Source organism: Haemaphysalis longicornis, unplaced genomic scaffold, assembly GCF_048455015.1.
Source record: "Haemaphysalis longicornis isolate Haplotype H1 unplaced genomic scaffold, Haemaphysalis longicornis Haplotype H1 scaffold_5, whole genome shotgun sequence".
Classification (NCBI taxonomy): Eukaryota; Metazoa; Arthropoda; class Arachnida; order Ixodida; family Ixodidae; genus Haemaphysalis; species Haemaphysalis longicornis.
Window position 1 is genome coordinate 206,731,269 of NW_027526385.1, and position 72,089 is coordinate 206,803,357.

Genomic DNA, 72,089 nt, shown 5'->3' on the forward strand with positions numbered 1-72,089 from the left:
TAGCCGCGATGCAGCTGACAGGGAAAAGGAAGCTGGAGAAAGAGCAAACAAAGCCGTGTAAAGAGGGAAAGAAATGCTATTTCTAAGAATTCGACTTCAAGAGGGCGGTGCGAACCCATCGAATGTCGCCACGGCAAATGAAGCTCTTGCCGCCACGACATTTCTTCATCTCTTTGACGAGACGTGCAACGACTTGCACGCCTACTTGCAACGATGTGAAAACGTATCAACAGGGTAGCAATGACCGAAAAATAAATGGGCTTTTGTTGTGAGCATGTACTTATGTTGAGAGGCACTTACCATTATTGGTCAAATAACCGCAGAAGACTCTCTTGACTACAGTAAAGTAAAAAATGCATTGCTTCAGCGTTTCCGGTTTACAGACCAAGGCTATCAGGAAAAATTCAGGAAAGTGCGGGCGGAGGATGGTGACACAGGAAATCAGCTTGCAGCGAAACTCACCAGTAATTTTGACCATTGGATAGAGATGGCCAACATTCAGAAAACTTTAGAGGCTCTCCGTTACCTTATCAACGGGGAAGAATTTATCCCCTGCTGCCATCCTAAACTCGTGATATTCTCTAAAGAACGGTAGTGCGAAACGCTGAACGACCTAGCCGATGTGACGGATCGTTTAGTAGAAGCGCAAAACCTGTCGAACCTCGGGAAGTTCTTTGATGACGCCGGGGATACAACTAAAGTCGCAGGAGACCCCCAAAACAAAGCGACACCGAGATGTGTTTTTTGCAACCGCACAGGACACCCTGCTGAAGACTGCAGTAACTCCACTTAAGAACAGGTATCATGCGGTACGTGTGGTCGCCCCGGTCATAAGACTGAAAACTGCAAAAATCAGCCCAGTGGAATTGAGCAGGTTGCTGCTCGTGCTATCACTAAGCCCCAGAAAGTGCCACAGCCGTGCACCGAACTCGCCAATGTCGAACACGAACTGTCTCCTAGTGATAAGTGTCTGCGTCGCATCGGTGAGCGAGAGTGTGCCGTCCTAGTGAAAGGAATGCCGATCGTCGAAGGCCGACAACTCGGAAATACTGTCACCGTTCTTCGGAACACTGGCAGTAACAGCGTATTTGTTCGATGTGACTTGGTCGCCGAGAACCACCTGACGGGATAAACCACCCGGGTACCTCTCCTCGTTGGAGCAGTTAGGCATTTCCCAGAGTAAAACATCTATGTTCAAACCCCCTACTTTGTGGGCGAGATCACTGCTGCTTGTAGGTATCAGGCAATTTACGAACTCGTGCTCGGAGACGTACAAAGTGTGAGGAAGTCTCACATGCCAGATCCTGATTGGGAACACAAAGCCGAAGATGCCACCAGCGCAGCACTGGCCACAAGAGCCCCAAAGCTACCCAAAGTTGATTTATTGTCGGCTGTTGCCAAGACGGATCGGGCCCAGGGTACACCTTTACCTGTACCTAAAATCATCTGCGCCGACATCACAAGGCGAACGTTGGTTGAGACCCAAAACATTGGTTGCGACGGCGAGACCCGACCCTCCGCCACTGATTCCGGAAATTGGGAACGTATTTTCTATCTGGTAAAAGAGAGTCACTCGTTCTCCAAGTCCAACAACTTCTTGTACCGGAATTACCACCTTGCCAGGTGTAGGAAATTTAAGCAAGTTGTCGTCGCTAAGAAACTGAGGGGACCGATCCTCCGAGTGGCACATGAGAGTATTAAGGCGGGCCGCCAGGGCATCAGAAGAACGACCGATCGTATCCTGCAAGAGTCTTACTAGCGTGAAATACACGGAGATGTGAAACTCATTAAATCCTGCAACCTGTGTCAACGAACAACGCCTATGGGAAAAGTCGGTGTTGCGCCCTTGGTCAGCACACCGTTAATCCGGACCCCATTCGTACTGGTTGCTATTGACGTAGTTGGCCCATTCTGCCCTAAGTCGCAGAAACGAAACCAATACGTGCTGAAGCTCATCGATTTCACAACCTGATACCCGGACACTGTAGCTCCCCCAGCCATTGATTCAGCACATGTCGCAGAGGGCCTCATTGAAAAGTTATCTCCCATCGGTATCCCCAAGGAGATAGTCACCGATCAAGAAACCAGCTTCACCTCAGAGTTGATGCGAGCAGTCAGCCGACTCCTGTCAATCAAGCTCCTCTGCGCTAGTCCTTATCATGTCATGGTGAACGGACTGGTCAACAAGTTTAACGCCACTTTGAAAACAATGCTAAAAAGACTGTACCAGGAGAAACCTAGGTCTGAGGACCGCTACCTCGCGCCACGTCTATTTGCCTACAGGGAAGTGTTCCAAGCCAGCCTGTGCTTCTCCCCTTTATACCTCATATACTCTTGACATGTGCGAGGGCCCGCGACTCTACTCAAGCAGCTGTGGACGAAAAATGACCTCGATGGTGAGGTTCGGACGACTTTTAAATACCTCGTTGATCTACGAGACCGACTGGAGCAGACTTGTAAGATTTCCCATGAGCAACTTAGCAGAGCTAAAAAAAACAAAAGGACTGCTATGACCCGAAAAGTCGCCTTAGGAAGCTTTCAGTTGGAACCAAGGTTCTTATCTTACTCCCAACTCATTCAAACAAATGACTGATGCAGTGCAAGGGGCCATTCTTGAATACCGGGAAGAAAAACTACGTGTACAACGAGATCAGCCTGGGTGGCAAAAGAAAGGTCTTCCACGTAAACATGTTGAAGCTGTACGAAGAAAAAATGTCCTCACCACCGCCGCAAGCCTCAGTTGCCACTACAATTGACGACGTCCCGGCTACCACATACGATCTAGACAACCCACCATCACCCGACAGCATTCCCTCACTTCCGCTTCGTCAGACGCAAACTTTCCGAGATTGTAAGTTCTCACCTAAACTCAATGCTGAGCAGAGGGCTCAGGTGTAGGAAATAATCTGAGCAAATGGCATGATCTTTTAAACCTGCCCGGAAAAACAGACGTTGTACAGTGCCCATTGAACTTAACGACTGACAAGCCTGTACACGTTTCTAATATCCGCTACCACTCACACTTCATGAGACAATCGAAAGAGAAGGTCAAGACATAATATTGATGGGAATAATTGAAAAATTGCAGTCTCTTTATTATGCGCCAATGGTGGCTATAAAGAAACCTGACGGCACCATCCGGCTCTGCACGAATTTTAGAGAGCTTAACAAACTTGTTGTCTCCGATTGGGAGCACATTCAAACGTTTGACTTCTCTCCGCTTTGAAGAAGAAATTCTTCTCAAAGTTCGACTTTACGAAGGCTATTGACAAGTACCCATGACTGCTCACAGCCGCGAGAAGACTGATGTTTTTTAGCGTGTCGTGGTTGTACCATTTCTGGTATATGCCGTTTGGTATAAAGACCGCCTCAGCCGTCTTTGCATGTTTATTGCGAGCTGTGCTAGGTGCGTTAAAAAGGTCCACCACTACATCAATGGCGTAATCGTGGCAACGGACACCTGGCAAGAGCACTTGGACACAGTGGGTCGAGTGCTTAAAAGAATAAAAAATTCCAACCTGACGATCAAGCAAAGCAAGTGCGAAATCGGCGAGCGCACCATCTCCTGTTTAGGACACCGCATTGTGGACACCCAAGTGATACCCCTTTGAAGACTTTGGACAAGGTCTTGTGCTATAAAGGACCAAGAACGAAAAAAACCATACAGGCTTTTTTGGCGTTAAGCGGGTACTACTGAAAATTATTTCGCAATTATGCCGCTATTACAAAACCACTAACAGACCTTACCAAAAACGAGCAAACCAACACTGTATTCTGGGGCGAACAAGAACAACAAGCTTTCAACACTTTGAATACTCAACTTACGTCTACACCAATTTTGCAAGCTCCGGACCTCACCAAGACCCTCATACTACGAACAGACGCTTTACGCACGAGCCTCGGAGCGGCTCCCTTGCAAAAGGGATGCGAGATTGTCGTGCAACCCATAGCGTACGGGAGCCGCACGCTGTTGCCGATATAGACGTTCTAATCAACCATTAAGCGCGAGGGCTTGGCTCCCATCTGGACGGTAAACAAATTTCATATATGGGAAGCTTTTTATTCTACGGTGTGACCACCAGCCCTTAAAGTATTTGCAATCAGCTAAGCATGTTGCGCTGGAGCTTATTTCTTCAAGGGTACTCTTTCACTGTCAATTTTATAAGGAACAACAAAAATGTAAGGGCTGACTATATGAGTAGAATTTAAAAACCCAAGTCCTATTCGTGTATATAGTAGTGTGTTCTTCACGTTTGTTGCTTAACTAGTCATTGTGGTTCTTCGCATATTTGTGTGTTTTTTCCAATACCATTGTGCATCCGTTTTGCGTTTAAATCTCATATTGTGCCTGATCGTGCTGCCGTGAACTGTGGACTTTATCGTGCTCCCCCAGTACTTCTCCGCGTCTCCGAATGACTCCACTTTTTGTAGAATAGTTGTTGCTTCCCAAGGTTATCACTTTTTCACAAACTTTATTTTCTTCACCAGCTTCCATTCTTCCCGGGCACGACCATCCTTTCAAAGTGAAGCGTTCACTATGTCATACATTGCACTATTCTCGGTAATTCGTTCCGCGTACAATCATTGACTGGAACGCATTGCCATCAAACATAGCCACCGTCATTGATGCTGTTAATTTCAATCAACTAATACTCACTGAAGTTGTGAATTGAAAACAAAACTATCGCTTATTTATTGTATAATTTCTGACAGATTGTTCTTTTTCTAAAAAAATTGTTTGTTGTTGCTTCTACAGAGTTAATTTTGTACGCGTTATTTCGAGCTAACGTTACATGTATCATATTTATGTTCGCGCATGCGTCGTCCTTTTTATGTTCTATTTTTCCCAGTGTATATATTGTGTTCATATGTTTGTTTCTGCTGCACTGACTACCCCCTATGTAATACCCTCCTGCGTGAGGGCCTTTAGGGGTACTTTGAATAAAAATAAAAAAAAACCCTCTTAAAACCCAGGTTGTGTGATGAGGCGCCCGTGAAGGAGAAAGAAGAGGACCGAGGAGCGCGTGGAGCGCGGAGAAGAATCGACTCGGCAAGGGCTCAGCAGACGCATTTCAGCACTGGGCGTGTGAACGTGGCCCTATGATCGCTTGGAGCTAGAAGCCAGGGTCTCAACCGCTGGTGTCGCCGGAGAGCCGCCGGCTGCTGAGCCAGCCCGGTTACCGACGTCTGTCTGCTGGCCGTGCCTGGGTCTGGTGACACGCTGGGCCAGAGGTCGCGGTTCGGGGAAACACCCGCTCACAACCGCCGCTGAAACATTAGGCCATCAACCACTGTGTATGGTCCTTGATGTCCGGTCGCTGACCAGTGTCCTGACCCGACGTGGCGTGGGACGCCTCAGGGAGGCAGCCGCGCCGTGGTATCTCGGCCGATCCCACACTTCGTAGGAAGACTTCGTGGGACTGATTTGCCGACCGAACTATATAGGACGTTTCCTGTTTTGCTCTCTATAACGAACCGTCTTCTTTGGCTTGTTACTGCGTTTACCGCTCTTTCTTTTAGTCTGGTTTCCGTTCTGTGTTTCCGCTACTCTCTCTTAACTTCTGCTGTCATTTTTTATGCTTAAAGCTATCCCAACTTACGCACATATTAGTGCCGACTCGCCACTTTCTCGCTCGTCCTATGCCCAGTCATGACACATTCCTGGTTTTAGGTCGTTTATGAAGGGATAGGCCTGAAATCTTTATTTGACGGTATGGAGGTACCAAGCCAAGGTTTTATCAATTGAAACGAGTTGGCTGATGCAGGGCCTCTGCAGTTTCAGTCAGGAACACAATAGACATAACAATGATACCCTACATTGTCCTCATGCCACACAACAGACAACAGCCACGCAAAACATGGCAAACACACTGGAGTGAACAGACCTACAACCAACTACAAATAATAAAGCCACACTTCTGGCGATGCACAACGGCCTAACACAAAAGATTCACCGAAGTGGCCTCATAAAGGTTAAAAATAGGCCAAGCAAATTTAACACAATCTCACCTGCTCTCTGCAACACCAAGATGCTTGCGCAGCGTGTGTTAACATGGCCGATCCGTAATCTGTATTCTCATTCAATGCAAGACACTTGACACAACCCGACGCAAACACTTCCCAGACATATACAGATGAAACGTCCCACTCCATCCAGAGTTTTTTTTTGTTTGACGATCCCATGTTTTTTTTGTGAAGCACGTTTTTAAGTATTTACAGAAATATTTTTGTTCACCTTATTTCATACCACAACCTGGCTTTCTACACCCGCCATCCGAATTGTCTTTCACTGATTTTGATTTTTGCTCCTGCTGAGCAACTTTGCTGTCTACGTCTTCATAATTGATATATAACCAATGTTTTGGAGCTGTTTGGCCAAGTTGGCCTTGTGAAATTACAGTAAATTATCATCCATACGCCACATCAAGATGAAGCAGATCGATATTTGACATGCTAAATAAAAAAGTTCTGCAAAAGTTGTATTTTTTGATACTCGATGTTCCTAATTTTTTACAAATTACAAAATAAATGGCACATGGCACAGCTGCCGGGGTGGCAAAGAATCCGTACGAGATGTTCTACGAGTGTCTAAAACAAATACAGCAAAAAAGAGAGACATAAAAAACAAACAAAGACATGGCCTGGTTTTTGAACACCTCGATGTGGACTGATCACAGTAGCAGGTTAAAGGAATGGTTAAACTGATAAAGCTTTAATGGTACTTACAAAGTTTAAGTATGTTCGCTGGTGCGTGAAGTACAAGTTCCCCCACTCTGCATAAAAACTGAGAGACACAGCTGGTACGGAAGCGCCGCACGTAACCGAATACCCAAGCACAGGATGGCGCATTTTCAGCAGTTTTTGTGACTGACCCATACGCAGAACCAGCGCACTTCATCCGAGACTCTGCCAGGGCTTTATTAGAACGCCGTTGAAGTTGCTTTCATGAACCTTTGGATTGGTGGGACATGACATTCTGAATCTGTAGTGTTTTTAATGATGTTGTGTTCCTGAATGTGCGAAATAAATGGAGTTTCCCTCAACAGAACTAAAACATGTGGTCCTAGTCAAAAGTGACTGACTTCCTATTAAGGGACTTCTGAAGGTCCACATGGATAAACAGGCAGCCACTTTTGGATTAACAGCCAATTTTAACAGCCAGCCTCTTTTGCAAATCGTTATTTGGCGTGCCCGCAGTTTGAAGTACTGTGGAATGGACCGAGAGGGCGCGAGAACGCACATGACCACACTGGTCCCAATACCACACGGCACCTAAAAAGAAAGAAAATTGAGAGAGCTTGTGTGTGCGCGTTTCGCCATGCCCACCCTGTGCCCCGGCACATTTTTGCCTAGCAAATCATCGCCACTAAAGAGGCTGGCCAAGTTTCCTTAAAAAATTCCCAAGTTTTCATCGTTTGCCGTTTTCGTTGCAACACTTGCTCGGAACTAGGAAGACACGTTATATCGAACACCGCTTTATGGTGACGCCAATTAGTATCTCTTCGAAGAAAATAAAGGAATACTGACACCAATTTTCGGCGTTAATATTATGGCACAGTTCGCTTCCTATACTCAACAGTATAGTCTGGGTGAAATATGAGCGGCATGGGACGCGAAGAACACGTTTTATTTGGATCTCACTTATCGCGCCGACGGAGTCGCACGCGGAACGGAATTAAGCAAATGGACATCAGCGTGCCATACCCCATGAAAGCTAAAAAAAGTGACGCGACAGCTCTCGTAAAAAACTTGTGACCGCACTTCACGCGCGCGGCCCCGTGAGCTGCGAGAGGGTGCCGGCGCATTCACAAGCGGGTGCGCGCAGCGAGAGCCACAGGCATAACCGCTGCCCAGAAAGGCACTGTTGCCAATAATAAAGTTCCACACCCGGGAAAGGAAGCATAATATAGCCCGGAATCGCAGTAAAAGTCGCCATCATGACTTTTATTGAAACAGGTCATCGAATTTTCGCCGAAATCGAAGGCCTAGCACCTTCAGGCAGCTTAGCCGTTCAGCTCCGGTGGCGGTGTGGTCGAAGCAGTGCCCCCACTGGCATCCCCAGTGTTGTGACATCCGCCCAAAGGAGTGAGGTCACGCCAGGATACTGTCATATGCACCATTTGGGATGAAAGCGCGGGAATTTGAAACAAACAATTTTCAGGCCGTTCAATGTAATCATTCGACGCGCGCTGAAGCATTTGAAGTGCTGTTTCTGGTTCGCCAGACAATTAAGCACCGGTAAAAGCCGTAAAAGTGGAACATAAAATTTTCATGTCAGTTGTCCTTGAGGAATCCACGCTAGTCGCAAAAAGAATGGCCTAAAGGTCGTTGCGGCGGCGAAGAACGCCCAAATCAGCAGACTTCGTTGTGTTAAACCACCGTTATGTACTTGAAGGTTACGTCAGCTTTGCTACATTCGCGTCTTACGCTTTAGAGTAAGATTCCTTCATTTTTTGTTCCTCTGATGAGTTTGAAATAGTTTTGTTCGTCCAGACAGCATGTTTTCCGAACTCATATTGGTTTTGGATTTCACACGTTCGAAATATACATCATAAAAATACATAAAGGCCTTCTGCGTTCTTTTCTTAAACAATTGTCTGCGGTAACAATTTTGAAGTGAGTTTATCCTAACTGCGAACAATTTGCAACCTAAAATTGCATATTGGGCAGACCATTTTTCGGCACGGGCATTGTGAAGGGAGCTTGCATAGTTTTAGCACTAAATAGTATCATGAATATATACCAAGAGAGTGTCTTCAGCATAATCTAGGAGTCATATAAAGGACCAAAAACAAGGAACCAGGAAAATTCTTGTGGTGGCGCAAAACCAACATGCAGCCACAAATCCCCTCGCTCAAACCCACATAGCCAATCCGGGAATAGCCAATGAGGATACAATATTTTTTAACCTTTACCATTTTAGTGTGTAATAATGAAGACGAGTAAACAAAGCTCGGCATAGTTGTGGATTCGTCTGATTGGCCAATTATCATTTATTTTTTTGCTTTGCTTTCGATACCACAAGAAGTGGAACAGTTTTCTCTAGCCAAGAACTCTCACTAGGTTGCACAAATTTACTCAGCAGCAGATAACGTAAACAAACAGCTTAGAAACAGCAAGGTTTCCCAATAATCGGAAAGTCGGCTTTGCTTCTAAATACAATTACATTGGTGGGAAGGTATATTTAACGGGCAATATATGCCGCTCTATATTAAAAAAAACTACAGCAATGTTGTCTTATATTGTAAAAAAACGGTTCCCGTATAGCAAAGATGTAGCGAGCAGTTTTACAATGCTACGGTTTTAGTAGGCGCTGCACGGGTATCGCAATGCTTTATAGCTTCGCTGTAAAATATTTAGTACAACAGCGACTCGCGCTGCAGTTGCTTGTGTCCCTTCAACTGGTTTGTGATTTTACCAACCTTTGGTGCACTGTTAACCCTCTATCAACATTTTCCGAGCCTGTATATCTTTTGGAAGATCAAAGCGATACCGAAGCCTTCACAATATCACTTAGTAGTGGGGTATGCCGCCGTCATGGAGGATTTATTATGCAAAAGAAGCTAAATATACAATTTGGAACACCGTCATAGAGCAACGTTTGGGTGTCCACAAATTTTTTACGGCATGAGCGCGCCTGCGCTTCCTAGTAGGCGCTTTCAACACTATTCGGGCCCTCTGTTTTTCTAGCACTTGAAATCAATACCACAACAACCCTCGCTATTTCTCTGGCATTTTGTCTCGCCTTCGAGATGGAATGCGTAAGAGGGTCAAATGCGAACTATTCCTATACAATTGCCCCGCGCTCCCCTCTTTCGTGTTTCTTCTGTTTGTTCACAAGGTGACCGCGCGGGAACATCCTATTTCAACGCTATGAACACTGTTCGCAACCTCAGATGTGTTATAACTTAAAAACAAAACCGACCGACGTCTCACCATGTCTGTTGCTGGAAGACGACAACGCCCAAATTGTTAGAAGAATGTGCACCCCAGGGTAAATATTTACTAGAACGACACTTACTCCGCATTTTTTTGTGTCTGTTCAATTCGTTCACGTCCTCAATATGCCTACGTCTACTAAAGTTACGCTAAAAACACGCTGCTTGGGGTGAGTTTTTCTTAAATTGAGAAGCAACATCCAGGCATGCACAAGTCATGCACGAGCTACTTCTCGAGACAAAAAATGTTTTGCGAGCCTCAGCCAAACGTTCTGTGGCGCACACCAATTCTTTCCATTCTTTCTGTTTTCAGCCATTTCATACACTTCGGGATCTCTTTCTTGAAGCCTTCGATTATAGGTTTATTTTGCGTTATTCAATTGTCGATATTGTCCGCGTCCAGATGGGCCCATGTTCGTCTTCCATACATAATTTGTTACTTCCTGACATTTTTGTGACAGTTTCACCGTTTTCTCTAAGTTCTGTTACGTTGCGCATTGTTCTTTTAAGCTTGTTAGGCGGGACTCGCTGCTTCTCATCTGCTGTTTGATTTCATTTAAACTGGACGTGGATTCGTCCCGACAGTTCTTAAGCAATGTGAGGACAGCCTCAATCTTAGATACCGGATTTGCTTCCACGTCTCTAGCACAGAGCAACCGCGATGTCAGACATACGGACAGCAGGAGAGCCGATTGCGTAGGGCTGAGTACACGAAGAAGGCTTTATCCGGAGGAAAAACGAATGGCGCAAAAATATTCCACTGGCATTCAACTAACAAACACATTCGACCAAAAATGAACGACCCAATTCGGGCATGACAACTACAGACATGAAAACCCACGTTCCAAAAGAGGTGTTTGCAGGCCACATACCGTTCAGTACAAGAAGTAACAACGAAAATTCACACCTAAAGCTGTAGAAAGCAACGATTTACACCTGCCACTTGTGGCCACAGCGGCTGGTGTTCTGATGCTTCTCTCCGGTTTTATAAGGCTTGAAGGTCTCTGACGTCACGACATCAGCGTGACGGGGCGTCGCGGCCTCACTGATATCACGAGGTTGCTTGGCGTCACGAAGTTGGAATGGTCACGATCATTTTGCTCTTCAGTCATTGATAAGCGGCCAGGCGGTTTTCAACACGAGGCGAACCTCGCAATGCTGAAACGGGAGAAAGGAGCGATTAGACACCTGCCACTTGTGGGTGCAAATCCCTGCAGATTCATTATTGTTGGTAAAATATTTTTTTTAATATTATTACGTCAATAATATTGTTGTAGCTGTTCATGGTAATAATATTATTATAATATTATGATGCAAAGATGGAACACAATGCGGACGTCTCTATTCTGAAATCCTTGCTTTACGGAAAACGACATTTTCCGGTGTATGGCGTGCCTGCAAAAAGTTTGCAAATAGCATCTCTATTCAGTTCACGGACAAGGAGTTGCAAGCCGTGAAGACACGTGAGCAGCCCTTTCAGTTCAATCTGTGCTCTTGATCGGCGTCGTGGTCAAAACGTCGGCCTTGTGACCACTCCGCACAAGGGAACCTGCCGCGAACGCAACCACCCCATCCCCAGAATGGCATTTTCAGACAGGGAGAAATTGAGGGGACGGGGTCAAAATGCGCCGTATTCTGCTCTACGCTCTCGAGAGCCGTCCATTCCACTTTGACGAGGTGGCAGAGAAACTCCAACCACTGCTGAATAGGCAAAGTGCGCGTGATTCCTCCCATCAGTCCGCCATAATTTCTTCAGTGTGCGGGTATCTTCGCAGCCGCCTATGCGTGCATTACCACGTTCCGGTCCCTTGCCTCTCGAGCTGCCTGCCCCCCTTCAACATTGAGATCAATGGCACACTCGTTACCAATTTTTTGCAACGCCGGAGCCTTTTACTGTTTGCCCCTGTAGTGGATAAGACAAATGGAATGCATACGCATTCAGGAATCTAGAAGATGACCCCTGCACAGTCCAGTTCTGCCGCTTCTCTTTTGTGAAGTGCTCACGCTGGCAACCACTTTACAACTACTCGGCCTAGTTAAACAACCAGCGGCAGTGCGGTGAGTGTCAGTGCGTCACATTCGTGTAGAATCTTCGTCGTCCGGAAATCCAAGCGGCGGGGGACACATTTTTGTGTCCAAACTCACCGTGCCCCACCTCAGCTCAAATGACGGTGTGCCTGTCGACAGACCACCTTGTACGTCGGTCTTGTCAGCGGCTGAAAACTAAGTACAGTTCCTACACTGAAAAGGCGGATGAGTTTTGAAACGACGGATGAGTACTTACCAGAATTTTAGCGATCTTCGTTCCTGCCCAAACGGCCATCTTCAAACCCTCCTGTGGATAGCCGCGTGCTGCTTTTTCGTGTCCAACCGATATCCTACAGGATGTCAAATAGAAACGATAGAACAGACATATATTGCTAGAATGTGCACTAAAAATGCAGTAAACCACCTGAATTCTTTTCTAATGTAATTTCATCAAATTTCCCAATTATTGCTTTATCTGAATTCCGCCTTTATTTGGGGACAATACCGCAAGTATTTATTACAACCAAATTACCAAGTTTTCACTAAAGATATCGGTTTTACTCTGGGTAGAAAAAAGGGAAGCGGGTAGTGTTGTCGGTTGATAGCGAACTTCAATATAAGAGCCGTCATGAAGTTGATTGCGGCAACGAGTCTGTCCCTGGACATCGGACTCTCTGAAAGCGAGAAGCATTTTTTAGGTGCGTTTCACATTCAACGTGATGTTATTATTTATTTTTAATTACTCCCTACATCTATGCAAGATGTTTGCGGATCACAACCTAATCACCGTTATATATGTCTGTCTGGGCGATTTCAATAAATCTGGTGTCCTATGGGACAGTTTAACTCACCAGCACTACTAATATTACGTAAAGCAGGAATCCAGCATGACTTATAGTGCATAGATTTCACATTCATACCAAATCAGAATGACATCAAAAACAACCCCCAAAATATTTCACATCTCTGGTTCAGCAAAGGTGAGGACGCAAAAAAATTATTGACTAACATCTCCCTTGTAAAAACCAACCAGCTTCATCCGCTTTTTCCAGTTTCTCCTCACGTCTCGATTCAGCGGTTTAAAGCCTCTCAAAAGAACAAAGAATTCTCTCCCTCGTGTATGCTCGTGGGAATCAAATTGTCCTGCACAGCTTTTGTTCTTCGTTGGATTGGTCAGCAATTCAACACATCACTCATTACGATGCGCTAGTAGAGAGATCCACTAAAGTCGTCAAAAGCGGAATGAACCACGTTATTCTGATGCATAAGACCAACCGTGCGAACCGCCATTCTTGGCTTTCGGAAGAGCTTCGTAAGACCATTAAATTAAACGTCCGCTGCCGCACAAAGTATACAAAAATCGGGATTGATGAATGGAGAGATTTTTAGCACTTACCTTAACCAATATAGAAGCCTTTATATGCATGACCGGCACTTCTATCTTGATTCTGCGAAATCCAAATTCTTAGCCTGCATTATATTGAAATAAATCCGGTCCAATTAGAACACTTCATAATATTCTAAGCGTCTTTTAAATTCCTGTGAAAAGCAGTTTATTTTTTGGCCAAACATTTTCCACACCACCAAAATACAGCATACGCCCAGCACGATGACACCGAAATGAGCATATTGTTACTTCGCGGCAGAACGGACGACATGAACCTTGGACGAATCTGAAGCGATAGATTTACAAAAAGGTACTACGTATTTACAATTCGGATATCACAGGTCGACCAGTCTCCCGAGCCAACAGTCTTCTTCTTCGTCCGTAGAGTATGGCCATGGCGCTCTAGCGTCGTGCTGGTAGACGAGGAGTCGGTTTTTCTTAGTCTTCAGCATATAAATTTTTATTGTTGTGTAGCACTGCCGGAATACTTCCTGCTGTTCTGAAAACATATGGCGTATTTTTGAACGTCTTGACTGCAATATACACCCAGTGTATAAAAATAAACTTGTTCCTTAGGCCATTAAAATTTTCTTTAGTGTGACCCATTTTCAACTTGGGCAACAAATCCGATGCAACAAACTACAATGGCAGTTTCTCTCCTTTGTGTTTGCTGACAACTTTTATACACAGCACTGTACACACTTCTCTCAAATTTCTACGGAATCTTCCCGTAAGCAATAACAACTCATCAATACAACGTCAATAACAACTCATCTCCCCTTCTTCACGGAGCACTACTCTTCTGCAGTTTCTGGAAGGGGCTAGCTGGATGTTGTCTACTATGCTATAAGCAAGGCATTTAGCGTTGTTTGCGATACGCTGTTACTTATTAATTCTTTCAGACAGCCATTGATACGCCCCTCGTCGCATTGTACAGACCAAAGGCGGTGCTCCCCAAGGTTCTTTGTAGAGGGCTCTGTGGTTCTCTATTTTTGTGAATGATGTATCAGCTGGAATGAGGAGGTCCTCTTTCCTTCTCTACCCTAAAGACATTAAAATATTCAGGATAATAATTGTATTGTAGCAAGACATTCTGAATTTTTAGGTGGTTCTGTGATAACCGATCAAATTAAAACTCTACGAAAACAACAGTCCTCCCTTCTAGCAGAAAAACGAACCAGAATTTGTTTCGATACAGTATTAACAGTACTTCTATCTCTAGAGTTGAAGAGATGAAGATCTCGATGTGCTTTTCTACAGCGCCTCAAACTTCTCGCCTAATGATCTCCAACTTACTCGGCGAGCGCTTATTTCTTTTGGCTCTGTATGCAGTTATTCGGGGAACTCTGTTCTCTTTATTCATTCCTAAAATTCTTTTCAGTAGTTTGTAATCCGCAGCTAGAATACGCTTCTGTCACTTATGATGAAATCTGCAGATCTCACCGTCAACGCGTAAAGCATGTACAGACCAAATTTTGATTATTTTTTTTGGATCGTTTCCCTTTGGAGCCTCTCGCGATAACTGCTTCTCTAAGTTCCCGGTGAACGCGCTCAGAACTTTTTTTCTTATAGAAACTGCTGTGTGGATATATCTTATGCCCGGAGCACCTTGAATCGATCACTTTTCATGTTCCACCAAAAGCTGCAAGGCTCACCCAGACTTATAACACAGCTGGAGTGCTGAGCAAAAGCTCCTCTATACATACTGCAGAACCTACATAAATTTCATTAGGAGAATTTTGATATCTTTCAGTGTACTCTTCGGGGTTTTTGGCCGGATTGTTAGTTGTGACGCGCTAGGTTCATTTTTGCGTGCTCTTCTTCACTTGTCGTGTTCACATCTACATTGATCTCACACAGGTGATTCTTACTGTTTCGTATATCTTGTCAATTCTGCGGCTGTAGATGTGTTTTTTTTTTATTTTCGGCCTTCCTTGTATATTGTGTTTGACTGTATTTGTTTCATACATTTATTTGTAACAAAAGTTCTTTACGCTGGTTTAAGTAGCTTTTTCCAAAAAACTGGAAAAGAGTGGCAATTTTTTCTTTTGGTTTTCTGGGGCTCTGGGGAGAAAAAACTGAGTGTACAAGAAAGGTAAGAAAAGGGGCAAGATAGTTTGCGGAATGTTTCGTCAACTCAAATTTCTTTGTAAATGTCTCGTTAAGCGGGCTAGGTCGTTCAATATCTCCGCTGTTGAGGCTGACGCAACTTGCAATAACAAAGCTTTTCGGGGCCAATTTCGTTCACGATCCTCTAAAAATTCATCCGGAAACATCAACCTCCTCGATCAAATACGAGAGAGCTTATTGGTGTTGCCAATGCCTTTGCGCAACAATTCCGTTCTGCATACTGAAACAATGTGCACCTTTCCCCCGTTAACTGCCTCTTGGTTGCTATAATGCTCACAAGTCTTGGTTTCCGAAAGTCTCGTTTTGGAAGATCCAGAGCAATCAAAACCCTAATTTTTGTGCGGCCCTGACACCATTCCTTCGGAAGTACTGAAATCGTTTGGTGATATCCTTGTTCCAGTCTTCACGGTCATATTTTGAACTTGTCTCAAAAATTGCAAATTGCCCGCTCGTTGGAGGAAGGCGAGGGCTGTTACAGTAATTACGTGAGATTGAAAATTGGACCCCACGAAGTTCCAACCGATATCTAATATATGTGCTCCTTTTAATTGCTTTGACGTCACAATTCATTACCTACAAGCGTGCAGCTAAACACCACAATCGTGTCTGAACAAGTCTTTTTTGTGGGGCGGTCGACCACTACAAATCTACCAAGAATATGCTGGAAGCTTCAGAAGCCGTTCAAGGGAGCACGCCAACTTGATAATGCCTACTTTGATTTGAGGAAGACTTTTAATTACAAATGACCTCTCATTCCAAAACCTGTCTCACCTTGACATACAACCGTCACTCTTATCCGTCATGTGCAATTTTTACGTGATAGGTCGCGTTTGGTGCGTGCAAATGGGCAGTCTTCTTTTTAATATGAAGCCACCGGTGGCGTCCCTAAAAGTTCAGTTCTAAAGCCGCTTCTCTTCTCAATCTATAAAATCGTATGTCACCGGTATTTGTTGATTGTAATTTCTTTTACATACAAATCTTTTAAAATATTTAAATCTATTTCAAACACTGCCACCTCTTCTGCTCTCCAAAGACCAATCACATCTGCTTCGCACTGGTGCTAATGCACCACACTCCTCATCGACAAATCTAAAACTAAGATAATGGCATGCACCAGAAAAACTGACAATATGTTGTTCTTCTATGACATCACTGATGAATTGCAGCCCCATGTGGCAGAGGTAATCTCATAGATGTTAATTTCCACGTTAAACTGTGGTTCCCTCCGCATATCGAGGTATTTGATCGTACAGCACTTCCGTCGGTCGGCGTTTTGCGTCGCATGTCGAATTAGTTTAAGGAGCCCTTCACAAGCACTACACAAATATATGTCGGCCTCAGCTTGAGTATGCATCTGTAGTCTGGAATAGCAACAGCAAAACAAAGAAAAGAAATGGTCCAAAGTCAGTTTATATATTTCTTCAACCGTCTCTTCGGCGATAGTAATATTTATAGCCTTAAATCACCCTCTTTATTGACCCTATCATGCTTAACCTCCCGCCGGAATAACGCTGATGTTCTCTTCCTTTTTAAAATTATTTACGGTACAGTGTCTTATGGTAAGCTAATACATATTCAACTTTAGGTGCTGCTAAAGTTGATCCGAAAACATGATACATTTTACAATCCCAAATACCTGCGTGTCATGTGCCTAATATTCCGACTTCAATGCATGTACAAAGCGTACTCGCAATATTTGGACTTATTTATTTATTGGCCTACTTTGTTTTACAAGCATGCCTGTGAGCTTGTAGTAGGGGAACTCTGAAGAGACACTTATTCTGTACTTGCCTTTTCTATCGTGGTAATGAACTTTATTAAATTTCATTCTGAGACTTCAGCATAAGTAAGCCTTTCGTTCATTTCTTGTTCACTCACTTTTTAATTCTGTCGTCCTAATTCGGTCAGACAGGTCTTACTGTTAGGCATTACTTGTGCGTATGATTGGGTGCTTCTAAGTGGGTGTGTTTTTGTGTGCTGATGTCGAAACGTGTAGGCTTTCTCGTGTGTAACCAATACTATTAACTTGATAGCCTTCTTTGCAAGATATGTACATCATTATTCGTGTGTTTTGTTTCTGTGCGCAAGCACAAACACCCCCGGCTGTTCCTGAGCACGAGGATAAATTATTGATTGATTGATTGATTGATTGATTGATTGATTGCAACAGCAGACTCTCGGAAGCAGGGTAATATAGGTTTTCGTCCGGTCACAAAAATTATCATTTACAACGTTGGCTTTCAAAAAGCGGTAGCGTTGCCCGTGGGGATAGGATGTTCGTGTCAGGAATAAGATACCACTTTGACGTCCCCACTGTTGAGAGAGACAAGCTTAGGTTAAACAATATTTCAAAGCCACAAAGCTTCCCTTCGCATGCTCAATATTGCAATCAATAGGCTTTAAAATAAAGAGCTTTTACATTAAACGTGAACCAGTCAAATTTCATCTTGAGAAACTTTTAAAAGCCCGCGTGCATCTTGTCCGGGCAGGTGGAACCGAAAGCAAAGAAAACTTAGCTGACTGTTTCACGATTTTCTAGTGACAGGGACTCTGAAGAAATGCTGAATTCGATGCAAGAAGCAAACTTCATTGGAAGTCGCATGTACGAGCTGACCCTAAGCAGACGGTAGACAAAAGCTGAATCGCGTCAATATCAGCTTAGCCGTAAACTGAAAGCTGAAGGCGAAAGTCAAGAACGAGCATCTCCACGCACGCTTCCACAATGTCTTTTTACGGGCGGCTTCTCCCTCGTAGCCTACATAGTCTCGGGCAATACCAAGGGTCCTAAAGAGCCACAACTAAAATTCTCCCCAACAGCAAACAGAGGCTATGCGAGTGGTCATGCTCACAAACACACAGTAGCCATTTTGGCGAAATATATAAAGAAGTAAAAGAAGAAAGGGGCGATTGTAAATTCGAGCACGCTGAACTTGCTACATCGCATGAGTTTGTGGTCTTGCCGGAATGGTTGGATAAAGGAGGTGGACTCTCTCCATGGCGATCTGAGAATCCTGGCACTGCGTGTTCTACAAGGAAGAAGAGTACACAGAAATCTGCAAATACTTAGTATAATCGCTTAGTATCAGGGAGTTTTTTTGCCTACACCACGCCATAACTACACATAAAGACACTAGTTCTCAGGCACAAACATCCTACTCGCTCTGAGTACACGGCACAATATTAACCTTTACGGTACATAACCACCGCCTTCCAGCTGCTGCTAATGCTTCAAAATGCTGGCCAAGTACTTCGGAAATACTCCGGTACATTTCTAAAATATCAGCAGTCCACGCGCCAACAAAGCAGCCCTGAGGGTCACCTGTCTCACTCAGGTTTACCTCTTTTTTGGCTATGTACTTCTGGTAACCCACATCAAAAGGCTTGGATGTCTACAAGTCTGAGGGCATCCTGGACAAGTGCTGCCCGGATTGTTGTCATGTCAATCTGAATTCAGGATGTAGGTTGGATAGCTCTGCGATAAACTTGGTTGTCTTCTTTATTCGGCATAATGACGCTGAAGTATAATAATATTGCAAAACAATCTATCTTGAAAATGCCATAATTCGCAAAAAGTGTTTCCATGTTGGTATTTAGGAGTTCGCTACAAATTGTGCGCAGAGATTTTTTCTAAAATAGCAGCAGCCTCTTGATGTTTGAAAGAGTGGTGTTTCCCGAATTCAGGTGACATTAGCCAATCTAGTGCGTCGTATATTACGTGGTTTCGGTCGGTAGAACGGTTGGGAGTCTTCTCACACTGCAAACAACTTGTGACATCTTGTTAGAAATACTCTGAATGTGCTTATTTCAATTCATGTTTTTTTTTCTGTATGGCTCCATGTTTACTGTACAGGCTATTTAAATGGCGGAATTACCATTTTGAAGGGAGTCATAACGTACAGGGTTCCGGTTTTCGCTATAAAAGCACTTTATTGGTTTTGGAGGTATCGTTTTCTAATGCATGATATTTACTCTATGTACATATATAGACATAATAGAGGTACCAAGGACAAATATATGTGTTATTATATTTTATTTAAAAGCAAGGTACTGTCTCATTGATGCATTATATATTTAGGATTGTCGTTTATGTTTATAATGTCGTTAATATGAAGGTAAAAAAGAAGGTGGCCCCAAGATGCTTCGTTGGGGTACCCCACATTTATAGGCGTTTAAACTGTACATTTTATCATTAATAAACACTGGTTTGGCGATATTGAGGATAGGATTCTATCAGTGCTAGAAATATCCCTAAAAACCGTCGCCCTGAAAATAATAACGTTTGATGGTTAAATCGGTGCAAAACTTTAGAGAAATCGACAAAAGGTCCTAGTGTGAAGAGTTTTTTGTTTGATTGCTCGTAGAATGAGGTCGTTTTGCTTGACGAGATCTCACTCTATGGAACCGACTTTGCTGAAACCAAATTGATTTCAGGTTATATATAACATTTTTCGCTGAGGTTTTTATTGTTTATTATAATTTTTACAGACAATCTGAAAAGATGGGGGATTGCAATGGGCCTTGAGATAAATAAGTTGTTACTATCAGTGCCTTTGTGTATACAAATATTTTTTCACCTGCATACGTTTCGGGAACCCACCATTTGCAGTGTCGAGGTAAAAGATCTGCTCTAGACCAGGAAGATATGTTTGACGTAATGTCAATCACGTATTTTAGCGGACGAACTTGATAATCATCATTATCGCAAAATTTACCATTTGCGGAAAGGGAGAACCGTTCTCTGCTTGTTGAAGATAAAAATGCCATCTGGCTATTTTTTATCTTAATACATGCATGGCTCTTGAGGTGCAATTCGCGCTGTTCGAGTAAACAACAAGTTGTTGAAAGATTTGGGTAGGGCTTTTCTAGACATGGCAGTGTCATTTATTGTCAGTTCTTGTAAACGTTCCCTTCATTGTTCACGACCACGTACCAGGTAAAACCGGTGCCACACTATATCATTACGTTTCATTAGTTCTGCTTGGAACGAATTGTAAGAATAGATTGTTTTTCGTGTTTAAAAAATTTATTAACCCTGTTGCGGAAAGCATTACATGCGTCGAGGTCGTCTATTCTCGATCATTAGCAACAAACATTGGAGCGAACATTCATCGAGATTTGTCTTTAAAACAGGAACTCCACTTCACTTGAGCTCTCTTCTCGTTTCCTTGTCGTTACGAAGGTAAACTACATCGCCGTACGTCTCGAAACCTTGTCATTTATTTATTTACCCTGTAACCATACTCCTGCGGTGGGATCCCTTTCGTTTTTTGCTAGATTCCCCTATGCCTGGTGATCCGAAATCAAGGCGTTCCTACAACCAAACTCCATGCTCTAAGACCACGCCCTAATCACTCCGCACAGTGCGGCGATCATGAATGTGACTAGTTCAAGCGCACTAATCCACCTGGTGAGATTTCAACACTCCAGTGGCGGGCGCCAATTGACACTCCCAAAGCGGTCTCAAATTGAGCTGGATTTTCTGGCTCATTTTGTCTCCATTCGGGAGAAGTAAATGGTATAGCAATCATCCCGGTCGTTTGGGCGTGTGAACGTACGTGCTGTTACGTGAACGCGTCTTTAGTCAGAGGAAGCAAAGGCTACTATCTTTGGAGCAACTTTTGCATTTCTCAGTGTTGTTTTTTGGTTGGCAATGGGGACCAGCTTACCCTAAGAAAAACTGCGAAACAAATTATTAGGCCCATCCTCTGGAGCGCTTGTAATTTTACCATCTCACCCTTCAACCCATCCGTCGTCATCTAGTCTTGCTCTCTACAAACTCCCGAAAAGAAAGTTGCGCCCAACCTAAATAAACCCTCCAGACCCACCGCATTAGCCTCGTCTGTAAATAAGTACTGAGAATCAAGCCAATGTTTTCGTTTGGGTAGGCTAAGCTGGGCACAGCTTGGGCAGATCTTTCATAACAGAAAAATAATTTATGGGATAGATCAGAGGAACGAAAACGTACTACAACGTAAATGCTGCTGTCTTGCTGTAGCAGAAAAAAGTGTTCGCAAAGAATTCATAAGGGTGCTAAAACGGGAAATTAGTGCTGACGATTTACTTATGTTTTTCATTATTGGTAATTATTTTGCAAGGTGTGATTTACCTCCACAAATAATGATTTCGGACTACGTAACATTTTTGCTTTCACAGAAAACGCCTGGGGTACGAACTGAAAATGAGCGATGTTCCCCTTCATGGCAACACTTCAGCCATGTACTCGAATGAAGTGAATTCATAAAAACCTACTGCAACTCCCTACGACAATATTCAAGCAGAGATTTTGTGCAGAAATTAGATAAACGTTTTCTGGACCATACGCCAGCGTGTGGACATGCAAAGTGATCATATCCTACAATCGGTCATAATTTAATTATGTGATTGAGAAATGGCCCTGGTTACGTTTTGCTCTGATAAGTTTCTGATCCGCCGTCATTCACTTTTATTTCTATATCTGTCAGGAAAAGTAGCAATAATATCGAGGAGGGGTCGAACAATCGAGACAACTGTCTGCTGAAACATTGTTTCTATTTAAGTAGATTCGTGCGCATTTACAATCTCGTAGGAGCAGTGAGGACAAATCCGTATTTTCTATTACCTGGCGTACTGCAGTGCCGCTTCATTGCTGTCATTGGGTAGTTGTTGTCCCGGTGTTGAAGTTGTGCAACAGAGCTGAAATTTACCTACAATCAAATCACGCATTAAAAAACAATGTGTTTTTGTGGCGCTACTTCCTTCTTTGGTTATGGTACTCAGCGAAAAACAAAAATTACATTATTGTGTGTCTTCTCTTAAATACCAAGCCGCTGATGCGTTTGAGCCAATAAACCCATCACTACTTCGAGCTTTTCTACGCCCGGCCACATTCATTTCCCGCCGTTTGTTCCTGATATCGGATTTTTCCTGCCGTTAGAGAAATACTACTCTACCGACCGCCCACATTTATTTCTTAATAGTTAGAGACGGCACTATTTTGTACCACTTCGGTGACTGCTTGTCGACCCTCGCGGCATGTGATAAACTGTGGGATAGTAAGCTGAAGAGATTGAGGAGTGCTGAGTCTGTTACTGACCAAATGATAACGTAACAAGCTAGATCGTACCAGGAGTAAAAATGTTGTACAACTTTTTTGTGATATTGTACAGCGGCTAATTTTTGTTTCGAACCCGTCCTATTCATTATATTTCCTTTCTATTCGCCCTGGAACAACCCTGAAACTTTCTAGTACGAGGCGCCGAGGGTTCCACCCACTCGCCGGCTCGCCCCGCCACTCAGCTTTCATTGAAGCTTCAAACGCTTTCCAGTCGGAAAGCGTAGCTTTGCCAATGCTGAGGCGCGCCGGTGTTTCTGGAATTGAGAAAGAGGGAAGTTATGCGCTTGACGGCGGCGGCAGCGTTGTGTGTTTTTCTTTCTCTCTTCGTACTTGCGCGGTTAAAACAAACCCATGATGATGATAATGGTGGGGTTTTTGTGGCGAAAGGCCGACCAAGAACAAAGAGGGCTGGAGAAGAAGTTATTTATTGCTTGATGAGACTGCAGATACTAAAACCTGCGAGTAGAAGTAAAAATATTGGAATACAAAACACAATGTGGATGGCTGCTGCATAGGACCAGGATGGTTACGTGTGATATGACAAGAGCGGCAGAACTTTTTCGTCAGCTAAAACTTAAAACACGCTAACTAAAAACATTGGTTCGTCGGCTAAAAAGTATAATAGGTCCAGTGGAATGTGTCATCTGTATAATTCAGGGAAATGTCTGTGTCGTGTTGTGTCAAGTGCATTGTATGTTATTAGTATGTGGACTACGGATATGCCGTTTACACACGTACTACGCTTGGGTCAAGATGATCAAGTGAGCAGGTGGGTGTGCGTTATATGTGTTTGGCCTATCCACAGCCTAGCAAGGGCGCCTTCAGTGTATCTGCTCTGTGAGTGAGTTGTGTAGAGTCCCAATTGAGGTTTTATTACATATAGTTTGTTGTGTGTTTGTTAGCTCCAGTGCAATTGCCATGTGTTATGAAGCTGTCGTATGATGTGTTTCTTGAGTCGGCGTAAGATACTGTTTTAAGTCAACTGTAGTCATGAGAGCAGCAGCACGAGCAATTTGATCTGTGGCCTCATTGCCAGGGATTCCACACTGCCCTGGTAAGCAGCCTATAGTTATTTGTAGATTTGATCATACCCAGTTATTGGTACCTTGAAAAGAACATTGATCACATAGTTTTTAAATTACTTTCATAATTACAGTGCCTGTACAACGCTTCGAGAATCTGTGTACACGGTGGACATAAGAATTTTATGTTTGATGGTGTAATTTGAAATGACTAAGATGCCACACGCTTCTTCCGTGTAAATACTGCCATGAAAATTAATTGTTTTAGTAACACCAAAATTTGGTCTGTGCGCTTGCCAAGAGGCAGTAAAATGAGTTTTCCACGTGTCGCTGAAGAATTCTGCGCACCCGTACTTGTCCTACAGGAACAGGAAGTGATGCAGAATCACACTACGGGGTACCCTAGTTTTTCTAGTTGCGTGAATGACAGGTCTACTCGCGTAAGTGAATTGAAGAACGCGAACATCATCCTAATCCTTAATAGAGGTGACATGAAGGACTTGAAAAAACAGGCCGATTTGCGCCCACCTACAGTTCTCATTCCACCAATGCTTCGTCTGGTTGCGCAGGGCACAAGAAACATGGGGGAATCGACTCTTAGGCGGTGTTGAGGATTTGTGCCTTCAGTAGTTGGAAACTTCTTAAAGGCGTAAGTGCCTTATGGTTGTCTAGTGCTGTTTGGATGCACCTGTAAATGTATTCCAGTCAGCTCTTGCTCCATTATTTCTGTTCTGGGAAGATGGACTTAATAGGCGCTCATTGGTATATGTTATTGAGGTGGGAAGTGGTCAGTTCCCCAGCGGTCACTGCCCACACCCCACTCTAGACTGGGAAAGAGAACTGCGGAAGCAAAAGCCAAGTCAAGATATGAGCCTGTGTTGTGTCCTATGTTATGGTATACAGAGTGTTTCTTGTTTAAAAGTCATGCTCCAGAGCATGCGAAAAACTTTATAGGCCATCCTATCGGGAGAAGCCCCAGGTGTGCGCATTAAGGTCGCCTGTGAGGATGTATGGTTCGGGTGGCTGGTCAACCAGCGCCTTGAAATCAGAGCTCGAAAGTGCGAATTCGGAAAGAATGTGAATGGAGCATACATTTCTCGACCTCTAAATATTATTGTGTGAATTGCCACAGCTTCAAGCACAGTGTTTAGAGTGATAGGGTGGCATGTAAGGATTTCCAGGCCATATTTTCACACCTCATTAGGAGTGTGTGCAGCCCACCCTAACCTTTCTTAAAGGGGCACTGACACAAAATTTTGAAGGCGAGATAACTTCGGAGATAGATCTGTGGAAACACATATACATCATCTGCAAAATATCAGCGGCGAATACAGCCTAAAGCACATTTAAAATCAATTTTAAAGTGTGCGAAACGTAACCGAGCAGCCAGCAGAGGACCGCGCGCAATGGAAATCCCGAGGATATTGTGTAAATAAACAACACCGAAAGACGTCACGAGTTTGTGTTTGCCGCGTCCGCACTGCCGGCGTTTTTCGCCGGCTCACCCAGCTCGCCGCTCCAATCGGAGGGTCGGAGGGCGGAGCTTCTGATCTCGAGAACGAACGACCCGATCGATGGCGGTGGAGGCGCCGTGATTTCATCGGCTCATCGCGCAGCTGGCTGCGACAAAAGTTTTACAGCGATTTCAGGCACTCTCTATTCTGTTTATTACCATTGGATGCGAAAACTCGCCGGAGGCACGAAAAGCCCACGGAGCTAGCCACACGGTCGCTGTGCAGGCGGCAGCCACGGCCGCGAAGTGGCCCAGGCCGGCGCAGGTAGCTCGAATGATAGCTTGTTACCGCTGCACGAAATTGTCCTCAAGTCCCGATCATGGTGGCTTACATGGGAGAGGAGTTAATGATGCAATGGCGGGTTGCATTAAAAACTGTCATCTGCACCGCTTACAAGAGCGGCACTCGAATATCCGCCGCAGTGCTACGCCGAACACATCTGTAGGCGGACCTGTAGTCAGACCGGCCGGCTGCTCCCAGCGCGCGTCTTGCAACCCACCGTCTCGAGTGTCGCGCGTCGTTCTTTAGCCGCGGTAGCATTTGCACTCGCAGCGCCTGCGTCACATCCATGGTCGCGTTTTAATTAAGCGCCTCACGAGATCAGTACGTGGTGGCATTCGCAGAAACTGCCGTCGATGCGGATTCGACAGTGCTACGGCTGCTCTGCTCAGTGATATCCCTCCGACGGTCACGTGGTCAGCTTTGTTCACACAAAATTCACAAAATCCATTGTTTCGCGGCACTAGCTGAAAGCGAAACGGAGACTGGCCGCATTGAAAATGCCTTTAATTAAACAACCATTGCCCGCTGAAGCAAATGACATGGCAACAGAGGAGACGCCGCCGCGATAGTGTGCGGTGACTTCAACGCCCAAATCGAGAGCTCGGCTACACGACCACCACGTCCAAAGGGAGGGATCTCCTCGAAGACGCGAGCGAAGCCGAGTTCACGTTGCTAACCAACCCGACCCAACCATCAAGGATCGGCACGTCGGCTGCCAAGGACACAAACCCGGACCTCGCCTTTGCGATGCTGCCTGACGGCGGCACCGCGAGGTGGAGGAACACGGGAGTCAACCTAGGCAGCGATCACTTCACACTAGAAATCGAACTGCCGCTGGCTCATCTCAACGGAGACCCGAACCGCGGTAGACCAACGAAACACAAGCTCATCGACTGGAGCAAGTTCCTCAACACAGTACTTGCCGAAGTTGACAATATCGACGAGTGGTCGGCGAAACTGCTGGCCGCAACCGAAGACGCCACAGAAGAAATCGAGGCACCCGAAGAGATTGAAAATATGGACCCGAGATTAGCCCACCTTCTCGAGGCCAGGCGCTCGCTCCAAAAGCGTTGGAGACGGCAATGTCACAACAGAAAGCTACGCAAGAAGATCGCAGAACTTGGCCGAGAGATCGAGCGACACAGTAGGCAGCTATGCTCGCAGCAATGGTTTGCACTCTGCAGCCAGGCTGACGGGCAACTACACCGCGGCGGCACTTGGAAACTCCTCAGGCAACTGATGGACGAGACCAAGAGCTGCGAATATCAACGAACGCGCATGGCCCAAATCCTGCACACCACAGCACGTCAACTGGGAGAAGGGATGTACAAGCGACTCAACGAGCGCTACCTCCCCATCACCAGTCGCGAAGACCACCCGGACTACGCTGGCCAGCCGAACCCCTACCTCGACTGAGACATAGAGGAATGGGAAGTGAGGCAGGCCGCGCAGGACATGAACTGTCGGTCGGGAACCGGACCCGACAGAGTTACCAACAAAGCACTACGCAACCTGAGCGACTCAGCCATCGCACAGCTGACACGCTACTACAACGATTGCTGGCGCGGCGGCAAGCTGCCCAAGGCCTGGAAGACAGCAAAGACCATCCTGCTGCCAAAGCCAAACAAGCCACCGGGGATAGAGGGCCTGCGTCCCATCTCGCTTACGTCCTGCGTGGGCAAGGTGCTGGAGCACGTCCTCAACACCCGGTGGAACCGCTACCTGGAGGCGCACAACGTCTACCCGGACTCAATGCTGGGCTTTCGGGCCAAGCTGGGAACGCAAGACGCCATGCTCGTGATCCAACGAGACATCCTCGACCCTCCGGGCGGAATTCCGAAGAACGACAACCGAGCGATCTTGGGCTTGGACCTGCAGAGTTCCTTCGACAACGTTCGGCACTCGGCGGTCCTGGCTCAGGTGCCCCGCCTGTAGCTGGGCGCAAGATCATACAACTACATCAGAGCCTTCCTCTCCCGCCGAACGGCCAGGCTGGAGGTGGGCGGCACGAAGCTCGAAGAACGGGAGCTGGGCAGTGTCGGGACCCCTCAGGGCTCGGTGATCTCCCCGTTCCTGTTCAACATCGTCATTATCGAGGTGGCCAGGCGTCTGGAGGCGCTGGGCCCGGGGATCCGACACTGCCTCTACGCCGACGACGTAACCATCTGGGCCACGGGTGGAAGCGACGGAGACATCGAGGCAGGCCTGCAGGCGGCGGTGGACGCCGTGGAATCCGCGCTCTCGGGCACGGGTCTCCGGTGTTCGCCGCAAAAGTCGCAGCTGCTCATCCTACCGCCACCTGGAAGACACAGGAAGAAACAAGTCAGGAAGCGATCGAGAACATCGTCGTGCGCACGAGCGACGGCGTGCCGATCCCACACGTTCCGGGGCTGCGAGTCCTGGGGATGTTCGTGGACGGCACCCAGACCAACGCCACGGCGGTCAAGAACATCACAACGAAGATGGGCGTAGCAGCACGCCTAGTCAAGCGGGTCTCGTCCCGATACCGGGGCATGAACGAGAGGGGGCTCCTGCGTCTGCTGCAGGCTTTCGTCGCAAGCCATGCAACATATGCGGGAGCCTTCCACCGCTGGACGAGTGCGGAGCGAGCCAAGATGGACGCCGCCATCCGGAAAGCCTACACAGGGGCTCTCGGGCTCCTGCCGGGCACGAAGACCACGGCCTTGCTGTCTCTGGGAGCACACAACACGCTCTCGGAGATTAGCGAGGCCCAAAGAGCATCGCAGCTGAGCCGCCTAAGCAGCACGGCAGCGGGCAGAAGACTACTAGACCGGGTGGGATTACTACCTCCAGGCGAACGTGTGCGTACAGGATCGGACGGCGAACTGGAAGAGCAAGTCCCCCTGAGCGACGAGGCGGCGAGGAAGAATATCGTCTACCCGCTGCCCAAGAACACCGACCCAGAGAGAGACGAGGGCAGGCGAGCGGCACGAGCGGTGGCGCTGGCCCGTCAGCATCAACGAGACGAGGGTGCAGTCTACGTGGACGCCGCAAGGTATCCGGGGAGACGCAACGCCTTTGCAGCGGTGGTGGTCCGAGCTACTACCGGAGAACTGCTAACAGCAAGCACCGTGCGCGCCCGAACAGCCGGCCAGGCAGAGGAGGTGGCGATTGCTTTGGCCATGGGCCTACCGGGTACACGCACGGTGCTAAGCGACTCGAAGTCGGCGATCAAGAACTTCGCCCGAGGCACGGTCTGGCAGGGCACGGAGTGGCTAGTGAGGTCCATCGAAGCCACGCGGGCCGCCCGAGGTGCCGCTGCGGGACAGACCATCGCTCTAAAGTGGTTCCCGGTTCACATGGGTCGGCAACTAGCACCCGACATCGAGAACCGCAACGAAGAGGCGGACGCCGCGGCCCGTGGTCTCATCACGTGCCGGACCGCGGCAGTCCGTCCCTCCGAGACCAGCGGAGAAGACCGAAAACAGGACTTCGAGCCCCTCACCGGCTACAGTGGGATCCTGGCGGCTTACAGAGAAGTCAGGAGAGCCTTTCCGCCCCCGCACCGAGAACTCTCGCGTGCGGAGGCAGTAAAGTTCCGACAGTTGCAGACCGAGTGCGTGCTGACGCCGGCTCTGGCCCGGCACGTGTGCCCCGACATGTTCGTGGACGCAAAGTGCAGTGTGGGCGAACGTGAACTAGCTACTCTCCGCCACATCATGTGGGGAGGGTGTAACAGTGCTGTGGACAATGCGAACGGGCAGTGCCAGAACGCCACGTATCCCGAAGAGATGGGAGCGTGGATACGCTCCGAAGACCCGAAGACACAAAGAAGGGCCATCCAGCGGCTTGAGGAAGCTTTGACGAAGCAGCGGAGAAAGGGAGCCGACGACCCGTCTAACGGGCGCGGAGGCACCCGAGTACCTGTCGCCTAGTTGGAGCACAACATCCTCGAGGTCTAGGCTCTGGGACTATCGGACTCTAATAGCCGTAGTCCTAAGATAGGGAACATCCGCGCCCTGCGAGGCCGGGGACTTCCCACACGCCGGATGTGTAAATAAATGTTATTTCTCTCTCTCTCTACAGGTTATAAGTAGGCCACTAGCTACTTATCGCAACAAAAAAAAACAAGATGCAGAATTTTTGTGTCAGTGCCCCTTTAATACCATATAACTATAGAAGATATTCGTGTTAATAACATTTAAATGTGTTTCTTGGACACACAAATGCTTGTCTGATGAGAATGCAGGATCTGGTGCACATCATCAAGATTATTTCGAAGGTATCTGGAGTTCCATTGAACAATATTTCCTCTTACTGTTAATAAAGGGACACTGAAGTGATTTGTAAACATTGCAGGATTACTAGCGTAAATTGTTGTCCGGAGTCCATAGGCCATGTTTCGATCACTCTGAGCGCGTTTACGCGAATTTATTTAGTAGAAAAAGCAATTCAAAAATTCTGTCCTCCTCTCTGCACCCTCGCCCTTTTTGTGGCGTTTTCGTGTGACGTCACGAGGAGACGAGCTAGCAATTGGCTGCGATACTGCACGGTTCGCCGTCCTTCTGATCGAGTCAGTCGGCACAGCGTTTAGACCGCCGGCCGGCGACGGGTCGTCGCAATTCGCTCGCTCAATTGAAACTAAGCCACCACACGTTTGTGAATGAAAGAATGCGCCTTTTTTATTTTGTTAGTTTGTATGCTGTATCTAGCTCCAAGTCGACTCAAGGTCGCCTCACACAAGCGCTGCACAAGGGCACTTGCGACGCTTCGCTGACTTTACGCAAGTAGGAAAAGCTAAGGCCACTGGAAGGCGGGAGAAGAGTCAGCGAAGTCAATATTGGTAAGAAAATAAAATCAACTCAAACTTTTACTGTACAGCGCAAAACTAGGGAGCAGGAAGCACTTTTTTGTGCTGGGTGACCAAGCACAGCGGTCAGGTGCACGGCCGCACATCTGCGAACTCTTTTCCGTCCAAAAAATACAATTGCTAGGCGTGAGATATTGTGGAAGCTTGGGGGACGCTTACTGCACGTGCGCTATACGACAAATAATCACCTAAATTACTTCAAATAATAAGGGTAAATAAAAGTGTAAACTAGTTATACATTATATACCTTAAATACCCACCCTCGGCAGTGCTGTCTTGTGGCCGAGTGGTCTTTTTTTAGGGCGCTAGGTTATTTTTTGAAATTCGCAAGTTGAAATCGCCGAGGGTGAATCGTCTTTTTTTGCCAGTTCAGTTTTTCGTTTTCGGTCGATGTTTTCTAAACTGAGTTCATCATTTTTGGGCCGTAAGGTTCACTGTTCCACGAGCGAGTTTGCAGAACGCGCGCAGACTACCACTGACGCTCTAGCGAGTTCTCGTTAGCCTGCTGCTGCTTGCGGGCAGTGGGCACAGGCCTGATCGAATCAGCAAACCCTTGGCCTGGTGCGAACACGCATTTTACTATGCAGGCATGAGTGAGGCAAGCTCCGAATATGATTTCTACGATTCGAAGCCGTCCTGGGAGGCTTATCTCAGGCGTTTTACAGCCGACAATACGGCCGAAGGGCGGTACGGCAATTACTGAGATATCGAGAAGGCCCATCCAATGAGGACGTCGGATGTCAAACATGTTGTTTTCCAGAACCGAAACCGAAACTTGTTTGAATGCTAACCTCGCACATCGTCCAATCACGGTGCAATCTCCTGGCGACATCACAACTTTAGTTGGTGCGGCCGCCACAGACCACGCATGGTAGTTTTTCTTCTTTCCAGATTTATAAAATAATTAACGACTTATCAACCGGATAAACGATGAAAAGTGTGGTAATTTGAGCCAGTCACGCAGTGCAAGCAAAAACGGGAGCTTGACAAATTCACTTCAGTGTCCCTTTAGGTGTTGTGAGCATCTAGAGTGTGAATATTTATATAGGGCTTTCAAGGCTTGGACTCTGTGAAGATTTTTAACTTCTCTAGAGGTGTGGATGAAGGGACCCGCTCCTGCTGCTGCTCCAAACAGACAGTAAAGGTGCTCCAACGAAGGGCGCCGGGAAGGGTGCTAGGTTCAAGAGGTCTGTACCTACGGGTACTCCCCACAAGTCAAAGGACGAGATGGATGACGGGACCCGCTGCTGCTGCTGCTCCAAAGCAGACAGTAAAGGTCGCACATCTATCTCGTCGTGAGACTTGTGGGGAGTGCCAAGCGGACCGGACCCCTTGAAACTGGAACCCTTCCCGGTGCCCTCCGTTGGAGTCGCAACCGCTGAGGGCGTCAGCAATGCCTCAGGTGGCAGAGGCGGTGCGGCGGGGGTGGAAACTGCCCCGGGTGCCTCTCTCTCCATCTCCGCCGTGCCCTCCCGTGTGCTTCCTTTTGGGGGATAGGAAACAGTGGATGCAGCAGCATCCCAACGGACGTAGTTGAAACCACAGCCAATGCTGACTGAGCAGGCGGTGTGGTGACGGGTTGGCGTGCCGGAGGCAACCGAATGGTGGGTGGGGGCGGGACCAGGCCCGACTCGCGGTACTGCGTCCCCGCCGAAACGTGACGCCACTCAGCCCCTGGTGAGCCGCGTCGCCGTACCCTCTGGGGGTAGGAGCACCGGATGAAACCAGCTTAGATGTGATCTGAAAGGTTGTCCGGATGATATGTCAAGTGGGTACTACATTATCATCTCTTCTTATGGTTATGCGCCTGACAGCTGTTACACCTTCACTTTTCAGGCCCTCAAGAAGATCGGCCTCTGTCTCGTTTGCTAGATCTGGCTCCGAGATCACGCCGTGCAAGCTGTTGAGGCTGTTGTGGGGCGTGACCTTGATGTCAAAATCGGGAATCGGGGTATGCTTCAGGATATTTGTAACCTGCTGTTGAGTGTGTACCTCGATCAATATCTCGCCGGTTCTTTGCTTCTTAGCTCTATAGGATTGCCCTGCAATACCTTTTGAAAACTAAAATCAAGATCACGGACTACGAGGCAATAAACCTGGCTTGTTTAAATGATTATTTATTAGGAAGTGGGGTACTTATCAGGTTTGGGATTGTCATGGTACCTTTAAGAGCTAATGGAATAGTGTGTGGGTTCACGTTTTGTCTATCGAGGCTTGTATTCTTGGAGCAGGTTTCTTTGGCTTTTCTGTTGGCTTGGGCGCCGCAGCCCGTTCATTGCGCAGCGATACAGACAGGAACGGTCCGACGTCCACTTCCTCATCAGATGTTCGGGGGGTGTCCGGCGGACCGACCCCCTGGACTTGGCACCCTTTCGGGTGCCTTTGCTTCCAACCGCAAGCGCCGCGGGTGGGGCAGGCGGCAGGGCTAGGATGGGCGCTGCTGTGGGCCCTGATGTTTGCATCTCCTAAGTGCCCTCAGGTGTCCCTAAGGCCGGTTGAGAGCAAAACAGTGAGAGCGGCAGAGCTCCCAGCGGCAATCGCATTCATCACATTCGCTGGAGCCGCCACACGGGGCGATTCCAGACTAGTCTGGACTACCGAAGGCCGTCCAGGCAAGAGACAGGGCCTTCAGCCTCTGCAGGTGTTGTAGAGGCAGCAGGTGCCTGCTCTGCTGGGGGTTGGGTCAGCAACACGTCAGCAAGAATGCTGCACTGTGTTGCCGTGCTCACCAAATGCCGTCTTAACCCTCGGCGGGCGGCATCTGCGTACGATGTGGCCAAAACCACCTTGTTCCTTTGGCGCGCTTCTGGATAGGTGATGTTTTCATTTACTTTTATGTGAATTATTTCCTTTACGATCTTGAATTGTGTACACGCACACGAATAAGGAGCGTGCGGTCCGCTTCAATTCGGGCACTTCTGAGTGGTGCTTTCACAAGCTTCTGAGGAGTGACCTGTCTCAGCACAGTTGGCACATATCAACTGTCCTCTCCATTATTGGGTTTCATGGCCGTATCGTTGACACTTAAAGCAGCGCCTCGGATTTGGGACATATGGTCGTACGTTGCAGTTAAGAAAACCCACTTTGACCTTTTCGGTTTGCGTTGTGCTATCAAACGTTGGTATTTATCGGAGTTTCTTGATTTGCTCTTCGGATTACGATTCGTTTTACTGCAGTTACACCTTCAGGTTGGAGCGCCTCAACAAGATCTGCTTCCCTCTCAGACTCTAGTTCATTCTCTGATATGACTTCTTGCGAGGAGTTGATGGTCCGGTGTTGTGTCACAGTGACACTAAAGTTGGCCAACCTCGTCTGTTTCAGTAGGCTCTCACTGTGATTTTTTCTTTTTATTTCGACCAGTACATCACCTGACGCGAGTTTCTTAGCATCATAGTCTGAACCGACAACAGACTCAATGCATTTTGCCAAGAGAATGGCAGACTTCTTTACAACCGGAGTGGTTTATGCAGAGTGAATGACAAGAAATTTGTGGAAATGTTCTCAATTACCTTTAGCTGGTAATTCGGTTCGGCTCCTTTTAAAGGGCAATCATTGGATCGGGGGGAGAAAGAAAAAACCATGCGATATTGAAAAAAGCAGGGGACGGGGTACTTCCTTCGCTGGTTTTACCCTGATGCTGAGAGAGGTCTCGGAGCCCCCTGCCTGGAAAAAAGACAGGGAACCCATCCGCAGAACTTGACCTGTTCTCCGATGCCACCGTTTGTGGTTTCTGCCCTTCACCTTACAACTCGTAGCCACGGTAGATAACAGAAACAGTATGGGGGCTCGGGTTCCACCAAGGTTACTCAAGGTGCCAAACTAGTTAAACTTGGACGTCGTGATGTGATAATGGCTTCAGCGTGTGTGAACACCACCATCGGCTACCCCTCGCACTCGAGACCTACAACGCACTCCCGGGTTTTGAATCACCTTGATGGTGTTCGGATGGCCTGGCCTACGTCAAAACACCGCTTCATAGGTATCCGAATTGCCTCCGTCAGCCATGCATCGTCCGTCCCGGTCGGTGAGTATTGTGGGACTTTGTAGATCATGTGCGAGAAGGGTTTTTTTTTTCATTAACGGCTTTCCTTTGTACTATTCATTGTTCACGCTACGTGTTGCATCTTTTGTCAAACTGTGAATTCTTTCTCGCTATTTTATTTGTTTCTAACTTATATCTCCTTAACCGTGCGTGTAATCGTTCTTGTATCATACTTTGCCTGTTCAAATCCTTTTATTTTGTTTCGTTCAAAGCACTGTCTCATTGTTATGGTTATTGGCGAATCCGTGTTGCCGCTTGAAACTGGGCTACCATAGCATTCATCACTCTACCTTGTCTGTTTTCTAAGCTTCCCGTTGCCCAACATGCTTGTTTATTGTCGTAACCACGTAACTCTCGTCATTCCGTCGAAAGAAGACCCAGAGACGAAAACGGAGAGATATAACGATTTTTTATGTGTGGCTTCCAGTGGCGGAATGGCGGAGCACAGCAGTGCCTTTTTTCACCTCCTCCGACGTGAAGCAGAAAACGCGCATTGCAAGGCGTTGTGAACACCGAACGATACAACCAAGTTGTTCTGCAACATACTTTTTTTATTATTGCGCTACCTACAATGGTTTTAGATTGGCGTGTTGTCGTGGCATGCCTAAATACTAACCTGGGTAATGATATTCTGAGCTTGGGTTTCAGGTTACAAATGGATGACGAAGGTGCCGAAGAAAATAGCTGCGCCAGCGCAGAACCTGCCATATCAAACCACGATGCAAAAAACTGGCAGTCCTGAACAGCTGATGCGGAAAGGCAGTTAAGAATTGAGAATGACCTGCCATATTCCACAGTCAGCGCCAGGTGAAATAATTTCTGAAGCTTCAGGTCCAAGTAACGTTTCTTTAAAAGTGTACACAGTACCCATTCTCGTTCACCGTTCTTGAAATCACGGAGGCAGACGTCCACGGCGCATATTGCAGCTGAGAGGTTCTTTGCAGGGCACTGATCACCTCTTCTGGCACTTCTGCTTGTCAGAGGACACAACAGTGCTTATTTTCTATGCCATTCTAACCAACAATAATATTCGTACCAATCAGTCATATTGCCATTTTCTAGGACGAAGTTTGAGGTTCCACTTCTTCCAGCTTGTGTCATAAGTTAATCACCACACACAAGAACAAAAATTGCTTGTCATGGCACCAGCAGATATAGCGCCTTTCCACCCACTATGTCTTGGGAAGTTTCGAGCTAAGTTTGTTTTTATGTTCCACAAAATACACAGCGCAGATTCAACAAGGAATATAATTTTAGGCATTCACACCTTGGTGATATGACCAACAATAACATCTGTTTCATTGACATACTGCTGCGGGTGTATGTTTCTGTGGGGACACAATCTTATTCATAATATCCTAAAGTTTACACTTTAAGATAATAAAAAGACCCAAGGCACGGAAATGTGCCACGCCGAAATATGTGGGCATGGTTCTGGCCACATGACCGTTTGGACGTACTAGTAGGACATTACCATTACCTTTGGTTTGTAACTATCTCATGGGTGTGTCCGCGTGAGTTGCAAGCAGCAACCATGTGTTTTTTGCAATACTTTCTTGTTTCCTACTGAAATGTACCAGAAACCATGAGTGTTTACTCAGCCAGCTTTGCGCTAAAACAGGCAACACATTACCAAAAGAATGGCCGCTATCACTTGATATGCAACCGGGAATTTTCGAACTGCCAAAAACACTTTTTTCATCAGCCCGGGCAAGGGAGACGAATTATATAATACTGGCCGCAGACGTATTGTGCTACCCACAGAGAAACTGAGAACAAAAGACACTCTTCTAAACGTTGCCAACGGTTGTCACTGAAATAATACAGAAGCAATAATGCACAGTTTGGCTATACAAACGGTCTTGTCATTATGCTTGCAATGTTACACGAGATTATCATTTGAACAAAATGGGTTGCCATGGAGCCCGCTCGTGTCCTGGAGGGAGTTCACATGGGCCCGGGTGGTGTTCCAACGTCGTATGGGGTCTCGGCGTCGCGCATACGTACGGACGCTTCGACAACAAAACCGCTTCTCCTGTAAGGCATCGCACCTGCGTTCCTCGCGTTACATAGCTAACGTGTATCTCATTGTGTCCTAAAAATGTAAAAATTGGGGAAAAAACGCTTGCTGTCTGAAATGGGTACTGATGTTCAGACAAGCTCGGTTAATCCAACTGTATCATCTGTCGAACAAAGCTCATTGCACAGCTACGCGTGAAAGGCTCTGCAGAGTGTCTTTAGGCCTGATCAGTAGTTCCCAACTTCCAGTTTTGTTTTTATGGTGTGGAGTCACTTTGTTCACTGGAAATATTTGGTTGCTCCATCACATTGGCACAAACAATTTGCTACATCAAATTTTGGTGCAGTACGCCAGTCATTGAAACGTGCTGATGAAACAATTGCCCCTCTGTGGTGGCCGCAATGTCCCCATCGACCAAAATTGCGGTAAGATGTGGACTCCCAATCTGTTCAAATAAATATGGCTGTATGTCTTTTCATGGTCGCAGTAAAGCGCAAAAGTTTATCTTGCTAGTTAATTAAAGAAAACACATTATTTCTCAGCTGGCACCGCAACTTCCTGTTTTTGTATTTTATTTTTTGTAGGATGTGCCCTGGAGCCACCTTTTATACCTGAACAGCAAGGTACTGCTACTACCCTAGCATACCTGGTGTTTCAATATCTTGTGAAAATTGACGAGGCTGTTTACATTTATTAAGATCACATGTCACCATTATTTGTTTACAACCTAGATGGTTCGAGTTTTTTTTAAAATTCTCTGGATTACCCTCACTGTGGTTTGTAGGGTGACTGGTTACAGCCAATTAAAGAATACAGCCAGTTTTCCTTCAGCAGTCCGTGTCCGGGCAGTCCATCCCTAAAAAATAACAGAAACACCGATTACTACATACCAAGTGGTACTTAGGTGCGCGTTATTTTAAAGAAATACTCCGTTGAATACCGTGAATAGCTTCACTCGGCTTGTGTTAAATCAACCTTTGCACACTTGCAGTACTGTAAGCGCTGGTTGAAAGAACTAACTAAAATTTGCTGGAAATATGCTACTTGCTTTCGGCATTGAAACACGCATTATTTTGCTAGCGAAGCCACCAATTTTTAAACGCTGAGGCAGCTTCAGACTACAATAAAACACTGGGAAGAAGTGGTCAGTGAAGTGCTTACGGCCAAACGCCCGAAGCTAAGCAATCGCTCACTTTTGCTTAGTGAACTTTCCCAGATTGATTACTCTTACCTCTGCTGTGAAGAGTAGATAGGTGACAACATGCCTTACCTGCAAGGTAATGGTAAGATCACCCGAAGAGATGCGGTTAAACATACAAACTGTTTTTCATAGCAATTTGGGACTGCGAAACGCCATTGTTATGTGTGGCTGAAATATGAAACGCATAGATGCAACGAAAGTCCACTATACTTCTAATAACCAAGTGAATAAAACCTACTTGTTGTTATACATAATATTGCAAAACAATTATCAAGTGGAACCACATTCATTTCAAAGCATTCAAAGTAACGAGAATTTAACAAAAAGTCCAACGGTGATAATTACCAACCGAAGGCAGGTACACAGCAGTGAGGGAAAAAGCATTGGGGCAGCATTGCGGAACGATCTACACGAAGTGACACACCATGTACCAAACTTACTGAATTCAAAACTAATGCAATGTGCCATGGAAGGATCTTTAAACTCAATACTGATTCCCATGCATTTCGCCGCTGCCCATGAGGCACCGACAGTCATTCATGTCGATACTAAAAAAAATGGCGTGCTTAACGCCGATACCTGGACTATACGGCGTTTACGTTTTTTCCAAAATCCATAATACAGCCGCCAGCAGAACGAACGAGCTCGCTACATAACTGACGCAGTTCGACAGCACACAGTACAGTGCACAATCTAAAAATGTGCCCAGATTTAGTAATACAGGGGTCGCGCATATAGCCACATGCAGGTGGTCCACTTCTAAGCGCATCTATCGCAATGAATGCGAGCGTAAAGGCAAGAAACAATAAAGCAAAAGGGGTTTTACGGCACTGTTCCTTCCGAGTTACAATTTTTCTGCAGTTTTCACTGTCACCAGAGCATTATGCATAGTGCAAAGACGAAGCTATATCACAGCCCGAACACTGGTAGTTAAACTACATAACTTACTCGTAGCAGCTCATAAGTACCGCAACAAGGATCTTGCACTTCTCTGATGCACGGGCACTGCTCTTACACGATATTTGGCTCCTCATGGAGGCAGGGCATCTTGAGCGAAATGCAATGCTGTTCCTTGGTCTCCCACGACGTTTGAATGAACGTAACGACGATATCTGTGTTTTGATCTCTCCTATTGTTGGACCCCAACCAAGATAATGTCGTCGGCTGAATATAGCGCTATTCGGATCGAACACAACGCAAATGAAAGCTGCAGTATGAAAATCGTAGTGCGGCAGCGTAACAAAACTGCGATGGTGGACCAGGGTTACCAGGATGCCCCAACAATAAACCGCCCAATCATCTACCCAAAGCCGGCCAAACATTGCCCAACGCTAAAAGAAGTCGCGCCAGATTATAACGAAAAGACGCCCAAAGTTTTGTAAGACATTCAAAGGTGTATTTAGTCTTACAATGTTTTCTAAATGATGAAAAACTACCTTGTACTTACGCAGCAGGCAACGATCCAGAAAATTAAAACACCTGCGCTATGTGGCGCGCCGTTGTAAAGGGCTTATAAATGTAAATTGCTTTAACCTTACATTTATGATTTCCCAGACTGTAAATAAGCACAGGTATACGCGTTCATACTGCTCACTTTATAAGAAGTTTTTAAACCAAAATTTCAGGCTACGTTTTTCGTAACAACGTTTGACCTAAATATTTCCTAACCGCTGCTTGCGAGCAAAAAAGCACGATGTCTGTATTTGCTGTTTATGCTTGATTGAGGTATTTAACCTTATATTTCGTGTGATACTCCCACACTCGGATTCCTAATTGTATTTTAAACCGTTACAGTTAGCGGAATAGTGACGGTTGTATTTGTTTCTGTGCAGGATTGGGAAGTAAGTGAATTATAAAATTTCTTAGTTGTACACACATGTTTGGTTCTTAGTTAATAATGCGTGAAGCGGCTCCACCATAAGTCGTAATTTTAATAAATATCACGTGTGGTATTCTTCACAAGGAACAGTCTTAAACTGCAACCAACATGGTAAAAAATAAAAACAAATTAATTGGTTACGTTTCTATCTGCGAGACTCATAAATTCGACTCCGCCAGACAAATAGGCAACCCAGTGTTATAAGCACATAAGCTTGCTTTGCTGTTACGAGGTCCTTCCCGTCGTCGTCGCAATTTTGTATATTGGAGGCCATAAAAAATTTGAGATCATACATTTGAATTGTTCTTCTGCACAATTAAATTGTTATCATATGGTTTTTCTTATGTCAATCAAGTGAGACAGTTGTGTATAATATATACTTGTGTGAAACTCTCGGGAAAGTTTATAGATCTTCCACTTTAGCAAAAGCGAAAGAACAATGTATCCTGTTGAGACCGCAATAAGAGCCATTCACTATTTTACACTTTCGAGGTCGGTGACCAGCAGCGAAGCGTTGGTGGGTTTCAGCAATGTCATCTAAGTGGCTAATTTGGATAAATTTTGTTTCTGCGCAGTTCCTGTAAACCAAGAGACAGCCTCTTTTTACTATCCTTCCGTGTTACATGAACTTGTACTGATAGCAGACAGTTATTTCTTTAATAATGATGCCGGGAGTTTTATAGCGCAAGGCCGTTAGGGCAAATTGCCCTAAAAAGAGTGAATAACATATTTACAAAATTGGGTAAGCAAGAATTATTTTCCTCATCACCAGCCAACCTACGCCACTGCAGGGCAAATGCCTCTCCCATTATTACCCCTGTCCTCTTCCAACTGTGACCAATTTATTCCTGCTAACTTGTTGATCTCATCTGAATATCTGACTTTCTGCCGCCCCCTGCAACGCTTGCCTTCTCTACGAATCTACTCCAAAACCTAGTTTCTTTCTTTGAACTCGCACCCTAGGTTATCTTAGACTAGATTTTACCGTTACAATCTTCCCTAAAGGCCTGTTGGGAGTACTGGTGGTGAAATAAAATTTGTTTTATGAGAATTGCTCGTTATTATGGGCCCGTTGGCTTTTATGTGTTTTTTTGCTTGTTCTCGCATCCAAAAAATAAAGCAATAAATGTGCAGCGCATATGAAAAGTAAAGTAATGATGTATGTGTACACGATTTTATTAGGTTTATTTGGGACAAAGAACTTGTCATGTCTCTATCATAACCTGATAAAGAATGAGAGGGCAAGACTGTCAATATTAAATTTATCTTTCTTTCGTTGTCGGAATTGCAACACCGAATGTGTTCTGTGGTGTTAAGTACATGATACGTAGGTGCTGGTGGCATTATCGTGCCCCCAATATTTTAAATAATAATAATAATCCTGATCGCTTCCACCATAAAAAGCGTAAGCCGAAACTTTAATATTCACCAACAGAATTACGGGCACCCAGCTATGGTAGGGAAACTTCGCCGTCGTTCTTCTTACTGTGAGCACGCTGGAAAGAAAGCGCGAAAATTTGACAATGGCTGGCCCTGTATTTGTGCAGCCACGGGTGTTACGTTGGCATAAATAAAAAGGCGATGCAAAGCGTATGGGACTAGGAGTAGGGCGGTTAATTATTCGTTCTTTCTAACGATGTATACATCCGAAGAACTTCTCCAGGTGGTCCTGGCTTAACCGATACTTGTAGATGTAAATGTCGCAAATAATATTTCAGAGTTTGTGTTATTGTTGGTTCCCCTAATGATTGCTACATGCAAATTATAATAGGTCTTAATACTCTAAAATAGTGAATGATGATGATTACATGCTAAGTAATTGTATTCACCTTCTTTGTAATGTTTGGCAGCAGTTTCAACATTAACCACTATGATTTTGCCGATAAGGCGCAATAACTAGTTTAGAGGTACACTAAAGTTCATTTACTTGTGAAGGGAGACATTTATCCTTCGTCGGCTTACACTTGCACAAAGACACAATAGGGCCATCGAAACTTGAGGATGCGTGTATGTACATTAGCAAAAGAGGCATCGAAGGCGGTTTCTATAGACAAACCGAGATATTTGTCCAAGACCTCTGTCATTTCAGCGAACCCGGGTGCGAACGGATGTGGCTGTTTCCCTTCATTAGCAAAGGTGCACATGGAAGAAGAGAATATTTGTTTCACCCCCAACCAGGCTGATGCCCAGACTTCAGCAGCTAATGCGCCAATGAAGGAAAGTTACTCCTCCGTCTCTTCCTTTGTGCAGGTATACACGTGGGCTATATTAGAGTGCAAGTACAAGTAGACGTAAAAATTGTAACATCGCTGATCGATCGCGTATCGGTTATGTTTCACGCAAATCATCAACTTAAGGGCATATGGTTGCAGTATATCTTATGTGAAAAATCTTAAATTCCGTGTTTCAGTGATCAAAGGAGCATGCATCAATTGATAACTTGTATATTTCTGCTTCGCCTTGTCCTCTAGAAAACCGTCTTATTGTGCAAAGAAAAGTATTATTATGATTAGTAGTATTTGCGCTTTTTTCATTTCTCACTCAAACAAAAGCCTGTTCTGTGAGAGTATAACAGCACACGTGAACAAGAACCTGGTTTTACGCTAGACATTGTAAAGCCTTTCGGACGCCTATTTGTTTTTATTTACGAATCATATACACTCAAACGGAGCTGATAAGCCTAGCTATATCGAGCGTATTATAACATAATCGGGTGACGGCCAGTTCAAATCGGCTGCAGCCCCTCCTAGGCATGTAGGGAATGGTATCATTGACGATAGATAGGCGGTGGGGGCTTTATTCATATCGGCGGCAGCACAGGCGCATGGGGATAGATAAGACAGTTTCTACCAGCGGGGAAGGTATAGAGTAGCCTAGCCCATGGTGTGCTTGAGTGAAGCTTTAAATTACTCGCACACGACTCAGCCTCCTCACAAAAAAAGCGCGACTGAATTCCCCGCCTCAGCTCCCATTTGTTTCCGCCTAATATTTCATTTATTTTGGTTCAAAAACCTATAAAATCATATAATACCTGCTTAGCGTACTCCAAAGTTTATTTTTGGGCACTGAATTTGTCCCTGATTTGCGAAAAATTGTAAACCATATCTTTAACTACTTATATGGTAACAACACTGTGGGATCATGGCGGCATCCGTGTTTCGTCTCTTTTGAGGGGCAGCTTTACCCGCCGGTGGCACGTTTTAAATGACAGTGTAAAAAACGGCCAGGAAGTCATGTTTTCTTCACCAAGAGGGGGCGATAAATTGGTTATATCGTTTATATATTGGTTATATAAGGTGGACGGAAAAGGTTGTAAAAATTGTGCTCTATGAATACGTTGTAAACGTGCGTTATGCATTGGTGTTGAGGCAAAATGTAGGCACGGTGTGGCGAAACCTCTGAGAAGCAATACGGTGCGTTTTATGTTGGGGCGATTCCACGGAGCTATCGGACCCGGACGCAGTGTTTACGCCGAGGTACCCTACAGCGTAGCTCATGCCTGTGAAAACCACTAAGTAAACAGTAAGCGCATTTTGCAGAAGGAACACGAAGTGTACAACATATTTAGAGTGCCTGATGTGTGTGTTTGTATACATACGAATCCGCTGATAGAGGAAGACAATACCCTCCGCGGCTGGTCATAGGCTAAGGAATTGTGATGCTGAGGCCAACAACGAGCATTTGATTTCTTCCTGTTGAGGCGAAAAGGCAAAATGACCGTGTTTTCGAGATTTGGGTGCACGGCAAAGATCCCAACGTGATCAAAATTAACCTGGAATCCTCCACTACGGCGCTCCTCATCGCCTGTGTAGCGTCGTCGCGTTAAACATCACACTTTATTGATAGAGTACTTCAAAGCGCATAGATAAAAATGCATGTTTACATTGTAGGACATGCGGCGGTTATAGAACAGCTTCGCTTGATGCAATCGGGCTGTTCTTTTTTTTTTTTTTTTTTGAAATTGAGGCTATGCCTTTGTCGTGCATAACGCATACGCAGTGGTTGCATGCATCGTATCGAAATCTACCCCACTGGCTCTGCCAAGCGTGGAAGTGGGCTACTTAGTGTTCAAAAATATTGAAAGATAGGGGGAGTTAGTCTGGCCAATCAGGCTTTCGGATAGGAAAGTTGCCCTTCTGCACTAGCTGCCAGTTGCCGTGTGAGTGTATCGTGTATAAAAGTTCATCCACACTTACGACAGGACCAACAAAAAAAGCGGCGCCGTTTTGTGTTCACGTTGCTGCGACAACAGTTGGTCAATGCCAACCAATGACAGAAATCTCGTCGCTGTTGTCGCTGCAGTTGCAAGTGTGAATGGGCCTTAAGGAGACCCTTAATAGTGGAAACAAGTTAGCTTGTATCTACTGACTACTGTGCACAGATTGTAAATACACGATTCTCTCGACTAGAGTTGTTTACTAACGCAAAGAATGCAAGACACTTGAAATCAGGTGACGGCGCCCCTTACGCCTTGGGGTACTATTGTTGGTGATGTTACGAAACTGGAGAAGACCGAGAGCTCACTGGAGAAGCATCTAAAGATGGTTTCCGCATTAAACACAGGCAAATAAACTTGACAAAAACACGTGAAATAAGACTAACTCAAGCATCTATGTGAGCTCATCGTATCTAAAATACACAGGCTACCGCTTTTACATGCTGCGAGGAAGGCTCCTTTTCTCACTAATAAGTCGTCCACCAAGCTATCAATTTCATTTTTAAAAGCATTGTTCACAATTAACAAAGTCAATAACCTACGAAGGTGACCACGCCAGCTTCTGCAAGCAGTATACCGGGCAGAATGCACCTAAAGTCCCTCCATTAAAAGTGGCAAAATGAATTAGATGCACTCCCGTTGGTTAAGCGTATCGGCGGACCTCTAATATCCTGTTCTCCGATCACTGATGAGTACATGATGGTGTAACAGTTTATTTAAAATGTTGCTTTTAGTAAATCGCCCCCGCTTTGAACATAATTGCCCGTGGCATGTGTTTAGTGTGAGTGGTTAGCTGACCGATTGGCGTCAAACCACCGTGTATAATAACTAAAGCGTTCGTCGCTCGGTCCTTGTTATGTTTGAGCACGCGAGGGCTCGGAAACGACTACTGTACATTGCTGCAGTGAAGAGTGCTTATTCCTTCATTGGTTCACGCCGCATGACAGGAGATATCATTGCTGTAATCGCCAGGCGAAGAGAAGTGAAAGCACTCTCCTGAACAATGGCAGCTGGGAGTTCCGGGCGCTGCCTTTAATATTCGAAATGGCGCTTGTTGCTTGAAAACCAGCTTTGCCACAGCCCCGGGTGATCGAAACCGGCTATACAGGGTCTCAAAAGCCGTAGTATATCCTGGAACATCGGCCGCTAGATTACCTAAACGCGTTTCTCAATCCGTCAATAAAAAATGATTTGTCCACGCAGTTCACGTAGTCCGCCATAGCCTGGAGATGTAAAAGGTACCGATGTCAGCGTTTACGCTCGAGAACGCATTAAGCCTTCACTCCTACTTTGTGACGCAATGGCTGCGTCCCGAAAAAATGAAAGGGAAGCGGGTGAGAGAAATGCCATCTTTATTACTCGTTTTCTTGGCAAAAAACGCGTCGTTTTAATTCGAAAAAAGCCTAATATGCTGCAAAACGTACGATCTTTCAGTTAAAGCAAAATTTAATTCAGGCTTTAGTGTACCTATTGGCCTTCTCTCGTAATAGTTAAGTATGTTTTTTTTTGTGCGAGTCCTGTTCATTCTTTTGTCGTACGTTCTTGTGCTACCCAGCACTCTTGTGTTGTCACTTGCCGCGGTAAATAAGCGACCTTGTTCCTGTAGTTACCTGTTGGCTATCTTACTTCAGGTCTAGTGTGTAACTTTGAAATCGATTTGTATGTTTTTCAGCTCATAATGAATGTTCCTTCTTTTGAAATCAATTAGTGTGTCATCGTGTCAAAACCAGAGCTAATGCGAAATCTCGGAGCGCCTTCCTGCCTCCTTCCACGCGAATACAATTATTTCATGGTTTTTTACTATAAATTTTTGCTCAGGGTTTATACTCCTTGGATATAGACAAAACATTTGAAAGGTATTTTTAAAAATTAAACTGATGTGGACGGGTGACACTTCCCACAAAAAAAGTCATTGGCTGTTAGCTCGCAGTAGCTCCCAAGTTCACTTGTCTTTTGAGGTTACACCAAACGCTCATCATCATGATTCATGCTCTTTGCCTTCTAAGAGTTTCAAATGGTATGTTTGCATTGTATGGTGTATATATGTAATGGTGTAATGATTGTATGTTGTAAAAGCAATCAAGCAAAAGTTTCGGACTTTATTTGTTCCACAAAATATTTCAACATCAAAACCTTCAGGATGAACTTATTTTATCTCAATTGTAAGTTTCTTGTTGCATTGACCATGCTCGCGAGATCGGCTTAGCATCCGCCCGACGAACGCATTTTCCCCGGACATCATTAGAATGGAATAGCCTCACCTTACCCACACCAACCATCAATAACCATACGCGCTTTAAAAAATGCCATGGTCATCAATACATAAATCATGTCTTGTTGTGGGCCATTATATTCCCTTGCTGGGTGTTTTTTTTCTTCATCCTAATATTGTTTAAAGATGTTGGTTTTTTCGTGTATTACATTTGCAACTTTTTGATGTTGTACTAAATATTGTTAGCGCTCCCCTCTATAATGCCATTGGCACAGCGGATATTACTAAAAAATAAAAAAATAATAAATAAATAAATATAACGCGGTTGTTGTTATCGGGCGAGAGGGAACGAATGAAACCAAAAGTGCGAACTGTCAACTGGGTTTCGTGTTCAAAAAAAAAAAACACATGTATTTACTGAAAAAAGGGCGATTTGGAAAATCGTGGGAACCACAGCGCGGCTTGCAAGTGAACGGAATGACAGCAAGTGACACAACACAAGCGCGGACTTGCAACTAGTGTTTATTGGATACCCACAGAATTTATATATATATATATATAGGCAAGTGCGCACATGCACGTAAGAACTTGAGGTAACTGATGTGTTTCAGCTTACGATAAAGTCCTAAAACATACAAGAAATGGAACATAACGGGAAGAAGGGCTCACAGCTCACGTAAACTCACGGGTGCCCTTCTGTGCTTCCTTTTTCTAGACACCGATTGAGGTATGGCTTACGCACTGATCTTGATAAATGTTAAATAAAAAGATTTATACTATCCTCCAAAGCTTCTGATTTAAGAGCGGAAAGAGCGCCACGATATCACAGAAACCTGGTTTGGATCCATATTTCTTGCAATGAGTAGGCAAATTGGCATACGTGCAGTTTTTCTTCGTGCTTTCATTCTCATCTAGTCTTATATTACTGCACTGCTCCGTCTTTCCCACGTACACTCTTTTACATGAAAACTGTATGCGGTAGATTTTGCATTTTGCATTTTGCATTTTGCAATGCATTTTGCATTTTGCAATGCACATCAACACGCTTGCGTTTGACACTGCACGGGATATGGATGGCACCATGTGGATGTTTCTTTGTGTTTTCCCCTGTGAACAAACCCTGCCTATTTTTGTTCAAAGCCAGAAAAGACCTTTCCCAGGTTCCTTGCTTCAGAAATTACCAACAGATAAGTAATTTTCTATTTAGGCGAAATTTAAAAATACCGTTACACACTACATACACAAGTGAGCATATGCATTTATTCCCGTCGTCCTACAAGTGCATCAGCATATTGTGCAACTCTGGCTAAAGATTGCTAAAACACCTTGCATATCGTACTGAATGGGCTGAGCCTGAGGAAGTAGTAGTTTAAGAAGTTGGTGCACAAAAGAGACCAACAGAAGCAATGCCCAATCTTCCACATATGGGTATTCATTTTAAGAAAGAAATCATGCAAGAGAAGAAAGGGAACATAACTGGGCTCTTCGCCGGTAGAAGCTTGGGGTGCTCTTACAAAAGATAGTGAATTCTCCCACTGACGGTGCCCGAACTACGGCGCCGGGATGTCGTTGGCTACCACCTTATCGCCGCGGCTCACGCAGCAGCGCTGGAAAACTCTATCGGCCACGCACGGGGAATCCATGCTGGGATACCATGCCTGCTGTTCCTGTTAGCGTGGCGAGGTACCCGTGCTCATGCGCCGGGACGCTTATCGCTTCAGTCAACGCTGGAACCAGCAACTTTAGGAGAGGTTGAGACTTAAAGAACTTTTGCTGCAAGGTACAACATACCACCCTAGTTTGTAGGCAGTATTACGCTTCTTGTTTCGATGGCAAGTGACGTTGCTGGTCCCCTGCATGGCAGAATGGCATGTGGCCCATAGCGGTAACTGCGGCACTTTCGGTGGGTGAAATCGCTGTTCCTTGCAAGCCCAGCCAAAGCTTCCAACAGTTGAAGCGCCCCGTCTTGTACGTTTTTCTATTCTTGCATCCTCTTTTCTACATGACAGGCAATGTTCCACCTCGAAATAAATGCACACAGAATACAATATTTTCCTGTGCGTACTGTGAGGCCGCTGTTTGGAAGGAGGGGTAAAACTGGCGTTATCGCGCGGGTGTGTAGTTTGTACAGACATTGAAGTAATCGGATTGTACGAATGAATTTCCTAAACGGCGGAGAGCACCATTCTATGCGCTCTAATGCTAAGCTACGTTGATGCGGGGGTACGTGGAGGAACGTGTGTCTACACGGTAGGGTGAGGACGTGGTGAAATGGTTCCTCCTTTTATTTTCTTTATTTTATTACACTCCTTTAAGGATACATCTGCTTAACATGCTGATTTGTGACGTGCTAAGAAATGTGCACTACAACAGCTACTGTGTTTAGGCAAACCGCATATTAAGCAATGTTAAGTGCACTTTATTCGTAGGTGTTTTTTAATAGAGCTCGCCGCTTATGCATTGAGTTCTAAAGGATGTGAACAGATAGTTATGAAAACCTGCATAATATGCCGCCCTGCATAGAAAGTGGTTACATTATAGGCGGGCTATACAGTCTCAAAAATAACAAGAGGGCATTTACAATATTTCCAGTAAACTGCCACGTGAACATGCCCGATTTTTGCTTTCTCAGCATAATGTTAGCACACCGTCCTCCTTAGCATATAAACGACGTCGCACACAACAAAGGTACTCCGTAGACCATGATTGTGATGCATGAAACGAAATGTTTATGACGAGTGATGCCAAGTCTCTATTTCTTATCCAGAGCTGTCCTCTTGTGGCATTTCTGTACCGCCTGCCAAATGGAGGTGATTTTCACAGGCGTGACAGATGTCAAATTGGCATCAGCGCACGTTGCCAATTTAAGCACATGCCACATATTTGAAACCATAGCTGCGTTTTCGCTTTTTTGTAATTTTTGCTGAAACACACGATCTGGATAATATGCTAAGACCGGCCTGCTGAATCTTCCCTGGACATTCTGTCATATTATTTCAAAGCATGAACCCTTTAGAGCTGCAAGCGACCCCAAAAAGACCACACATTTTTATTCCATTTTGAGTGGCCGAAATCGCTATCCAGGAGTTTTGTAAATAAGGTTTCGTGGGTGCTACATTTTCTGGTTTTATATTAGGACCAGAAAGTGTTGCTGGAATATTGAAAACTCAATAAAAATGATGAGACCTTCTCGTGATTCTCTCAAGGTTTCGTGCTTTGAAAGGATGCAAGGAAGCTCTCGAGGACAGGTCATCAGGTTGAGAACCGCAGATTATCCATAATCCATACTCTATAATACTGAAAATAAACTCATCTAGAAAATCGTAAGAAGACAGCTTTGGCAACCCACATACAAGGAGGAAAAGTTGCTGTCGTGTGGAAGATGTCTTATGAGCTGAGGAAGGTGGCAATGCAATACTATATCAGTGTAGCATTCTCCGCACCTGTTAAAAAAAGAATTTCTCCGACTGTGAAAAACCATTACGAGTAGATGACTCAAGATAGGCAAGGGCAATGTTTCATTCCGCACGATAAACATTTTGTTTCATGCATCACAAACATGGCTTAATAAATACTTTTGTCATGTGGCTCCTGTTACACCAACAAACGGGCAGTTGTGTTACCGTCAGGGTAAGAGCACAGTGAACCCCAATAAAGCAACGTTATCAAACTATCCGAGACCTTTTTAAAGCGTACCACATACGTGAAAAGAGTAGCGGATGTACCAGTCAGCCACTGTAAACTGTTTCAATTAGGTGTCCGGGCGGTATAGATTATGATTTTGTATAACGTTATGTGTTTAGTTTAAAAACGACAGGTAATACGCAGTACGTCGGTGCCATTTTATTGCCTCTGTCCTTGTTTGTTTTAGGTTAATATATCACCTTGCTGAAATTACGATGTTAATTATATCAAAATATGTGCTATATTGAAATGTTGCGCGTAGCGTCAGCTGCTCCTGGCAGCTTGTTTATACTTCGTAGTTTTCAAAAGATTGAACCATCGCGAACCTTGACAACCATCACAAACTGCTGCAAGAAGCTCCATCATTTAGAAGATGGGCCGTTATGTTGGTATGCTTGTGCAGGTAATCTCTTCCAAGCGTAACTTCGAGGGTACTGCTGTGACTTTGAAAGGTGACCTACTGCAGTACCTAACAGGTTGGATGTTTCCTGCTTAGGATGCTTAAACAGCATGTGCTCCAAAATAAACAGACGGGCGTTTTGTTTTTTGGCTTCTACTTTATTGCGACAATATGGGGAAGTAGCAAAGAATGCCACAAGGACAAAACGTGAATGGCAGCAGCCTGACTTTTGATTAATTCTTCATCTAAAGCAGCATCTTTAGAAGCAAGATTCTCTCTCCAGGCATTGACAATCTACCAAGTAACACCGATTTATTCTGAAAGATAATTCTTTTGCTACTGTTTTCTCGAAAGGCTTTTGATCTTCCCTTGCTTCAAATTGAGTGCTGTTTTGCCACTTTGGACTGAAGCCAGTTTGAACTCTTCAGGATTTGAGCCTAGTCAAGTATTGTCGCCAACTTGTGCCTGAGTACAAGCAGCACTCAATAAGGCATTGTGCAGCCGAGCACAAGGACCTTTTGACTGGGGGCAAAAAAGCAGAAACTCCCGTGTGCGGACATTTGTGCGCAAGTTAGGATATGCAAATGTCAAGATCAATACGGCACCCATCAGTGTGTCCCGCTTTGTCCCAAGGGTTGTTCGGTGCCCTAAACTCTGAAAATGTATTTTTTTTTACCTTTTCCTTCGCAGGAGTACCATGATCAGCAGAGCTCAGCCTAGCGCCTCCCTCATATAATTCTGAATGATAAGCTGTCCCAGTGTTTTAGAGTGTTCTGAACGGGCATTGTGGGGCCGCGGTTCGCTCGGATACCCTGTCCGCAAACTCTTATGCGAATAGACGCGCTAGCGCAGGTTTTCAGGTGATGAGATCGAATAAGATCGTCTGTGTATTAATATTACATTACTACTTTGAAATCACTAAAAAACTGAAATTGCAGGACTGTAAGAAAGCACTGCATATCCTAGCAGTATAAGCATCATTTCGCCTTCTAGAATTTTTCAAGAAAGCCAAAACTAAAGTTCGCCATGAAGTGAACACGGACACATATTCAGACGTAAAACAGTCACAGTAAACGATCCACGATGTCTCGTAAAACTTTTTTTTGAAGGATTCAGTCAGTATCACGTCAAACAATATTGGTATTTATTGACATGCAACTACTATTACCGTGAATAGCAGGGACCAAAATGGTTCGAAAGCGGGCTGAAATGTTTTGTCTGTGTGAAATATTGTGGCCATGTATAGAACAAAATAGGCTAGAAGTTTGTATTTACATATAACTGACTTCTTCTGTAGGGTAGCTCCAAATGGAAGCAGGTAATTGTTGCTGTTGGTTTAGCAGATGCTGTCCGAAAAATCTAAAAGCCTTTGAGCCAAGGTGTTCTTTGCATAAAGCGGAGGGCAGGTCACATTAAATGTTGTACATACATTGTAGGTTATAAAGGGTAGAAATAAAAGTTTTGAAGCTTTGCAACTTCATTTTATATGTTTTACATGCCAGAATTTGCAACGTGTTCTTTGCAGAATGGTAGATGTATTTCATTTAATGCACGTGTTTTCAGCAGCCTGCCAAACTGTTCAATACGTGACTTTTTCAAGCTAACTCTGTTATTTAGCATAAATGTTTCGAAGTTTTTTTTTAGCAATAGATACAGAACAATCATAAACATACACGATAAAGAATGTGAAAGCCTAATGGCCAAGGTTTTAGGTTTGTCTGTAATGTTCACTGCTTTTTTGATGGCACACCTTGATGCACTTTTCCAGCCTCACGAATACTCGAAATCAAACTTCCTTCACTTCTCTTGTATACCCCCGATTACAAACGCTTGCAACACACACCGTGCATGGACCACTCCACACCTCATTCATTGTTTTCTGGGCAAGAGTGGGAGCAGTGTTGTTTACGGTTGGAGAATACACTAAAAATTGGCGAGCTTATAATCGTCACCGTGTTCCAATATGAAATCATGCGTACACGGCGGGCTTTCATGTTCAAGCATCAAAGCCAAAGTGCGTTTATTTACATCGACAAAAAGAACGGTGCGAGTACGCCAGGTCAAAAAGTGAAAGAACAATCACTTTGATGGACGACCGAGATCCCCTGCACAAGGCATAGAGCAACAACGCAAAGAGCGTATATGACCTTATTACCTTGTTTTTCAAGAACAACGCAATCTCAGTTGAATTTACGAACGAAGCCTATTAACAAATCAGAAGCGGGCCAGCATAAAACTAACGGTGAAAAAACTGAATGTAGGTATGCTTAACAACAGAGGAAGAAAGGAAAATATTTCCGCGAACCACGTGTCGGTTTGTTTATTCATTGTTTTTATTGCCCGGCCCATGGAGTAAGATAAACAGGAGAGCCGGCTTCGCTCTCTCCGAAGGGCTCTTAATGTCCATCACTCGCGAAGCAAAATGTAGAAGGCGCAGCGATTGGGCCGCCGACTAAGAGGCTGGCGTTCCCCGTGCGCCGGCGGGCGCGTTGGCATAACGCATACCGTCGGCTTTTTTCGTCTGCTTCGGTGAAGGTAGTTTTGGGCACGGAGTGCTTTGTGCCTGCTTTCACGCCGGTTCGCATTCACTGAGCTCCTCCTTCGCAAGGCTTGATTAAGTTCTTCGACAGCACCTTCTGGGTAATCCGGGCCAGAAGGAATTGAGTGGTCGTACGGCAACGATACGTTAAGGATTGATTTGCGTGGCGGGAAAACAAAATGTAGAGACCAGATATAGACATGTGGCTGCTATACAAACACTACCTTTTGCGTAGTGCTTGCGAAAAGGCGACTCCGCTTTGTATATTTGTGAACACCAATTCGGCTGTGTTTTACAGGTTTTACAAAAGCGAAAGGAGTAACTGGTTCTGATCAATAGCGATTATAAAAGTTTCCGCAGCTTTCTCTCAGTTCTCCAACTTACCTCCAAACAGAGTATGATTAGAACACGGATCGGCACTAACACGCTCATCAGAAAAGAAAAGAAACCGATAACATCACCCGCGACTGCTCGGGACGTAGCAATCTGATCAAGATCAAGGCTCTGAAAGTGCGGTCTTTTCAGAAGCCTTCTTTTTGCGATATTTGTATTCGTCCAGACCCTATATCTCTGCTGTGAGGACTCACCGAAAGAAAATGTTTAACGAGCCGGTTGTTTTGCTGGTCAGCCGCCTAAAAAAACGCCGGGAGACCTGGTAGGCCCAAAATTGCAGCCATAGAAATCGCGGCGTTTTATTTGGAGTCCGCAGCGATATCGACGAGATAACACGACCGTAGAGCGACAGCATCGGGTGGTAAGTTACGGCATGAGTGACAATGAAGATTGCGTTTGATATTCTTGGGTGCCTTAGGAGCTGACAGTGTTTTGGTATGTCTAATGAAACAAGCAGCCGTCTAATTCAGTCATTGGAACAGAAACATGTGTAACATTGCCGTTTGCCGATGGGCACTCAGGGCGACCCTTGTAAGTGTTGTTCGTGCGCAGAAGCAGCATAAATAAATAAGCACGCATCCGGAGAGCGGGACAACAACAGAGGGTAATTTTTCCGCTGCCTCGATTGGTGATAAGCAGAGTCACGCTAGACTGTATGTTTTGGCAATCCATGTTACTCTTGCTCATTCATTGGTGCTTCTGAAGTCGTCGTCGTTCAGTTGCTTCTTACATCTGCTTGGTTAGTACAGAATGTTTAGCGGGTCTTCGTAATGTCACAATAAACGCTCCCTGCTAGGGAATAAGCGATCGCCACGTATGCGGTGGCATGCGATTATCTGCGCCGTCGATTGCGGCTGCGCATGGGTGTTAAAATTTCGCACGTGCACGCATTCCTCCTGCATAGTAGGACAGGCAGAAGGCAGACGTCGCTGCGAAAGAGTGACGAGAAGGCTAACGAAGGAGGAAGAGAGCAAAGAGAAAGCTGGGCGGCCGGCGGCGCGGGGACATTAACGGCCCCAGCAAATGATTTTTTTCTGGGCCACAGTCGGTGCTCCTCTTTATATCTTGCTCCGTGGCCCGGCCACGCCCGGCTCTGTTATCTGTGTCCCAAGCGAAGAGCGTCTTTAATTCTTTATTTTTATGCCGCAAAGGCTATGTCACTCAAGTAAGCAAACTGTTTCATCTTAGCATCACTAGCCCAGAATACTCTTCTGTGATCTACAATGTTCTGGATGTACATCGACGGTTCCAGAAGCACTCGCGCCGAAAGATTAAAGCCTGTACAGCAGACGTCGCGGCATTCCTTTCGACGACGCTCGCCTGCTCAAGTCAATTTTTTCACCGCTGCTTTACCACCTGTGTATTCTTTTGAGTTTTTAGGAGAGCACAAGTTTGCACCAACAAATTTGTTTTCCTTGAAGACAACTGCTTCGTCTTTGGCCACGTGACAATATGTAAACAGAACATAACACTAGCAAAGATAAAGTAGATGATGCACTTCTAAGGCCAACCAGTGAACATGTTTCGGGAATGACACCTTTTGACAACAATTTATTTAAATGTTGTCCCGACAATGTTGTGTATGCAATGTTGAACCTTATTGGTTGTCCGTAGATGGTAAGATAGAAATTAATATGCCCAATTTCTTTTTTTGCGAAAAGAATATTCTGAGAGGTTTTGTTTGAGACAAGGTATTTTATGATAACTAAGTTCGTTGTGTTGGATACATTGCTTATCTTTTAAGGGTAAACAGTATTCCTACATAGTAAAAATGGGCGATATGTGGAAACGAGTAAAGGGTTCTTTGGTGTAAGCAAGGTAGTCTGCATTTGCGGTATAGCGTACGGCTGTCTTTCTTCCGAAGCATGCGTATTTTATAATATATGTTTGATGGTGGTACTCCAACAGAAGAAACCGTCTTTTAGGTGCGCTACAAAATGTGCGATAAAAAGGAATGATGTAATATGCTCTGGCAGGAAATACCCAATTTTCATGAGAATTCCTGTGCACTTTGCCAAATCCCCCATTATGAACCGAAGCTCATTCTACCAACTCATGGCCTTATTCAAAAATACTAGAGATATCTTGAAGGTATCTACAAACTCTACCGGTGAATTACCTATTTATACAAATATATCGCGATGAATGGGAAGTATCTCGTACCGAAAAGAGTAGCGTTCATCCTTTTTGTGTTTATAAGTAATGAGTTCGCTTCAATCCAAACGTTAACTTTAGCGAGAACGTTTCTGGTAAGATGAATCAAAGAATGGGTGGAAATACCTAAGAAAAGCACACTTGCATCACCTGCATAAATTGGAGACATCGGCTTGCTATCAGTCAAAACCAGGTCATTTATACAAAAATAAAACTTTGGCCTAAAATATTGCCCTGGGCCACACCAGCAGTCCTACTTTGAAATGAGGACGTGTGTTGCCCTATTTTTATGCATTGTAGATGATAACCTAGGTAAGATGGGAGGAGTTCAAGTTGAGTGCCTCGTGTGTCATAGGGTTCAAATTTTGTAAGTAAAGTGTTATCGTTAAGTTAATGAAAATCCTTAAAAAATTTATGAAGGTGCCAACACGTAGTGGTTTTATTTCAAAAGCGCTATGAACCATTTATTTCTGAGACAATAGAGCTCATTTAAAAAATTTGTCTATGTCTAGCAAAAAAATATTGTTGGGATATGTATAAAGTTTCTACCTGTTGCAAAATTTAACCAGCATTTTTCAATGTTTTAAAATATTAAAAAAAACTGATAATACACATCTACAACTTGAGAAGCTGTTTTACCTCCGCCTTTATATATTATAATTACCTTATATGTCCGCAATTGCCTTAGAAAGGTTGCAGTGGTAAGGTAAGGAGATAAATATACGTTATACAGGAGCTATAAAAGTGAGGACAAATCTACTTGTGCGATTAGGAAGGCCATCTATATCACAAGACCTGTTGTTCTTAGAGGAAGGAAGAATAGTGCATACCTCAGTGTCACGAGTTGGTTCCAACAATATGTTGTTTGGTCGTAAAGTATTGTAAGCGATATCAGGACTCAAACCGGTATTTTTAGTATATTTGAAAAAAAAAACGTATCTATATATCTGCAAGTTACACACCGAAAGTATGCTCAACCTCAAAAACAAGATATGTGACTCATGATACAGATCGAGCCCTGTTTACTAATTTATTACTAATTTTCAAAACTTGTGCACTACAGTCGGAAAATTTTTTCAGAAACTCCAGATGTAAAGTTTCTTGTTTCATTTTTGCAAAAAGACGTTACTTTATTGCCGCAGTGTTTAAACCTTACCAGATCAATCTGGGGACTGTGCCTTTACAAATTTCTGATTTAACAGGTTTTTTTTCCTTATCATTTTTATGCATTCTCGAAATATCGATGGCTTACGACTTCTCGTAGACTTCATCGCAGCTTTATCAGGAAAGTGGAAGTGGTATATACGGTAAAGAGATAAAAAATGCCTTGTACGCCTCGTCATCATTTTCAGAACGAAAGACATAATCCTAGTGCTGATTTGAAAGAGCAGAGAAAAATCACGCTAGAGTGCAAGGTGTTATCTTTTGGGCTGTATTCTTTGCTGGTAATTCGCCTTGTTTACCGGTAACACATTTCACAAGCAGATAAATGTAAAGTGATCGCTGATTACACTGCGCAGTACATCTGAAGATAACGTAGTGATATTTATGTTACAGATCAATACATAAGTTGGATTGTCTGCATCGTAACTCATGTAGCAGTCTGTGTCAGAATAAAATTGCTATTTGATTCCACCGTTATTAAAATACCTTCCGGAGCATGATATCGCTTCCGGAGGTTCGTATAGAAGTCACCCATATAAACTACATTGAATTTTTGGTCATACGCAGACGTGAGGCGGCGGGAAAGTAATTCAATGAAGATATTTACGTTGGCATGAATGGGGTTGGTACGCGACAGAATAAATAGAAACATTTGATAAAGTGGTTGAGCATTGAACTGCAATAGATGTGAAAGAAAGGACTGAAGGAGTATCAGAATCAAATATATTTTTAAACAAGATAGCCAGCCCACCTCCATTTCTAAACGATGGATTAACAGAAAAGGTTATAGGCGTCACCCTGGTAAATTTCATCATTACGCGTATACCATGTTTTCATCAACATGGCCGTATCCTACTAAAAAAGAAACTCGTCCAGAAATACTGATAATTTTTCTTCCCTGTGTCTCGGCGAACGAAAGCTAGGTGTAGACAAGCACAGCATACATCCTGGTTGATTTCAACTATGTTTCTGACAACACGCGGTGACAGTCATGTTTCAAAATAAACTCTTCAGACAATAAAAGCCTTACCAGTTTACACGTAGTTTTCAATGGCATATGCATTTGGAATGTGCAGGAAAGAATATTTTTCCTTTTTTTATGCAGACACCTTGCCACCAGGTGTCCAAGCGGAACGACAGTTTTTTGCCTTTTTTTGCGGAACCTCTATTCCCAGAAACTGTTTGGTCGCAGGACGAAGGTGCTTGTTGATTAAAACAACTTGTCTAGACTTGTGGTCAAAGTTACAAATTTTTATTGACTTCTCCAGCAAGGTGTCCAGCTTTGACCGGCATTTGAACGCCATGACAATGCCTGGAGGGAAATTCGGTTTTTTTGATATTACACGGTTGCAAACATCAATATCTGATTCCGAAATTGGTTCGTTTACAAGTCTACCAATCTCCATGACGGTGTCAAGAACGTTTTTCTTCTTAATGAATGGCGAACTGTTCACTTCAACCTTGCACTTCCTGGAATACTGCTCAGAGGCAGTACTGCATTTCATATGCTGAAAATCGTGTTTTTGCTGGGATTCCCAGTCCAAGCATAGTTTTTTGTTGGTTTTCTTGAGAGATTTGTTTTCTTTCTCTTATACGACTTATATTTGTGTTTACGTACCAGCCCACTGTGTATAGATGGTCCTTATTGAAAAGTGGTGACGATAGTAAGCTTGTAACTTACTACTGCATTATGCTATCGTAAACATCACTCCTCACAATCTGCCATAAATATATGGATAGGGCTTGGAGTTTTCTGTCTAGATATTGCGTGGCAGAAGCATTTACATATAGGGATGCCCAAAAACAAGCTACCGAGGGGACTTTTGCATCTATTATTCTTAAAGCCGGAGTAAGCGATCCGAACCATGTTATAAAGAAAGCAGTGACGTTAAAAGGGATACAGGTTCTCCTTGATTAGAAAAAAATGGGTCTAGAACCGCAGGTACGGCGGACATCCAAAATTTGTAATTTATTATCTCCGTTTCGTCCGTGATACGTTTCTCTCCGGAAATACCCGATTGTGAACATCCGCAAGATTTCTGAAAGTCCGCCTCAGACGTCTGTCAGACGTTCGTTGAAGGATCAATTCCTTTGCACAGGTGCATCCCACGGACGTTCGTACAACGTCTGCCGGCTTCCTGCGGATATCAGACAGACATCTAAAAGTCCGACACCGTTTGTCAGACGGATGTTTGATGGATATTTGTTGTCCAATACTCATATCCTCTGATATCTTGGCGATCCGAATGGCCGAACTCCGGGGTGGGGAGTCGCCTGTGCGTTTTTTACCGGAAGGTGCCAGGCGCCACCAAGGCACACGAATGCACATGGTGCCTTCCGGTAAAGCAGGTTCAGGCGGCTGCCCACCCCGGCGTTCGGCCATTTTGTGGGACTACAAATCAAAGGAAGTTCAGTCGGCTTGCACGGAAACTATCCCCCATTGGAAAGAGGCGGCTGAAAAATCGCAGAAATTTTTGTAGCCTTCAAAAGCGCTTGCTTCTTGCTGCGGTGCCCGTGCGAGCTGCCCACGATGGTTTAGCTTGGTGATATTTTCTCCGATTATCGTTCTGTCTCTCGAGCGTGCCGAACAATTTAGAGGGCAGTGCATTCCCTTCAATTGCTGCTCCTTGCTGCGGACCAAGAAAACTCCGCAGCGATGTTTTATTCGGTGACCAGTTTATTCATTGTTACCCTTACCCGGATGTCGTTGCAAAATTCCCTAGACCTCTCTTCATCCGCATCGATGACATCTCGAAGATTTCCCATCGGGCGCTTTTGCGTTGCCCTCCCTTGAGTGTCCCCTCGTCTGCCTATTGTGGTTGAAAATGCATTACATTGGAATTGACGGATTCTCACTCCTTCGACCGCATAGTGCGATATCCCAAACCTGTTATTTCGGCTCGTATGTGTCCTACAAATTCTGGATTTCGCATGATCAATGCATTCGTGCTTTTTCATGCTTTTGATATACATCATAGCCAATTTTACACGTTACATCTGAGTGGTGCGACAGAGGGACGGGTGTTGTGGCGTAGTCTCGTAGTTGGGTAAGTAGGTGTCCCCAGACAGAGAACTGGCCCAACTGGACCTGAAACGCACCACTCCATATAGTTCATGGTGGGGTCGTCCACTGCCTCCCTGACACCGCGTCGGCCACGTCAAAGTCACGAATCGAATCACTCACTTTAAAAATCGTGACGAGGCCCCGGCGCCAGGGAATCCACCCGATCTGTCATTTTTTCCCACACAATTGAAGTTGCCGCCGAATATTACAGCCCCAGAGGCATTGAAAAAAGGGTAGTGGAGGTGAAGTGGTCACCTCGAGTTGTTGAGTAATGGGGCCGTATATGCATAGAAAACAGCGGACTTCGCTTTCCATCACTGCGCACACTGGGCTGAAACAGACAACTTTAGCGCAATTGGCAGTTGACGATATTGACCAAATCTTTTTTCTACCGATAACGGCAGCCCCGCATGCTCTGGTGTGGGTAAGGGTTGGAAATCACTTAAACTGATTATCGAACAGGCGTACAGAACTTTTTGCATCGTCCGTTTTTTTTTAATTTTCGTTTCCTGAATGGTAGGCTCGTCAATTTTTTTCCTGGATGAGTTGTATAAGTCAAACTCGCCATTTTGTGTAGACTAGGCTGACCACTTCAGGCGTAGCTAGCATTAAAATGGCTTGGGACCGGCCTATTCTGGGGAAAAATCACACATCGCCTTCTTTTAGCTGGGTCCATTGAGGATCGTTGAATCGCTTTTTCCCTGGCCCGTATTGTTTCCAGCCGGGCGGCGTGCCTTTGGTCGTGCCGCAAAAGTTTGTTCGGGTTTTTTGGTTCCTCCCTGCGAGTCTTTTGTGACCCACCCTCCTGTGCGACCATCGTGTCGGCTGGGCTGGTTCTCCTTTCACTCGCTCTCCTATTTGGTGACCTCGTCGGCTCTGCAGCGTTCCTCGGCTGTGGAGTCAGCGTGTGTTGGCAGCAATGATGTAGATAAGGTCTGGCTGGACACGTCGACTGGAGTTTTATTGGACGCCATTGCTTGAGCTGCGGCTCAACGTGTAATGCTCATCATGTCCGCAGTGCTGTTTGCGTCCATGTATTCCTCACGCTAGGGCTTTGGGAGCGCTCGCTGCTTGGTTCGTGCTGCGTGCGAGATTCTGCAATGTGTGAGGTTGTGGCCGAAGGAGCGACGCCAATGGCAACACGGCGTCTTGCAAAGTCTATGGTAGTGTCCGGTGTTGCTGCATAATAGGCGCAGTGCTGGCGTACCAGCTGCACATTTAATTTGGAGCGTAACCGCAGCTTGGCTTGGTGGGTTATGTATAAAGCGACGTGGGGCTGGACGAGACGATATCAGGCACTGTGTTCGTTCCGGTTAGTTCCGCGAGCCCTAGTTTTCTCCCGCCATAACGTTCCGCTTGTTACCGCCGACCGACGTGTTCCAGCACCCGTACGATCAGTTTATAAGCAACCCTTCGATGAAGCCAATGTAGCTTCACATCGGTTCGGGTTTATGACCATGCATCGCTTATCCTGTCATGTTCTGGGATGCTCTCGAGGGCAGATGCGAAGTAGTGGACCCCGTATGTCACACCTAGAGATTTGTATGCAGGTCCCACGTGGAGAAAACATTTAGGAGGCCTGTGTGGGGTGCTTCAAAAGAAAGCCGTGCAGCAGTTTGAACATGCGGTGGTCGGACTACGCTGAGACACATCTAGGGGTAAAGAATGGGGTAACAGAGGCGGTTGCGCTTCCGTGGAAATAAATAGGTGACGCGGTAGAACGGAGCTTCACCCCGGAAGAACGACAACATATTTATTTCAACAAGGTTTTTTTTGTGAAAACCTGTTGCATACACCACGACTTTGCACGCCGGCCGTGTTACCACCATCGATACCGGCTCTGTACTTACGCTACACAAGTCGTCGGCGCTCTTTGTCTTGCGGTCTCACTACGAGCCCATGCGAAGCTCGAATTTCTTCAGGAGTAGGCAGGGTTGAGACTTTGGATTGATCAATGCATAACTCAAGCACGTAGTCCAGCGCTTGTTATATTTCTGCTAGCAGGCTGGCTGACCCGTTACTTCAAGCGAACATCCAATCTATAGGTTCCTTTGAATTGCGTCGGTGTCCTGCCACATAAGCTTCAACTGAATAGGCTGACCATGTCAACGGAGTCTACAAGGGGATTGTAATTGCGGTGTCTTCATTGTAGAACCTGTTTTCATGAGAGTGCCTGCTTGCAATCAAGCCGCCAAAACTGTACTGGGACTAGGTAGCATTGACCCTGCCACAATTTTTTTTACCGTCAGCGTTTTCTCCCGCACGAGCCATGCTATGGGCTCCAATGAGTCAGGCTTTCGCCCTTCCCAGCCGACACCAAATGTTTTTCTACTTCCAAGCGCCAGTGTGGCCATTTGTGGCACGTCAGCAGGAGCAAGGCAACCCCTGGTACACGGGATGCCTCCGGTGGGGAAAGCGAGAAAATGCAAAACATGTCTTCCTTGACTGCAACACGGCAGTAAATTTCTGGTACGAAATTCATTAGTGAATCCAAAACTCGCGGAAAATCGCCTCTTGTGCAAGCAAAGAGACTGCCTTTCGGTTTTTATTCGCTGTGTCCTACTCGCAGCGCTCCATCCACGCACTCTGGAAAGCTAGGGTAGGCGAAGTGGAGTGCGCGCTCATCCCACAGCCTACAAGGCCACATTTTGTGCGAAAAGTGAAATGGACGGTTAGAACACTGGCCACATCTGACTCTGACCAGAAACTTCGAAGGACGCTCACAAGCAGCCGTCATTTACAAAAGGCCCTTAAGGCAAACGTGGAGAGGTGCAACGTTTAAGCCAATCAAAATATTTCTACTGCTGTACGGGCCACCGCATCTATGCCACCTTTTACCAACCTCCTTTTCAGGTGTATATACAAGAATGATTAGCGCCGGCTTACAAGTCCCACAAAATTCTATCAGGCGTTGCTACTGCATAGCGTGTGTTGTGTTGTCATTGTTCTTGCTCTTTGTTTCCTATTTTTCTACCTGGATTTAGGTTAATAGTTAGGTCACCACCGGAAACATATAACCGGCACATCCGCTGTCATATAGTCCTGAATCATATGCAATGCTCTGCATAACGTGTATATTTCGGTGCGAATAAAAGTCTTGTAAAGTGTAAAGAAATCGCAGCCGAGTGTGTAAGACGACTGACTCTAACTCTGTTGATCTAACAGATTCGAATCCCACCGGTGCCGATGCTTTTTCTCCTTCTACTTTTATACTGCGTTTTTTGGAACGCCCGAATCAACAAATTTCTAAACACCTTCGATGTTGAACAAGGGTCACATATTTACGAAACATACATTCAAACTGCTATTTTTCTTGGCAGCATAGGCCTTTACTAATCCACTTAGGATGGCTTAGCGGAAGGCCCATAGTGCCCGCCGTCTTGACATGACTTACCATAAACTGTTTTCTTCGTATCTTGAATACGGAGCTCAAAGAGAGTGTTGCAGAACAATTCAATTGATTGTTGGGTTTAACGCGCTGACGCTACTTAGTGGATGAGGGGCACCGCAGCGAAGGGCTCTGGAAGGTTTTACTAGCTGGGGATGTTTACGTGCGCCAAAATCTCGAACACATGGGCGTTTTAGATGCGAAGCATTTCTTGCTCGGTTCTATGTCCGTCGCCCTTCCGTTGTCCGCACCTCTTTCACTACACTATAAAAAAGAAATTGTTAGCGGTGCCCGGTTTTGATCTCACGACTCTCTCACCAAAACGGGAGGTACGCGGCGCCGTTCCCACTGCGCCACAAGACCGACAAAGAATCAAGTACTACTAACTTGCCATGTCCTTGACTAACTCAAACTACGTCAATAAGCTAATGATACAACGAAAGCACGCGAAACTGAACGTACAGAAACGACGAACTGTACAATTTAGAGGATGATGTAGCGTCTCTTGCTCGGGGGGATTTCCCGCGTCCGTTCCCCGTCCGCAGCTCTTCTGATGATGATTTTGGCAGGGTGCCCTAGGTATTGGATAACCAAAGAATTCATCCCGAGATAGCTTCGCATTCAAGTACCGTCATCATCTTCCAGTAGGGAGCCACTGAAGAAGAAGAAGGAGAAGAAGCAAAGCTGCGAAGACGAGGGCATGTACGTTGCTCTCAGCCAGTGAACCAACGTCAACAACCTTTACTCACCAACTCTGACGGACACTACCAATTCTACCACAGAGGCGACAACATCGACAAGAATATGACGGACCAGTTTCGGTGCCTGCATTGCCACATGCATCACCACATGCGTTGCATCACCACATAGTTCTCTTCGGAGAGATAGTGTAGTTTTTTTTCTCGTCTCCATTAGAAATGCTCCTGACACTGCCGGGTATTGAACCCCATCCATTGGCTCCACAGCAGAAGACCTAAGCGGGTGAGCCACGGCGGCGTGTTTCAAATTATGTTAATATTAGGGCGAAGCACAGTTCAAGAATTTTAAACCACCTGATACAATTTAAACTACAATACGTTTTCCGAATTTGTGCTAATATTTCTGCTGCTCCAGCGTAACAGCATGAGGAAACTGAGGACTGAATGTGACGAACAAATTAAAAAAAGTTATTTTAAGTCATGCACTACTAAAAAAACTGCCAGCCATGACGGGCAGGCTATGTTGAATTTTCTATAGAAACTGACTCGTTCATATCGTTTTCAAACGGGGTACTGCAGCTTCTTTCCAGCCCGTAGGTTCAGCAATGTGTTGTTAGAATTTCTTTGATAACAAAGCTTAATGTTATTTTATACAAAAATGTTGATAACGTTTAAAATCCTTTTGATATTGTTAACAAAATTGTCATAATATTTACTTGTGTTAACACGTATGGGTCCACAGTGTCCCAGGTGAATTGTAAGGCCACCTTTTTCATTTTATTAAGTAGGTCGAAGGACCAAGTCAAGTAGTGCTTTCACAAAACAAAAACTGCTAGGAGCCTTAAATTTTTTGTAGTCATAATTTAAATTGTTTATATATTTCTGATACCCGCATGGCCCGAAGGGCACTATTGAGGGGAGTTGTACATTAGGAAGTTCGAACTGTTACAAGCATTGCATACATACGCGTCTAATTTATTTGTTACGGCCTGCATATTGTGTTTCCCAAAAAAGAAGCATTCGTTAATTTCACACGCCCATATTCACTTAACAAACCTCTCTGTATTCTTACAAAAGTATTTCTTCGGGGAGTCAAAACAAACATTTGCTACCATCCTCATAACCTGCTAACTCAACTTCACTGCAGAACAAAGGCGTTTCCTATTGACTTCAAACCGCTCCGGTCCTGCGGGGCTCGATTCCACAATTTACCCCCAAATGCCTTTATTTAAACAATTCTTTGCGTTACTGGTCTGCCCCGTCTTCTAGACCCATTTCTTGGTATCCACTATTACAAGAAATGTCGAGCGCGTGTCGGTTTGGATGATCACATGGACAGCCCAAGTCCATTTCACTTACTTTTATTTAAGGTATGATATATTGTTCTCTAGTTGTTTCTCTGATACAAGAAACTCGTTTCTCATTGCTGAGTGTTACTGCTATAATTATTTGTTCCATGGCACCTTGATCCGACATATGATTGCCATCTTGCACTTAGAGGTAGTTGTAATCTTATAATTCCAGAGTTTTGTTCTTTAGGCTGAAGAATGGGTTGTTGGCATGTTTATTCTTGATTACTTAAGGCCTATCCTTATTTCTCGTAAACCACACGGCCATAATTTAAAATTGCTGTTTCTTAGAAATTGCTTGCCTATGTCATGTACAATCACTCAGCAAGACTATGTCGTCCAAAAACCTGAAATGGGTGAGGTATTCTCCTGTCCTCAAACTCACGTTTTTCCATTCAGGTTTTCTAAGTACCCCTTCTAGACATAACGTGTGTAGGTTTGGTGGTATGGTATTTCCTCCGATTACTCGCTGTCGGATTCGAAATTTAGCACTTTTCTTGGGAGGGTTATTCTGCCCGTCTATTCTTTATATATGTCATTGTGAATGAAAACCCCCGCAGGTCCTTTTCAGGTATTCACCGGCGACTGGGAGTCGCCACAGTGCGAATAACTAGACGAGGACGCGTGGCAGTGGCAGAAAGAAACATATATTCTTAAACCAACACACAAAAAAATACAAAATAACGCAGAGTGAATTACAAACTTCAGCTAATTAGAAGTTCAATCAAATGTACATGACACTGATGACTACCAGTTCTAAAGAAAGTACGAAGAGATATCCCAACCCAAGCTTTGACATGATGAGGCGCTCTCAGTAGTGCGTCGTGGGTTCTAGCGACCATGCGATGCAATGCGTTGGGGGCTACCATGAAGATGTCGGCCATACCGGAACGTCAACGAAGAATAAGAACCGTTGTCCTGGTAGACAACAGTCTGCTCGGCACCGGTTTACGATCGGGCGCCCTTTAACAGTAGGCAGGAGGAAAACGTCCCCCGCCGGTCGACGACGGGCAGCTGGCGGCTGGTCGTCCATGGGCATAGCACGCCAACGTTGCGCGCATAGACGAGTCAGGAGCCGCGCCTCTGCCCCAGTTTCACAAATACATCCAGTAGACCCTTGTCGAGCTCGGGTACCGAAAAGCTGACGAGCTTCGAGTCTTCCACCTGGACGTCGCGCTCTGTTGAACCTGCTCCGTGCACTCCTTCTGGCTTCCTCGGTCGTTCCACCCTGTCATCCCCGATACTTTCTTGTAGCCACTTCCCATTGGCCGACTTCACTCTCCCATGCACCTTGCCGCTTTTTCTATCTCGGCACAAAAACACCAAGGGGCAATCCCCCAAGCCTGCGTTCGCGCCACGAGTACTGCGTGGGTATGTTGCCACCACGCTGTCGCCGTCGTCACAATGACAGCCTCGCCTGACATTTACCTGCTTGTAAAAGTTGTTTGGTAGAAACAAAACTGCACATCAAGGTGAAGAAAACGCAATCGTGGACGATAACACCGACGTACTTACTCCGCAGCACCTTCACACACCCTTGGAGCACCATCACGCGCACTCGAGCACTGTCATGCATGACCGCGCAGATAACATTTCAGATGAGTGCGCTCATAAGTCCCAAAAGAAACACTCCCGCGTGTCTGGTGCCGGGTCAACAGCATACATAACCGCAAACACGACTGGAGAGCTACCACTGTTACTTTTCGGCTATTGGCAACAACCGACTCATGTATTACGCTCCTATGTTCTAGGACCCCGACCTTAAATGAATGTATTTTAGCGATAAACTCCAGCGGACAACTGGACATTTAAGGATTTTCGCGTAAGCGAAGCAACTGAAGGGCTGATGATCATTTTGGACAACAAAAGGGGTTCCATACAAAAATTACGCCCACCTCCTCTCGCGGGAACCATGGTGTGTTGCGACGCTGAAGAGGGTTCCACTGTGCGTTTTTGTTGGGTCGAATACTCGAATTTCGTGAGCAATCGTCGTGTAATGTGAGAGACAGAGAGAGCGAGAAAGCGTAGCGCGGACGACGTCGACTGAGAGAGCGGACGGAGCGCGGCACTCCGCTTGTATGCGCAGCGCGCCCGCAGGAGAGGAGAACGCGCAGAGAAAGGGCGCTGCACATGCGCACAGCGCACTTGCGCGGCGCGCGGCGCCGCCCACCGGCGGAGTGAGAGAGCGCGCCGCACTGCGCGCGCCACAGCTGTTGTGGGAGAGGGCGCGCTATTACGGCGAGAGAGGCAGCTGTGCGGACGCGGACAACGACGACGCAGGAAGGACAGGGCCGCCGGCAAAAGATGCTCTTCTCAGCGTCGCATCTAAAACATGTTAAATTTCTCCACAGCCCAGACGAGTGCTGTGAATTCTCTTTCGATAGCTGAGTACCGGCTTTTACAAGGTAGGAGTTGTCCGTTGGAGTGAGAAACCGGGTTTAGGATTCAGTCATGATTTTGCATAAGCACAGCTCCTGTGCAAGTTTACGACATATTGGTGCGCAGTGCAACCGTCTTTCGGATGTCCGGAGCTCTAATGACGGGTATAGAGACAATGCATCCTTCAAACTCTGGAAGGCTCGCCGCCCACTCGACCTTTTTAAGAGGAGAAGCTCCTCTTGCTCGGGCCCTTGCCTGGTCCCTCCTTGCTGTTGTACACGGGAAATACAATAATGATTGCGATAGAAACCCCCTAGAGATAGGCCAACCGACGATAGGCCGAAGAGGTCAAAACGTTGAACACATTTGTTGCTACCCAATAAAGAGAAGCGCGAGAAGAAGAGGTTGTCGTTCGTCGCCTGCGAGCTTAAGACACGTACCGGGGTACGCGACACAAGACGCTCTGCAGAAGGCGACGCCCAAGGTGGCTAAAATGTCACATGCCGAAATCCCCAACTTACCCATGGAGAATCTCATGGTCCCAAACAAGCCCTGTATAAACACCACAAACATTGACGCCGTCGACGCGCTTGCCAACCCAGCAGTGGGAAGTCTCAATCTTTGCGAGCGAGAAGTGTTTATCGTGACGCGGCGGTGCCCAGTTTCGATCCAACGACTCCCTGGCCGCGACGGGAGGTATTTGGCGCAATTCCCACTGCACTACAAACCGAGACGAGAGGATGGCTACGAACGCGCCTTATATCGTTCACTCATTGAGATGGTGCGCGCGCTCAAGTACACCTATAAACTCTTTCACGGTTTCACCGATAAGCATTTTAGCTTCGCCCCTCTCATCATCATTCAGTTCTGGGAGGTGGCGGGATTTTTTCGCATGCTTTCAGATCATTTCCTTCAAACCCTGTCTTTCTTATGGTAATGCCGTATGGACTCTCTATATTAACCGGCGAGTTGCAATAATCACCATACTTGCTTTTGGCCTTGGGGACTCGACACGTTTTCTGGCCACGCCTTCCAAAGTTTGTAACTTGTCTTTTCCCAAAATATGCCCCAGAAAAGTATGGAAGTGCACCCAAATCACATTTTTGTGAGTGAATCCTTAGGGCAGCAGAACAAATTCTTTCGAACAGTCCCCGGAGAGTCGAGGAGCAGAAACTTTATTTACACCAGTCAGAAGCACAAAAGGGCGTGCCCCCATCAGTCAGCCAGAATTTTTTTGCGATTCGGCTGCTTCCAGGTCGAGACCGATGATTTTTCTCTGGCTGCTGGAGGCCTGGCTGAGTAGCAGGGCTTCCCAGGATGCAGCATTTCTGTGAGGTTTTTTGTAAGAGGGACACGTCCAGACCATGTGAACGAGATCCGCTATGACCTGACATTTTTTGCATTTGGAATCAGATACTTTGGGGTGCCATTTAGTGTGCAATACGGGGTTTGGGATGACTCCCGCCTGTAAACTTATCCAATATATTTCCTCTTTCCTAGTAAGGTGCGGGTGAGCCGGCGGTAGTACGTTCCTCACTGGTGTATAGTATTGTACTATTTCGTGGAAGTTTCCTAGCCCGTCGTCGGCACTCGGGAGGGTCTCCGCGTAGGAAGGAACAGCGTCTGTCTCGCTGGCGGCGGCGATCGTCCGGACTGTCGGACCTCTGGCGGTCGCATGTGCCTTTTCATTCCCGTTGAGACCCGTATGAGCTGGTGCCCACACTAATGTTGCCTGTTCGATGGGAGCCTTTGCGTTCGCGAGGATCTCCCATGTGGCATTGGAGATGCTTCCTCGATCGAAGTTTCTGATGGCGGATTTCGAGTCGCTCACTATCGTTTTTATTTCTGATTGAGCGATGGCTGACTCTTCTGCCTCTGTTATGTCTTTTCTCAGTACCGTGCAATACGAAACGGGGACCCGGTTTCCGTAACCGCCACTGCTGCGAAAGCTTTTTTCGTCTGATATTGCGCTGTGTCTGTGTACAAGACGTCAGTCCTGCCACCATATCTAATTTGCAGGGCTCTGCCTCTACTTTTACGTCTAGCCTCATGATGCGTTGGGCTCACGTTTCTTGGCATCGGTGATACAGTAAGTTTTTCCCTGAGCTGCCTGGGTAGCTCTATACTCTCTTTGCCTCTTTCTTCTGTCTGGTATTCCAGACGCTCTAATATCCTCCGACCCGTCTTGCTGCTCAGCAGCCGTTGTTGTTGTGACGTATTTACCTCTTTAAAAATTTCATCGATGGTATTAGATACACCCATACTAAGTATTTTGGACGTCGAGGTGTTTGGGGGAAGACCTAGCGCACATTTGATGCCCTTTTTAATTATGATGTCGAGCTTATTTTCTTCTGCCTTGGTTAGCTTCATGAAGGGGGCTATGAAAAGCACCCTGCTAACGCCAAAGGCTTGACAGAGCCTGAGCAGATTTGTCTCTTTCGTTCCCCCGTGCTTGTTGGAGATTCGCCTTAACATTCTGCAAATTTGCGCGACAACGTTGTCTAGTTTGTCTAGTAGTCTGAGTATTTCTACCGGAGTCATGAATGTATAGCCCGAGGACTCTTAGCTTGTCCCTTGCGGGTATAGGGTTGCTGCCAGCCTTCAGTCTTATGTTGCAGTTATTTCTGCCCATGCTTCTGTTGTTTTTAGAGACGAGGAAAAGCGCCTCGTATTTTTCGGCAGAACATTTGAGTCCCAGCAGCTCTAAGTAGCCTTCTATCTCGTCAATGGTATTCTGAAGAACGTTCTCAATATGTCCATCACTGCCACAATTTACCTACTGCGTGATATCGTCCGCATACATGATGTACCGTAGGCCTTCTATCCTGGCGAGTTTTTCCGGGAGTCCAATCACAGCCACATGAGAGGGTGGGAGATAGTACCGAACCTTGTGGCGTTCCCGTGTTGCCTAGATTGATGTTTTCGAGGGACATACCTCCCAGTTTTATGTTTGCCGTACGATCTCAGGGGAAATTTCGCAAGTAGTTGTATGTTTTAGCGCCTACGTTAACTTGCTCAAGTTGTGAAGGATGGCTGTGTGTCTGACGTTGTCGAAGGCTTCGGCAACGTCACGACCGACGATGGCTCTCGTATCTTTACCCGTGTAGTCCTCTCTGATCTTGAGCATTACATCTCAGACTGAAAGGTTAGCTCTGAATCCTATCATTGAGTGCGGGTACAGTTCCTCGTCCTCGAGATATCATCGAAGTCTGGTCTGGACTACGCATTCCATTAGCTTGCCGACACATGACGTGATAGATATCGGTCTTAGACTTTCGAGGCTTAGTGTCTTTCCAGGTTTCGGAATTAGGGCCAGATTGGCCTTTTTCCATTCCAAAGGAATCTCCCCGTTGTCCCAGCATTTTTGTATGTAAGTGGCTAAGTCATAGATAGACTCTTCGGTGAGATTTCGTAGCATTTTGTTACTGACTTTGTCTGGCCCGGCGGCCGTTTTGGTTCTAAGGTGACTTAGCTCTGCTCTAACTTCCGCTACTGTAAACGGGGCGTCAAAGCCTCGTTTGCGGCTCCCGCGTATTCAGGAAGAGTTTCGCGGGTGGACGGCCCCAAGTATCGGGTACGGGCCTCGTCTAGTAAGTCTTGCGTGGTTCCCTCGCACATGTAGACAAGGGTTTGGAGTAGCTGGCGCGCCTCCGAACTAGTCTTTTCCGAACCGAGTAAGTGTCTAAGTAACTTCCACGTTTTCGCGTTTCCCATTTCTTTGTTCATCTGACTGCACGTGCTTGCCCAAGTTGGTCTTGTGAGCTCAAAAGAATAGTCCTCTATTTCCCTAATTAAGGCTGCAATCCTCCTACGTAGGTTCCTGTCCCATTTTTTTATGTTTGAGTTTCTCCTCTAATTCTTTCTTTTTCCTCCATAAGCCAACGAGGCGCTGTCAGTCGTTTTGATCCCTGCGTCCATCTATCTCATCCATTGCCACTTGAGCGGCTTCAATAATTTTCTTACTCCACTCCCCAATTTCGCGTATCGGTTCGCTTGCCGTCGCGTCTATGCTTCTGAAAGTTTCCCAGCTAGTAATTATGTGCTTGCGCATTTTCAGAACTGGGGTAACATTGCTGACTACGATTTCTATGATTTTATGATCGCTGCCTAGGTCTTCCCCGGAATTTGGCAACGTGGCCTTGACTCCGCCGTGTGAGAGGGTGAGGTCGGGTGTTATGTCTGACGACACATATTACGTTGCCTCGTTGGATTCACGGGGTCGGTGATTAGCAGTGGATCGTGGTGTTGAATTGTCTGGCACAAGGCCCTACCTTTGACGAGTGTGTTTGTACTCCCAAGCTGGATGTGGGGCGTTGAAATCACCCATGACCAACAAGGAAGCACCCTAGCTTAGATTTTTTGCTCTGAAAAACAAGTCTCCAAAATCGCATTTCCTCAGTCTGGGTGAGCTGTACACATTCAAGACGTAAAGGCGCTTATCCGTGCGCTTACGCGGGATGAGTTCCACCATCGAGTGGCCGATATCGGTATTCCCAGTCTCGTGATGCACTGCCGTTACGTTTCGCTTGGCGAACGTGACTACCCTGGTGTCGCCTCCGAGTCCCGGGTAGGCTTTATACCCCGATAATTTGGAATTTTTCCCACATTCTTGAATCGCCATTATTTCCGGATGACCTTCGCTGATGTCGAGGAAAGCCCTCAAAACCGAACTTTTTCTTCCGTAGCCCCTACTATTCCACTGCCAGGCTGTAAGATACGGTTGCCTGTGAACCATCGGGTCTGTTGAATTCTTGATTTTTTGAGCTCTTTTGCCGTCTAATGTTAAACTTATCTAAATGGTCCATGCGTTTCTCCATTTCCAGTAGTCTACCCTCTACCTTTTTTAAGTTCTTCAACTCTGCCAGTGTTGCGAAAACCTTTTCTAATTTCCACACCCTACTGGCGAGTTTGTCGTCAGCATCGTTTAGTTTGGATTCAAGTTTTTCGAAAGGAGGAGAGTGAACCAGCTGCATCGACTCGACTACCTGTTCCGTTGCTTTTGCGGTGGTTACGGTCTTGATTTCGTCAAGCTGCCTTTTCAGTTCTGCGTTTTGTTCTAATATAAGCCTATTTTGCTCCATC